Source organism: Pseudopipra pipra, chromosome W (assembly GCF_036250125.1).
Source record: "Pseudopipra pipra isolate bDixPip1 chromosome W, bDixPip1.hap1, whole genome shotgun sequence".
Lineage (NCBI taxonomy): Eukaryota > Metazoa > Chordata > Aves > Passeriformes > Pipridae > Pseudopipra > Pseudopipra pipra.
The window spans coordinates 48,790,056-48,851,003 of record NC_087580.1 but is presented as its reverse complement, the minus strand read 5'-3'; the positions used below and the strand labels follow the sequence as shown (position 1 = coordinate 48,851,003).

The following is a 60,948-nucleotide window of genomic DNA, read 5'->3' as shown; positions in this document are numbered from 1 at the left end:
AATGGGGTAACATCAGACTGGTGACCTGTTGTCAGAGACTGAAACGGTTAATGATTTATGCATTCTAGGATTGCCAAGGGACTTTTGCAGGCTTCTGCAGGACTTCTGCATTATACCTCTGATGGCCCATCAAAGCCCATCCCCCCCTCTGCCAATCTTGAAAGGCGGGAAAAACCCTTTTACCAGGCCCCACACAGGAACTCTGTGCAGGCCCAGGAGATTTTGGAGGCTCATGGCATGGCCTGTGACACTACCCATGGAGTGTGGGGGCTTCCCTCCTTCACCCCCAATGGATCAAGGTTACAACTTCAACTGACAGACATGGAAACTGCAACTACCAAGTTTTATCACTGGACCCCGTGGGCGGTGACTATATACATCTGTCCACTTTCATCTTTTCTTTCCCTTACTCTCCCTTACCCTTATCCTGTCTTTCCTTTCTCTCCCTTATGCATTTTCCCTAAAGGTTATCTCTATGCCACATTGCTATAGATGCTATAGATGATAACACCCAAAATGCTAACATATCTATTTAAACAAAATTGTTAAAATAAACCCTACCTATATATGTTTAAATTGTTAAAATAAACCCTACCTATATATGTTTTCAAACATCGATTATTCAGTGTCGTTTCACTCTAATCCACCCCGAGGGAATTATTGATAAGAACCTGGGTTACCCCCCTCCCTTTTCTGGGGTGGGTCGTAACACCTGTCACTACTGGAGTTCCACAGGGCTCCATCTTAGGCCCTGTGCTCTTCAACATCTTCATAAATGACTTGGACACAGGACTGGAGGGGATACTAAGCAAGTTTGCAGATGACACAAAACTGGGAGGAGCTGTTGACTCCCTCGAAGGCAGGGAGGCCCTGCAGAGAGACCTTGACAAATTAGAGGGCTGGGCAATCACCAACCATATGAAGTTCAACAAGGGCAAGTTCCAGATTCTGCAGCTGGGATGGGGCAACCCCAGATGTTTGTACAGACTGGGAAATGAGATGCTGGAAAGCAGTGCCACAGAAAGGGACATGGGGATCCTGGTCAATGGCCAGTTGGGCATGAGTCAGCAGTGCCCTGGCAGCCACGAGGGCCAACCGTGTCCTGGGGGGGCATCAGGCACAGCATCGCCAGCTGGTTGAGGGAGGGGATTGTCCCCCTCTGCTCTGCACTGGAGTAGCCTCGCCTTGAATATTGTGACAGTTTTGGGCACCGCAATATAAGAAAGATATTAAGCTGTTAGAGAGAGTCCAAAGGAGGGCAATGAAAATGCTGAAGGGTCTTGAGGGGAAGCCATATGAGGAGCAGCTGAGGGCACTTGGTCTGTTCAGCCTGGAGGAGACTGAGGTCAGACCTCATTGTGGTCTTCAACATCCTCAAGAGAGGAGGCAGAGAGGCAGGTACCAATCTCTTCACTCTCGTGACCAGTGACAGGGCCCGAGGGAATGGCCTGAAGTTGTTGCAGGGGAGGTTTAGGTTGGATATCAGGAAAAGGTTCTTCCCCCAGAGGGTGGTTTGGCACTGGAACAGGCTTCCCAGGACAGTGGTCACAGCACCAAGCCTGACAGAGTTCAAGAAGTGTTTGGATGATACTCTCGGCCACATGGTGTGACTCTTTGGGATGGTCCTGTACAGGGCCAGGAGTTGGACTCCATGATCCTTGTGGGTCCCTTCCAACTCGGCATATTTTGTGACTCAAATAGATTCCGAGGTCCCAGAACCGGCTGCTGATACAAACAAACCCCACGCTTGTTTGTTGTTGGAAGTCGAGGCCGTTTTGTAGGGGAAGGGGGGGAAGTTGACTCATCAGTTCTGAATAGGTAAGGTTGGCTACGCAACCCGAAATCCGGGCGAGAGCCTTTAACGCCTAGAAGCCGAGGTGGCCTCTTTGACAGGGACAACACTCACAAACACCCCGCCTAGCCCACGCCTGCGGGAGGCAATGGCGCGGGGTGGGCCGGAGCCGCAGCCTCCTGGCGGGCCGTGCTCCTCCCCCTCCCGGCGGCGGGCGGTGGTAGGTCCCGGTGGCACTGAGGTTGCTGTAGCGACGGGTGTTGAGAGGTCGTGAGGGGGCGTTGTGAGCTGGTCTGGGTCGCGACCATCATGACAGTGTGTTTGAGGGTGAAACTGAAAGTGAAGTGCTCGGGCCGCGGCGAAGTGGGGTTGAGTTGCTGGCTCCTTCCCATGAGCGCCTGAGCCACCCCGCCCCGAGTATGTCGGATAGTTTCGACCGAGCTCCAGGTGCTGGCCGGGGCCGGGGTCGAGGAGATGCTGCTCTTAGCGGTGCGAGCGCGTCGGAGAGTGGCGGTGGGGCCTGTCTTGGGGGCAGCGGTTCCCACAGTTCAGTCTCGGTCGAAAAGCAGCACAAAACGGGCGGCCTCTTCCTGCAGCAGGAACCTTTGCGACCTCCGAAGACAGCGCCGCTGGGCACCGGAATCGCAGGCACTGGCCACCGTGCAGCGTCTCCTTCCCCGTCCTTCTAGAGGCCCCCGGTGTCGAAGGTGTTGTGAGAAAACTCTCTTCTGTCAATTTATAGAAACGGCAAAAAACTTTCGCAGGACAAGGAAACTTACAGAAAAGGATCCTTTATTTGCAGCGCTGGGTGCAGTCCCAAGCCACCCGCCTGGAAAAGCACACCCCTCCCAGAGCCCGTGTTTTTTTATACCCTTCAGTTACTCAATATCTTGAATATTCAGCAGGTAACAAGCATTTTACCTTAAAAGGGCACTTTTCAAACCGGCGGGTGGGTGTCACCCTCCCACCTGATTGGTTCAGGGCATACCCCCTGTACATCTTGATTGATTGGTGACGTACCCCTCTGTACATCTTGATTGATTGGTGACGTACCCCTCTGTACATGTACAGGGGGACCCCCCTGCACACAAAGACACGTGGCCGATGTAAATTTTCCATTTATATATTGTATCCTACCTCGGCCGCAATATTCCCTTGGTGTACAGCCCTGACGGGGCCTTTCACCTTACAATCTTCACGAGACGCCTGAAATAAAATTAAATGGGAGGTAAGAAGGAAGTCCCAACACCCCGCTTCCCACTTACATAACTTTACTTATAATAAAACCAGATTATTTTATTTCTCATAGTGTCGAGGAGCGACCCCCTAAAGTTCGCTGTGCTCCCCTTCTTTGCGCACACTGCCCTGCTCCTGCTTTGCTTGTCCTGCACCCCCCACCCCCATTCCCGTCGCCGTCCCACTGAGTGAAGCCCTGGGGGCTTCCTCCACGCACCTCCCTTCGGCCTAGCCAGGGGGACGCGTCCTTTCTCCCACTCCACGTACCTAGGGGCTTAGAGGCCACCATAGCCTGAGGGCCGGCTCCTCTTGGCACCGCATGGAGATGAGCTGCATAGGAGGCCTGGCAACTGCACTTTTCTTTAGATGAGCAGTCATGTTTCTGGGCTATGGACCTGTGCCCAAGTAAAGGTATGATGTAGCATCACAACCTGCTTGCAACGTTTCTCTGTCTGTCCATCCCTTTCTGTGTCCACATATCTATATGTAAGTGTTTTATCCATTTGTTAATCTGCCCGCAGATGTTCTCATTCTTCCTCTTATTGAAGAACTCTCTAACTCTGGACTAAAGGTTTGACCAAAAAATAAACCCAACAGTAACATAAAGCACTGTTTGTTGGTTACCTTTTTCAGATAGATATCAGATTCTGTTTTCAGTAAATGTAGGAGCTAATCTATAAACATGGATTTGGAAAATGGGGTTTAAAAAATACCGTTTCATGGGATTTTTTTGCAAAATTGTGTACAGAAATGATAGTTAAGTGTATTAAAGGATTATGTTAAAAAATAGTCATGTTTTCTATTTATTGACCTTTAAAGTCTTGCCATTACATATAAAATCTATGAGAAAAAAACCAAAAGCAGCAAGCATATAATAAGAAGATTTACTAGTTTTTCAGGTTAGCTCTTAGAAAACATGTTTTCATGGGGAAAGAGAGTGCGCTCTTCCCCCTTTTTTTTTTGGTCACCTTCACATGAACATTGATTGTGTTCACTTTCTGTCATGTAGAAAGGTACCTAGAGTTTGCTCAAGTGAAAGCTTTATCCATATTAAATATATATATTTGAAGTATAAGATAATAGAATGGTTTGGGTTGGAAGGGACCTTAAAGACCATTTAGTTCCATCCCCTGCTATGGGCAGGGACACCTTCCACTAGACCAGGTTGCTCCAAACCCAGTCCAACCTGGCCTTGAACACTTTCAGGGATGGGGCATCCACAGCTTCTCTGGGCAACCTGTGTCGGGGCCTCACCACCCTCACAGGGAGGAATTTCTTCCTAATACTAATCTAAACCTACTCTCAGTTTGAAGCCATTTCCCCTTGTCCTCTCTCTCCATGCCCTTGTAAAAAGTTCCTGTCCAGCTCACTTGTAGGCCCCCTTCAGTTACTGGAAGGCTGCTATAAGGTCTCTCTGGAGTCTTCTCCAGACTGAACAACCACAACTCTTTCAACCCGTCTCCATAGCAGAGGTGCTCCTGCCCTGTGATCATCTTCATGGCCCTCCCCTGGACTTGTTCCAGCAGATCCACATCTTTCTTGTGTTCAGGGCCCCAGAGCTGGAGGCAGCACTGCAGGTGGGGTTTCACCAGAATGAGAGCAGAGGGCAGAATCCCTCCCTTCACCTGCTTCCCACAGTGCTTTTGATGCAGCCCAGGACACGATTGGCTTTGTGGGCTGCAACCACATGTGACTCGGGCATGGTGAGCTTCTTGTCAACCGATACCTCAAGTCTTTCTCCCCAGGGTTGCTCTTGTTGAATGGGTTCCATTCTACAACCTGTATTAGTGCTTGGGATTGTCCCAACCCAGGTGCAGGACCTTGCATTTGGCCTTGTTGAATTTCATGAGGTTTGCACTGGCCCACCTCTCCAGCCTGTCCAGGTCCCTCTGGATGGCCCATCCCTTCCCTCCAGCGTGTCGACTGCACCACACAGCTCGGTGTCATCAGCAAACTTGTTGAGGGTGCCCTCAATCCCACTGTCCATGTCACCGACAAAGATGTTAAATACCACTGGTCCCAACACCAACCCCTGAGGACTCCACTTGTCACTGCTCTCCACTTGGGCATTGAGCCATTGACCACAACTCTTTGAGTGTGACCAGCTGATTCCTTATCCAGAGTGGTCCATCCATCAAATCCATGCCTCTCCAGTTTAGAGACAAGGATGTTGTGTGGGACAGTGTCAAACACTTTGCACAAGTCCAGGTAGATGACATCAGTTGCTCTTCCCTCATCTACCACCGCTGTAACCCCGTCATGGAAGGCCACCAAATTTGTCAGGTACAGCGTACCTATAGAAGTTTTTCTTGTTGCTCTTGACATCCCTGACCAGGTTTAATTCTGTCAGGGCTCTGGCTCTCCTAACCTGATCCTTGGCTCCTCAGACCATCTCTTTGTATTCCTCCCAGACTACCTGTCCCTGCTTCCACCTTCTGTAGGCTTCCTTTTTGTGTTTGAGTTTGTCCAGGAGCTCCTTGTTCATCTGCACAGGCCTTCTGGCATTTTTTCCTGACTTCCTCTGCATTGGAATGCATCCCTTCTGAGCTTGGAGGAAAGTATATTTATAGTATAAGTATAATTAAAGTCCAAAAAGTGATGTATTCTGTGTGTATACTCTGTGTGAATACATACTAATTTAGCAGTTTCTAAGAAAAACCATTAACAGAAACCATTTATCAAAAACTTTTCAGAACACCTGCAACAGGCAAGAATTCCATCTGGATCACAAGGAAAAGTTTCAGTTCCTGATTCTGGACTGGAAATGACTGAATCTCAGGTGGCTATGGCTCCTGTAATAACATCAAAGTTGTCCGTTAAAGCACCTGAGTTTTATCCATCAGGATATAACCAGAACTTTGCAGTGAGTGTTTGTCTTCTCAGTATATGCCAATTTACTTATATTCAGTTCAACAATGTTTCTTGTGATCTTGTGTATCAGATAACTTGAATGCTGCATTTGCTGAAGAGATTTCAAAAATTTGAATGATAACTTTCTGACTGTGTCTCTGGAGGTTAAGTGATGAGTGAATGTTATGCTGTGTGAGAGCCTTTAGTATTTTGCGGAAGTTTGCTGCAGATAACCCCATTCCTTATTGATTGCACCCAGCATCATAGTAAGCTGTCTTTTTGACAACTACATCTGTTATAGTTACATCTGCATTGCATTTCAATTAAAAGCTTAGCTGTGCTTTTATTCAGATATCATGGGGTTTTGAAGCAAGTGCAGGAGAAAGCTTGAACTTTAACTTTTCTAAGCACAGGCTTTACGTTTCCTAAATTTACTGTGCCATGGGTATGATTTTCCACGACTACTTAATTTCATGTACCATCATGTGTCTTTTAATTCCTTCATGGATACTGTGTCACCAGAGGGCAAAAAAGTAGGTTTGGGCTCATTCCTAGCAGCATACCTAACATGAAATATATTTGCAGCCAGACTAAGGATAATCTCAGATCCATATTGTACATCACATAATAAAAGTTGGTACTTGTTATTTTCTACTCTCCTTGTCTTCCATATTATTGCTACAGTAATTTTACTCTAGGGAAGATCTATGTGAATTCTTGGAATATCTTTTTGTTATGCCGGGATATAAACTGGTACTATATATAAGTAGGTGGGAACTATTGCTTTTACAAACACAATCAAATGATAATAAACAGTTATACTGAAACAAATATATTTTGAATAACTTAGGGAAAAATACTTGATTTGAATGCTAAAATGGTAGTTTGGAATTTTGAAGGTTTTTCTTCCTCACCAGTAAAATCGATGTTATTTGGATGTTACCAGCTTTGCCAGCTTACTGAATAAAATCACCGTCCTGAATAATAAAAGCCCATAGTCATATACAACTGTTGAAAAATGCCAGAACAAACATGCTTCTGTGAATGGATAATCTAGGGGGAAAAAATAATACTTTGCCCTGGTACATGTTACATGTTTTCTATGAATAAAGAAAAAATGTCATTTGGGATGGCATGAGCATGCATATGTATAATTACAAAGTTTTGAGGCCAGCAATGTTGCTTTTCAGCTGTTTTGTGAAAACACAGAAGCATGTGGGAGTTCTTGGTTGCAATGTTGGAGGAATATGTTATGAATACAAGTGACTCATCTGTTAATGAAAATAACTCTTAAAATGCTAGCAAAACCTAGAACATTTATTTGGAAGTATGTTGTAGGAACCCTAATCTAATCAGAATATACTAGGGATAGAATAATGATATTTCAGACTTGTTAGTCCTTGACTATTGCAAAGTTTGGGGATTTTTTGTTTGTTAGTTTTTGTTGTTGTTTTTTGGAGGGGTTTTGTTTGTTTGTTTTTTACTTTAATGACTGAATTAATTTTATGAACTGGGTCCACCTGTAATAAAAATAAGGAATTTAGCACACTTTACTATTACACGGATTTTTCACCATGAGTTTTAAAATTTGAAACAAAGCAAAGTTTTGAGAAACTTCAGGTTTTCTGACTTACAAGTAATACTTAGCTTTCACTTATAATGTTACCTGAAATTTTTAGATCTGAAAACTCATGTTGATTTTTTTGCTATTTGTTAAGCATTTATTGTTTTAGAAATAATGTGTTGGTTGATTCCTTGTTGGATTGTACATTACTGTAATTACTATGTGTGTCCATATAACACTTGATTATTAGATTATTTAATCTCTAGTTAGTTCTGATACTCAAAACTGTCAGTTACCTGTGAAGATACTTTAAGGGCTACAGCATCCAAGGCATACTAGAATTTTCAGAAAAACTTTACCAGGACTTTGGGGAGGAAAGATCTCTGGGATTTTCTGTTTGCATACAGCTGTCCATCCCATTGCAAGTTGTGGATATCTGCAGTAGAACTGGTGACTAGATTTAGGTTTGGATTGCCAGTAGGAAATGTCAGACTTGTTCTCTGACATGGGTATATGAGAATAATACAACTGTCACTCCATCAGAAGGGCATAATGTTCTCAATTCATAGTTTTAGGAGTGAGATTTGGGTTATCTTAGGTGGAATTTCCCCTCTACCTTTTTTTTTTCTTCAACTAATTTCAAAAAGGAGGCTAAGCAGCCGTAGTAGTGGGGTTTATACTTTTAGCCAAACATGAAGGTGTCAATTAAATCACCTATTTATGTCATATGAGGTTTGTACCTGCAACAGTCTTTATACCTAATTTTGCAATAACTATTGTAAACTTGCTGAGTAGGTATAATCCAAAGGGGAAAAAAAAAGCTTGTTCCTAAGAAGTCTCAAGAAATCAAATCAATAATAAATTATTGGTGACTAAGTTCCTAAGTGGAGATGTTGTGAATACTTTTCAGGTATAGGAAAGTTCTAATTAGCATATGTACTGAGGCAAATTTGGCTCATGGATCTTTTCCATAGACTTTCTGTTTTTATCTTTATGTAAATCAGGGATTTCAGTACCTACTTAGCCTTTTCATTGTTATTTCTTTAAACTCATAAACTGATTCTTAGTAGAAGAGAGGCAAATCTGTTATTTTTAAGTTAGTGACTCGTGTTTTTGTTGTGAATAATCCAGGATCCCATCTAATAGCTATCAAACATAAAGGTGAAGGATTAGACAGTGTTGGCTTGACTGAGAAATCATTGAGATTATTGGAAATTTTCTAGTTGACTTTCATGGCTTTGAAACATAAATTTGTAATGAATGTGTGAATTTATAGCCTCCTGTTAGCTGATGCCTTAAACCCCTAATGGTTTTTTTTATTTTTCTAATATTTGTAAGACTGGTAAGAATTGTAGGTTTTAAAAAGCAGAAACCCCTTTCTCCCTTGTTCCTTTCCCTTGTTTACACATTCCCTAACCCTCTTACCCCATTCTATGTTCCCATATCAAACCTACCCCTGAATTCAGTGGCAATGTTTAGTCTTCTGTCAAGGCAAAGGCCTAGACTGTTTGGAGAACAGCATATCAGGGCCTAAACCACAGAATATGGTCAAAAATTAGGTAATCATGTACCCTTTGTGCTCTGATGAAGCTGAAGATGATGAAGGGGGGGTCCCAAAATACACCCCAGACCCATTTCTCAGGGGGTGGGCCCGGGGCGGACCAGAGGAAGGGCCAAAGGGTGGACACATCTGGGATTGGATGGATAATGTTATAAAATGTAACCTCTCAGGCACGGCCAGGGTGCGCGCGTCTTATATCACCTACTGTCTTGGCAAATAAACCCTTTCTTATCTCACCCCTAATTAACTGCTCCAGAGATTTTTTTCAGCACCAAAATACACAGGCAACAGTGGTGGCCCGTACAGGGAGAACTGGACCGGGGACTTCTTCAGACTGGAAACTTTCATCAGCAGGAATATTCTTCAGCGAGCCGGCTTATATCTGAGATAATTCCCCCCCCAGTCTGAGAAGCCCAGCTCCACGGAACCTACGGAGACTGAGCACGGAGCATAGAGGTGAGATAAGGAAAAGGTACCTGGTTGGTTAGCAGCTGCGGGAAAAGTTTGTGTTCCGGGAGACAGGGAACACGGGTGACTGGAAAGTTAACTTAAGGACTTGGGCCCGTTATAGTCGCGAAAGTCGCTTTCCAGAAGGTGAACGGGGTAGTTCACCAATTACCCAGGTCAGGGCGGGTGTTCAGCCTAGGGGCTGTTCTGGTTTTGGAGGGGACGCCCTCCGGTGCTCTGATGCTCTGGGAGAGCCGGTGGGGCTCGATAGTTTGTAGGTAGGTAAATAGCTGAGAGGTTACGTTAACAGCCTCGCGACCTAAGGTTGTGAGTTCGAGACCCAGTGTGTGTGACTGGTTTGCTTTTGTTTTGCAAGCATGGGTTGTGTGGATTCAAAATTTAAGATCCCTGAAGAATTCCCCCTGAGTTTGGTTCTAAAACATTGGAAAACGTTAATTACTTCTGAGACATCTTTAAAGAAGGAAGAGCTGTGTAGGCTGTCTTTAAATGCCTGGCCGTTGTTTGAACAAATGAGAGGAGTAGCATGGCCGAAATTTGGTCCGTTTGAACTGAACACAGTGTTTCAATTAATCTCGCTTTTACATGTAGAACAGAGGTGGCGGGAAATTCGATACGCAGAGTTCTTTTTGTTCCTATTAACACGCCCTGGATTGGGGGTAGAAGATAAGAGAAAAGAAAGCTCAGAAAGGGCAGAAAAATCGGAAATAGAAAAAGAGGGAAAAGATCAAGTTAAAACTACCCCCGTCTCACGAGTTTTATTTAAGAACACGGGGAATAGTGATTTAAATGCGTTAATATCATCCGATGAGAGAGAAAACAGCCCGGGAACAGCGGGAGCAGCCCGGGGACCAGCCCCTGCTGAGCAGGCAGGAGCCATTGGCGGACCCCCTGGTGCGGATCTGGGTGCACCGGGAGGGATTAGGCAAATTAAAGTCTCTGGAGAAGTTAGCTCGAGTCCAGCGGGAGCGAGTCCTGTCGGTTTAGTTGGAATGTGCACAGAGGTGCAAATGAGATCGACCTTTGTTGGAGCTGCTGGCAGCGCGGTAGAGCTGAGCGAGAGTTACGCAGATGCTGCGGGGCTGGCTAGCCCAGGGATAACAACAGGAGAAACTCCTGGCCCCACAGGGGCCATGGCTGCGGGATCTGCCCTGTCTGTTCCAGTGAGCAGGGAAGCAGTTTGTAGCTCTGCAGCAGCTGGCAGCTTTGCCGGGGTAGATAAAGTTGCCATAACAACGGCAGAAGTGAACTCGAAAGCAGAGAAACTAGTAACAACTGAGGTTGATAGCTGTATCGGTAGTAGTGAAGGGGGGGCGACGGCCCCAAATGTAGAGGTGTCTCTGAGAACAAGTAGCCCAGCACCAGAGATGGGTGCTCAGGCAGCTGGTTTTATCGGTGGTGATAGCGATATAAGAACTGTAGGAGCGGAGCTGCATGCCCCAGGTGCAAGAGATATGAGTTGGGTAAAAATGTATGAAGCCAGGCAAAAGGCAAATGAGTCGCCCACAGACTTTTTGAACAGATTGAAAGATGTTGTTAGAAAACATATTGATATTGACTTAGAATCAGACTTGGGAAAGAAACAGCTGGTATACCTGTTTGTGGGACAGCCCACAAACGATATAAAGAAGAAATTATTAGAGATAGCTTGGGCAGTATATCAGAACAGAAAGCAGAAGGTTAGTACGGTGGGCGGTGAGGCGATTATAAGAACAGCCATTGCCGCGGCAACAGAACTCCCAGCTAAGAGAGCAGGGGAGGCTTCTGGAATGGCCGTTACCATGGCGAGCTGGCTGGCGCGGTGAAGAAAAAAGTGTTACCTGTGTGTGATACAGTGAGAGTGCGTGTGACAGGAAAAGATCTGGAGACAGAGAAAGCGAAATTAGAGCAGGGAGCGACCCCGAAATTTAAAACTGTGGCGAGCACAATAAAGCGAAGACAGGAAAAACTAGTCCTAGTTGTTGCTCTAACTAGTGAAGAAGTTTTAGTTCCTGCTAGTGTGGTCCAGGCAGAGACAGCAGATGCGAGTGCCGGGGCAGCGTTAACCACGCGCACAGAAAGGATGAATCCAACTGCGGGACAGTTAAAATCTAGATTTGGTACAGGAGCTGCTGCCGCCTCCGCAGACTGAGCGGAGGCCGTAGCAGGGGCAAAGGCAAATTATTTCCTGGCTGTGGCCAACACGAGTGGAGCAACTCATAACACCTTAGCGGCTGCGAACAAAAAATCAACTAGAGTGCAGAGACTGCAAAAGAACCTAGAATGGTGTCTGTGGCTGGAGTCCCAGCCCAGTCTAACACAGGATCCTCTGGCTCCGCCATTGGGGGCGGAGACGGAGCTGTTGCTTCCACTCCAGCCCTCCCAAACCTGCACAATCCGTATCCTCCCATAAGACCGAAAGGGGGGAGGGGAGGACGGAAGCAGTGTAAATTCCCGGCGAACCCAAAAACTAAAACCCGCCGGTGCAAAATATGTTATAAAGTAATAAAGTGATGCTTTGAATACTGATCTATTTTGAATGAAAACTAACAATGTGTCAGAAGTTAAATGTTCACAGGCAATTCGTTCCAGCAAACAACCCTGGAAGCTGTACCACTAAAATTCAAACTGAGAAGCCATGAGAACAACTTTTATGCAAGAGTAGACACATGTCTCAACTGCAAACGCAATATACCAGACCAGGAGTGAGTAGATAAAGGCCTTCTGACACAATTGAAATCAATTTGCACTAAAAGGTGGTACAGAAACGTATACGTATATTGTAATTATTGTGTTTCCTTGTTACTTTCTATTTTATATTGTTTTAAGCTTCGCTTATTGTTAACTTAATTGCTAAGAATTGAAAGCTTATATTGCTTTTGCTTTTGTTACATGAATTGCTTCGAAGCCTGCAATGTTTGTACTTGCACTTATCTCATTCCAACGACAATTTGTAAACATCTATGTCTCTCTGCAACCTGTGGAAGAATTTCTCCTGAAGCAGTTTGATGAAGGGTCCGTAAAATTTGCATGTGATTATGGAATCTGTTTATGTTTTAAGATGCTTTTTATCTAGTGTCATCTAGGAGTGTGTGTGTAAACCTGAATTTGCAAAGGAAGTCCTACACTGAAACAGAGGATGGATAAGAAAGTGGCATCAATGCTGTAGTGAAAGGCAGCAGAGCCGAGAAACCACAGAGTGACCCTTTGCCTGGATGCCATCACAGCTTCTGTAAAGCAGCAGTACTGCTCTAGCAGGTTCAACACTGCATCATGGGAATCCTGCTTCTGACTGCTAACCAGGAATTACAGCACTGGTTTTGTGAACTCCCCAATAAGGCCCTAGAAATCTGGCTTGCACCATTGCATACGATCCTTGAGACAATCCAGTAACATCGTTGTTGGAATAATAGGTTTAAGTTGCTTAAATAGTTTGCCGAAAATGCTTCTTAGCTTTATTGCTTTATTGATATTCATATATCTATAAATGTACCTATTTTAACAGGTGAGGCAGCTTTTATCCATGGAGGCAAGGAGTCCCTGTAAGACTACTCCATGAGGTAAAGATGATTGACTGCAGTCTGGGACAGGTTGGAACAGGACAACCTGCCCCCGGTACGGCCTAGAATTTGTCCAGAGAGTATAAGCTCTCTGTGGTGGGCTACTGGCACTGCCAGGGTGCCGTTTGCATCCAGACGCAGTCTGCTTCAGGTAAGCTCTTGACTGGCCTATTAGATCTGTGGCTGGCAGTTAATCGCTTTATGTGATAAAAGCACAAGCTCCTCTCTCAGAAGATTGAAATGCAGGAATTCCAAGATCCAAAATTCCTGTGAAATTGTCATCAAACAGAGAGTCACACTTCATCGACTCTCTAGTTGCATAAAGAAGTTTATCTGTAGAATTGTTTAATGTTTTAAGATCTGCTTTGCAGGAACTGCAGAAATTTATCATGTCACCTAAGCCTGTGAAGCTGGACACTCCTGCTCATCTGTTCCAGCCCAAGGACTGAGTTTATGTTGCACTAAGACTGAAACTCCTGCAAGCCAAATGGAAAGAACTGTTTTTTAAGTCCAGCAGACCATCTCCAATGTGGACAGTTATCATCAAAGACCCTGAATTTCACCCAGGAAGAAGAAAACCTCTGTTCCTGAGACGAGTAGAACAGCAAAGACTGTTATAAGGACTGTTAAAATAGTGTTTAAGTTTGCTTCTCTTGTTTGTATTGTTTAGTATGGTCAGGAACTATGAATTAAGTTCAAAACCCAAATTTACATTTGGCTTAGCAAAATGCATCAAACATTCTTTATAAGTGAGTGCTGAATTTGCACTACGGATTTGGCTGAAATTTGGCAACAAGTTTAAATTGCACATTGGTAATTCTTAAAGATGTTTCATTAAGTCTATTTTCACAAACTTACTTCATGGTTACCAGGCTGAATCTGAATAGAGTAGCCATTCATATGAGTGTAAAAACTGCATAGCTTGTTATATAGTTAGTGCTATGTAGAGATTGAACAAGATCTTTGAGTCTTGTTTAATCTCTAAAGGGGGGAACTGATGCCTTAAGCCCCTAATGGTTTTTTTTATTTTTCTAATATTTGTAAGACTGGTAAGAATTGTAGGTTTTAAAAAGCAGAAACCCCTTTCTCCCTTGCTCCTTTCCCTTGTTTACACATTCCCTAACCCTCTTACCCCATTCTATGTTCCCATATCAAACCTACCCCTGAATTCAGTGGCAATGTTTAGTCTTCTGTCAAGGCAAAGGCCTAGACTGTTTGGAGAACAGCATATCAGGGCTTAAACCACAGAATACGGTCAAAAATTAGGTAATCATGTACCCTTTGTGCTCTGATGAAGCTGAAGATGATGAAGGGGGGGTCCCAAAATACACCCCAGACCCATTTCTCAGGGGATGGGCCCGGGGCAGACCAGAGGAAGGGCCAAAGGGTGGACACATCTGGGATTGGATGGATAATGTTATAAAATGTAACCTCTCAGGCACGGCCAGGGTGCGCGCGTCTTATATCACCTACTGCCTTGGCAAATAAACCCTTTCTTATCTCACCCCTAATTAACTGCTCCAGAGATTTTTTCAGCACCAAAATACACAGGCAACATAGCCAACTGCTGTTTATAATCAAGAGGAATTTCCTTTACTTTCCCTTGATACAGTACGTGATGTTATTTTCTCTGTTAAAGCTTAAAATATGTCAGTGTGAAACATGAGTGGTTTATGTCTAGAAGTTACTGGACTAAATCTAATTAGTTTTTTAAGTGTCAAGTGTTCCTAATTTAGCAATATACAACATATAATAATGTTTGAATTGTTTTTTTCCTCTCCCATTTGTTCTGTTCCCTGGCATAGTTGCTAAAACCTAGATTACCTTTGAAGTTACATATTTAGTATAGGTAGATGAATGTGGTGCTGAGTTTAGCCTCTGTGGTTAGCCTTTTAATTACAAAATGGGAACAGGAGTATGAATACGGGGACACCAGTATACCAAATGGGATTGGAGCCCCTTGCAGAACAAGGATGTTTTCTTCCAAGGCTGGATTTTTATCAGGTGAGGATGAGAGGAATATACCTTCCTCTCTATTAAATGAGGATCTCATAACAACCTAATGGCTTTCAGAAAGAGCATCTTCTTTTACTAGCTACAGCAATTGCATCCCCTGCAACTTGTCTGGAGAGTTTTCAAACAGGTTGTTTGAAGAGATACTAGTTTTGCTGTGTGTGACTAAGCTGCAGTTGTTGCACAATAATGTCATAATTCTGTGGACCAAAATAATTTAACTTTGTTGTACAAAACTTTTACTGGGCTATTTGAAATTGACTAGTAAAATTTGATTTCCTTTAGAGAAATAGAATATTTAGCAAGTTAGAGGCATGTTAGCTTTTATCCTTTGGCTTCATAAACTCTAAACCATTAGAATCATAGAATAATTTAGGTTGGAAAGGATCTCTGAAGTTGGTGGTCCAATCCACAACTCAAAGCAAAATCAAGTTGGATCATGTTGTTGAAGGTTTTATCCTTATGAATAATAACAATTTGCTGCCATTTCCTTAAACACATTTTTTTCCCTAATTCTTCTGGGCCACAATAACTTTGTCTTCAGTATTATTCACTGGGCAAATATGCTATTTAATTAAACAACGTATGAAATCTTTCTAGTTTTTCTTCGGTTCTATTAATGTGTCCCTCTTTAACTTAAGTTGTATATCCTTAGAACATGAGTCTTTGAAGAATTTTGGAAAATCTGATTTTTTTCCTCACACATTCTTCACAGGTTGTGAAATTAATGTCAATACTTACTTTTCAGCAATGTGTATCTTTCTCCACAGTTCGTATCCAGGGCTTTTATCTTTCACAGATCCATGTTGCTTCGCAATAGAGGAGAGAATGAGGCATTTTGAAGACAAAAAGTCCCTCATTAAGGGAGGGATGGTGGGGAGAGGGAGAATATAATTATAAACCTTATCAGTGTATTTATGTCCACTCAGTAAAAGTGGTTTATCATTTTTAGTTCAATTTTTCATTACAGTAGATATATTTCAAATCTTTTTCATGTTAAATAGTAGATCATTTGAGAATTCTGATATCTTGTATGTTATCTTTATGTTTTGAATCACTAATTATCAGTCAGTTCTTTAGCAGTCCCTCTTCAGGTTCCTGCTTGCACCTCTGAGATCTCATATGAGGTACTTTTTACAATCTTTTGTACAGTGTGAAAAGGTGAATTATTTGTACTGTATTATTACTAGTTACATCTGTGGTGGGTTCACCTTGGCTGGACGCCAGGTGCCCACCCAGCCGCTCTATCACTCCCCTTCCCAACCAGACAAGGGAGAGAGTAAGATGGAGAACAACTCCTGGGTATGGATAAGGCAGTTTATTTAAAGCAAAAAGTAAAATGGAAGCTTGCACACTCAAAAGCGAAGTGAAAGATAGCACAGTTTATTCTCTACTTCCCATGAGCAGCGATGGTTGGCCACTCCCAAGGAGCAGGGCTTCAGTTTGCATGATGGTTTCTCAGCAGGCAGCCACTGGAGACAATGAATGCCCGCCTTCCTGCTCCTTGCCTTAGCTTTTATATCTGAGCTGACATCATATGGTATGGAATATCCCTTTGGTCAGTTGGGGTCAGCTGGCCTACTTGGGTCCCCTCCCAGGATCTTGCCCTCAACTGAGGAAGGAATGTTACAGTGCTGATGCTGTGCTCAGCAGTAGCCAAAACACTGGTGTGTTCTCAACACCCTTCTAGCTGCCAATGCAAAGCACAGCACTGTGAGGGCTACTGTGGGGAAATGAACTCCAGCTCAGCCAGACCCAATACAACATCACAAAGTATGTTGCTTCCTATGCTATTCCTTTCATATACTAGCATCGTAATTATCCAGGACAGCATTGACTTTTGAGACTGTTACATACATTCATTTTTGAATGGACAAAATTAGCAGCTTCCTGTTCCGTCAGCAGGAGCATAGACATTGATAAAGTGGTATTGTTCTAGCTCCTTTCTTTAGGGCCCAGGTGTGTTTACTGTCTGTTTTTTGACCTCAGTAACTGCAAATTAATGCAATACCATTTGAGTAGTTTCATACCTTGTAGTCATTCATCCATTGTTGAGATGCAAATTTTCTGACTTTAAAAGATCAGTTTTCCTGGCTATATTTTATACATGGGAACATTACACTCTATTGTATTTCTGTAATTTCTCCCCCTCCTGCATATTTTGGAGCACTTTTGCACTCTACATAAGCTCAAAATATTTTGTTTCCAATTTTAATTATTTTTTCTTCTACAGTTCATATAGCTGAAGCACAGTTTGTGTGTGCATCAGGAAAGGGTGTTGAGCCTTAGTTTGGTAATTTTATTCTTAACAGTTATACATACTTGTTAGTTTGTCAGTAAATCTTACACTCAACTTGGCAAACTGATTTCTTTTTAATCTGTCTTTTGATGTGTTTTGCTGGGAGACCCTAATCTCTATAAAAACATTGCCTAGTTCTTGAATCCTGGAGTTTTCTGATGCAGAGGTCTATATTTGCTAAAAATGTTTAAGTGAACTATGTAATAAAGCTCAATATCAAGTATGCAGAGCATCAGGAGTTACTCAAGGCTGAGGGCTATATGGTTACTTCTGGAGATAGTAAGTGTGACAACTTTATTTAAGGTTCCTTTTAAATAGCTGGTATATTCTTTCACTGCTATAGGATTCTTCCTTTGAAGATGGATATGATGGCTATCTGACTTTGGCAGAATATGTACAAGACTTCCTAAATCACCTCACTGAGCAACCAGGTTGTTTTGAAACTGAAATAGAGCAGTTTGCTGAAACAGTGAATGGCTGGGTCACTGCAGATGAAACTTTGCAAGAACTTGTTGAACTCGTATATCAGCAGGTAGCCTGTGTATTCTGTCTCAACGTGGATGTTATGCCTTTGCTACCTAGTGTGCAAAATATGCATCCTAGTATTATTTGTTATATCATTATACCTATATAGTATTTTAATGGTTTGAATTTTTCTTTTTAGACTGAAATGTATAGGGAAAGATTTTTCTCAATAAACTGTAATGATAGCTCAAGTGTGGTATACTTGGCTGGTTGATAAATTTCCCCAATTTGCTCTATTTCCTTTGCTGTGTATTTGAATCTCTCAGATCACATACTAGAATTGAAATTACACTAGTTTATTAAAGGAGTTATATTTGAATTGCTGGATTTATATAGCAGAGACTGTCAGTTGTACATTTTTATTCTATCCTACAAAAAACTTCTTCATAATAGATATTTTTCGTTCCTTGGTATTTAAAAAAAATTATACCTACTGTTTACATCACCCTTTGGGAAATGCTCTTTCACTGACAGGCTTTGTTCTTCATTTGGTATTATACCTATTTCAGAACATCATAATTAGGAAAAAAGGAAAGCTAGTCTGCTGGTAACTAGGTCTAATCCCATTGATGGTCATGGAAATGAGGACAGAGACCTTGAGCTGAACTCTGGACTAATTGGGGGAGCCATTGGAAAGAACAGCTTTATCTGTGTTGCTTAGCAAATGAGCTGCTGCTACTGTCTTCTGGGCTTGCTGCAGAGGATGAACTCAGTTCTGCTTGCTATTTATTACATTAGATGTCTCCCATTTTCCTGAGTTGCTTTCAAATTCTACCTTGAAGAATGTAAACTTTATTCGCCTTTTAAGTGCAGATACTTGCAGGTTTTTTTTACTGTGAAATAATCTGGGGTATGTAGAACCTGCGTGACTGGTTGATCATTGTACAGAACTGTAGTGTCTTAAATTTTTTACTATAATACAGAATTGATGCACATTTAATCAGAACAGTTTAGTTAGACATGAAGATTACTTGTGCTGTGTTTGGCAGCATCATTTTTCAATCCTTTATTTGGACACATAGTTAATAGAAGATGAAAATATTCCATATAACTTTATTGGAAGAAACTTCATATATGTTAAATAAATTGACTCTTGTTTAATATAAGTCTTTTAATGTTGCATCTTTTTCTCTCCCCCTATTTACAACAAGTCCAATGTTAGGGTTGGCTGTGCCTTCCTTAACTGAGAAGCATTGAGCGTTATCAGTCTGAAATATAACAGTTTTATGTGAAAAATAAAACTTAGTGCAAAATGCTGTCCTAGTATCCAAAAGTACACAATTTCAGCTTTGTTGTATGTCAGGATATGATAGTGTTTGAGTGTCAGTCAACTATGCTTATTCTTCTATCTTGAGCTTCTGCTCAAGTATTTGTTTTTACTCATCCTGGTTTATCACAAAACTTCATTTGAAATTGCTGAAGTGTGTTTATAAGCATCTGCTTCAGTGATGTTTGAGCAAATCTACATATGCTAGGTTTGTGAAGGAAAAAAACTAAAAAGAAAGAAACCGAAATCCTGTACAGTCTTCCCTTCATCCAGGTATCAGGTATCTTAGCCTGTCTGTAAGAATTAATTATCTACTTCCCCCTGTTCTTCCTAATCCATTTATGTCTTTACAGAGTAAAGTGCCAGTTCTCTTGTTTTCCAAAAGTTGAACACTGATTTCATAGCTTAAGAATCTTGACTGTTGTCTAGTAAATATGGTGTATTGTTGCTGTTACAGCAGCTAAAATTTCTCAAGATACATATTGGTAGACTAGCCTTCATGCTTAGATTTTGACTTTTTTTTTGAGTTTGAGATAAACCGGGATTACAAATCAACAATAATTCATTACTGTACTATAATGATTGGTTAGTAAGATGATATGAGATGGGTTTTTTTGTTTTCTGTGTGCTCTGCCACAATACCCCAAATTGAACTGTTTCAGTATCTGATGCAACCACAAATACAGATTAACTAATTAGGAAGATAATGGTTGAAAATAAAACAGATGAGGTTTGAAGTAGTTGTTGATTTTGGCTGTGTGGTGGTTTGTTTCAGTGGGCTTTTCTTTGTTTTGTGGTGGGTTTTGGTACTTTTTGTTTGTTTGTGGGGGGTTTTTTTGGTTGTGGTTGGTTTTGTTTTGGTTTTTTTTCCCTGTGGGAAAGAGAAGTGTAATTTAAGTGACATATTTTGCCTTATAAAAAGAGGGCCACCTCTTCTAGTCCAAGCAACTTATTGAACTAAAGCACCAAAAAGCTTGTTAGCTATTTCACATGCCTCTTACTGGAAACTAAAGTTGTTTTGACTGTCTTAATTACTTAAATTTGTTGTATCTTTCAAAGATATCTCAGTTCTTTCCAGCAATGTTATGCACATAGTACAGTTATGTTGAGTGTATATTTTCCTCTGCCTGTAGAAGGCAACTAGCTATAATGCATTGACACGCTAATGGCAAGATGCTTTTTTCAAACATGTTAGAAGCAGAAGCATGCAAGCACATTTATAGCACTGATAGATGATCATGATGTAAAAGGAATGTTCAAAGATGATAAAGCCAAAGACGTTTAATGAATTCTTATCCATGGGGGGTTTTTGGCAGAGCTGATCAAGTTACTTAGACCAGAACTTCTTTTCACTGAAGCTGTATCTGAGAAATAATATCAAATTCAAGTCTTGTTAGAAGAGAGTTCAAAACAAATGAGCAGTAATAAATTGCCAAAATAAGGGAATGTTCTACTTTAAGTTCTGAGAGGTTGAATGTAAACACTAATGGATTCCCAATTACTTTTACCACCTCTTGGAATTTTCAAGTACCAGTTTCAAAGCAAAATATTTTTCAGACAGTGTACAACTTATGTTGTGGAATTTAGTTGCCACCACCTGTTTTTAGATTATAAAAGTGTAAATGTTCAACAGTAATAGGACTTGTTTTAGAAAAAAAAGGACTCATCAAGAGCTATTAACTGTAATGATACAGTTTTAATATCTGAATCAGAAGTTTGCTATTCTGCAGTTTCCTGGAGCATGTACAGGAGAAAGTATTTATCTTTACTTGCAGTGTTCCTGTGCTCTTTCCCTGAGCATTCATTATTGCCAAAAATAGATTCTGGGATAAATAGACTGAATGAAAGCAAATTATTTATTTATTTCTTTTGTTTTAACACACTCTTCGCTCCTTAAAAAAGATGTCTTAATCTTCACTCTTGGTTTTGTTTTGATTTGGTTTTTTTTGAGGGGGGGTCTGTATAAAAAGTTTGGAAGTGATTTTCGGATACTCTTTGGTGTAGGTCACAATGGAGAAGTAGAATTGAGGACACATGACATAATGCTGGTTGTTTTCTTAAAGCCACAAAACCAGTATAATGAACTTCAAAGTGATGAAATGCATATAGCAGTGTTGATGAGATAGAAAAATTAAAATGAGAAATAGTAATTATTAATCTTCTGCTCTTCAATTGTCTAGTCAACTGTTGTTAAACACAGATTTTCACAAATCCCTTAAAGATATTTCCTGATAACCTAATCATGACTTCTATGAATAATTTCTTTTCCACTTTTATTTTGGAAGGCCACAACTGTCCCAAATTTTTCCTACATGGGAGCACGGTTGTGTAACTATCTATCTCACCATCTTACCATTAGTCCACTAAGTGGGAATTTCCGACAATTGTTACTTCAAAGGTTAGTATCAGTGTGTCATTTTAAGCCCATTACTTTCTCAGATTGTCTTCCTCTTTTATATGTAACTCTTAACATAGCATGCATATTTAAAATAGAAATTTAGATTGAGGATTACTAAAGCACAGGTACATACTAGATATCTAACACATATATTTTAAAATTTTTATATTTTTAACATGAAAATAGGACTCCGTTTGGGGTTCTATAGGCTCCTTTGAATTGAGTATATTAGACTAATACCAAGTTACAGGGTAAATTTGAAAGGTAGTCAACTTTAAATGTATACTAAATGCGTGTAAATGTACTGTCCTTGTCCTTTGACTTTTGCCAGGACTTATTTCATTGTGTTTTTTCTTTAATTACTTTTCTGTCTGGAGTTGCTGTGTAAGGTTTATTCGTTGGTTTGCTAACTGACTTTACAACTATGAAGTAGATGTATAAAATCTAAAAGGATAAATTTCTTCAATTTTCAGTTACTACAGAATTTGGGGGATTAATGTTTAATAATGATTGGACTTCATAGTTGACAAAAATGCAACATTTTTAAATGGATATATTTCCTTTTAAATCTTACTGTATGACACTTGAAGGAATAGTACACTTTAATGCTACAGAATTCTTTAGAAATTAATCTTTTTTCCTTTAAGGACTTTTGACTGACCCTGAGATGAGCTCAGTTGGTTAGAGCATGGTGCTAATAACACCAAGGTTGTGGGTTCAATCCCCATTCATTTAACAGTTGGACTCGATGATCCTCGTGGGTCCCTTCCAACTCAGAATATTCTGTGAAATCTGGCTTTCTAAGCTCCAGACTTGCTTCTTATTTTAAGTTCCACTTAGTCCACCTATGTTTAGGAGTAAAGGCATGATAAACTTAAAAGAACACAGTTGTTCAATACTAAAAAATTACCTCAGTGTGATGTTATCTTAATCCTCACTACATTTATATCTAAATTATGCTTCTGTCACTTAAAATAGTAAGGTAAAGAATTTATCAAATAAGTGTAAAGGCATCTAAGACAATGTGGGCAGCACCCTGAAAGGGAGAAAATGTCTTTCAGAGTACACCTACTTTATTTCTGTTGATGTTTGTCTGTCCATGTTAAACTTCCTGGACCCATATTCTAATATATAAACTGTGTAATTGTCTTTTAATTTTTACACGTTGCAATTTACTCTATTACATTTTTCTGTCTCGGATATCTCAGAACAAAATCTGCATTGTCTTTGTAAAGCCCTCTCACTTCCTTCACAAATCGGACTTCCTAGTATTCAGCATTTAATAGTTCTAATGCAGTGAATAAGTTCTTAGCATTCTATTAAATAAGTAGCATGTTGCATATGTTGAGTTGTCTACAGATTATATGATTTTTGGTTTACCATTTTCAGGTGTCAAACAGAGTATGAAAATAGAGATGAAGCTGACAAAGGAGATGAGACTGCTCGAAAACAATTTCATGCCTTTGTGTTGTTCTTAGCTGAACTTTACCTTAACCTAGAGGTAAGAAGAAAGTTGCATGTCAGATGGTTCTTCATTGATTTTTGTCGTGTTTAGGTAAACACTAAAATGGAGTATCATTTGAGGTGTGGGGTTTTTTTGCTTTTGTTTTTTTTAAAGGGAAAGGAGAATAAAGTCAAAGAACTTTAGAACAGTTTCATTATAATACGTGTCTAAGAAACAGATAAACAAAAAAGGACAAGATCATCAGAAGAGAAATGAATAAAGATTAAAAAAGAAGTATAAGAATTTATAAAAAGAACCAACCATAAGCCACCTTTGGAATTAAGCTTTTGGTATTTTCTTTTGTCTGGTAAAACTACCAGATTACTACACTTAACCAACATAGAAGCAGATCAGTATCAATAACCCATTTAATTCAGTATTCAGACACTAATAGGAGCTATTATCAAATGCTCGAGGAAGGCATGGGAATCTTCAAAATATGCAATTAAAAATGCAGACCTTGAAAGATATTTCTTCTGAAGTTTGAGTCCTTGGCTTATGGATGAAGCATGAAATCTTGAATTTAGATAATTTTTTTTTTCTGATATGTAAAAAAAAATGTATCTACACATAAAAGTCTTTGACTCTTATACCCACGAGTTCATTAAGTTCACTGACTGCTATAGTGTCCTTAAAATATATTTTTCTCTGAATTATTTCAAAGGTTTGATTTAAGCAGACACTATTAAAATGTTCTGGTGGCATGAGGAAAGAAAACTGAATCTTCCATTTTTGTTTATAAGTGTGCCTTAAAATCTAATTTTCCCATGCTCGAAGTAAAAAGAAAGCTTTCCAAAGGGTTTAGGGGAGGAGAAGTTGCCCAAATTGGAGTACCATTTATTTTTAAAGCATTTTTTCTAATTTTTAAATATATAAAGAGTGCCTACTAGAAGTAAGCTACTCTATAACTGCAGAGAATACATAATGTAGGATGGGAAAGAGCATGGGATTATGAGAATTTGGAATGATGTGGACTACTTGCCAGGCATTTTGCAGCTTTTATTAGCAATTTATTAGGAAAGAAACAAAATGATAGACGAACATCATTATGTATATGTCAGAATTGCAAGGATACTACTCTGTGTTCTAGAAATAGTTACAGTATTTGACATGTTCTTTCACCTGAAGAGCTCAACTATGTTAATCACAAACCAGATCACACAGCATTCAAGAGAGAAAATGAGACTAAATGAATTTCTAAAACTTAAGTCTTTTAAATGTAGTTTGGTTTTGTTTTTTTTTAAATATATTTTGCAGATTAAAGGAACAAAGGGACAGGTTAAACGACCAGAAATTCTTCAAGAAGGCCTTCGGGAATTACTAAATGTGCTCTTCTCTAATCCTGTTGATAATAATTTGATGTGTGTAGTGAAACTGCTGAAGGTGAGACAGTAGTTTTAAAAGAAGAAAAAGAAAAAAGTTTTTTAGGGTTTTTTTAATATATCATCATAGTCCTGAATGAAAGAGGGGAGCTCATGAGCACTACTTTTTTATATAATAATATGTAGATCATAATATATTTTAATTACAAATACTAAGATACTTTGTTTTTTTCTTCTTGAGATTTTTTTTTATCTAAGTAAGAATAGAGTACATGACAGGTGATGGTGGAAAGTGAAGGAAAGAAGATATGGTCATATATAGTTCCTGCTGGTGAACTGTTGGGGAAAAAAAATAAGAAAAAAAAATCAAGTGAAAGTCTACTTCTTTGTGCCACAGGCTAGAGTGGATTTCTGGGCCACAAATTCAAGATCCAGGCTACTAGAGGTAGTCACATCACACAATTCCTTCTGTAGGTCAGTACTATAGCATGGGGTTAACAGCTCTAATTAAATGAAGTAATATAGAGAGATTTCTGATTATGGGTAATTAGAAATTCAAAATTTATTAGGTAAAAGGAGGGAGGGAGTGTTTTTTGTATCTTAATCAGCATGAAAATTATTGGAGTTATGCAAGTGCCTAACATTCAAGAATATCTAGCTCATATGCTTCCATGCCCTGCGCATGCTTTAACTGGATGCCTCAAAAGAGAAATGAGCAATGCATAAAGTCAGTGGGTTATATTTCTGAAACACATAAAGTGTAGGTGAAAGTGTCTTATGAAAGTATTTCTTGTTGGAAAGGTGAGAATTTTTGCATATTTAAATAAAGTGCTTGAAGATCGGGAAGAGAAAGTGGAGAGGCTTGAGATAATGGGAAGAGTGTTGTTTTGTTTTTTTACCAAAAAACCCTACTAGACAAGGAAAGGTATGCAGGGAGCATTATGTTTCTTTTTGAGACAAGGATGTCTCCATACGTTTGGGAGCAGTGGAGGAAACAAAACTGTAAATGAGGAAATATTTATGGGGGTTTATGCATTACATGATTAGTGGAGCAAGCTGTACTTTTTTCTTAGTACCATTATGAAATTGAACAAACAAAAAAAAGTAGCGTACTACTCTAAAAATCAAATGCAAGTCTGTTTGTGTACATATAAGAGCAGTAGAATTGAAGCCAAGGTGCAAAGGAGTAAGCAGTCCCTTTAGCTCTCCCTTTTCCACTTCTGGTGTGGGAGACAACTGTAATCAATTTGAAGCAGTTAGGGTTTATCACTTGAGGGGCTTTTTTTTGTTTGGGTGGGTTTTTTTCAGCAAAAGGTTTGTTATATCACTTATTTCCTACTGTATTGTCTGCAACATTACTACAGTAGAAATATATTTCTCTTTCACGATGAAGACAAACCTCTTTGCTCTTAAGTTTTGCTTAGGAAAAAAATGCTAGGCTCTATGCGGGGAGAAATTTGTCTTTACAAGCCATAGTTATACTCATAGTTGAGAAAACAATTTTAGGAATGAAGGTCAAAAGCTAAACAGTATTTTCTTGGAGTTTTTATTCTGTCTTTTTGTGGTTGGTCAGATTGTTTTTCTTCATTCTCTCCTCTTCTGACTCTTCTATCTTAAATTCTGGGAGCTTCTTTTCATATGGTGAATAAAAGAGAAGTTTTACATCCTCCAATTTAAACCCTTCAAATGAAGTTCGTGTATTTATGCAAGTTGCTTCAGAACAAATGTGAGGTTATGTTCAAGGAGTATATTCACTCCTGGCGTCAATCCTTCTTTAGAAAGTACTTCCCTGAGGCAAGGCCCACTGAAGGACCTTTCAAAAAGACAGTACACAAATCGGGAATCAGTGCTGCTGTGTGTAAGATCCCAGGCTCGCCCCATGAGCTCATCAAAGGGGTTTTATGCCAAAAGGGTAAGGCCCCAAAACCCACACAACAGATTTATTAAAGGATGTTAGACTCCAAGCCCTGGGAGCTGCCACCTCACGGGCTTGGCTAGGAGTTTTACTTTATTATATAGATATAGAGTTCTTTAATACCTTGAGATAGCATCAAGAGAATAAGCCACGGGCTTGTTCCCAAGGGATTTCTTTCTTTATTTAGGGGAGCAAATAAGGGAACTTGGCCAAAGTTCAAAAGGACACCACACAAGCTAGACAAAAACGTTCCACCACAATACTGACTCAGCATATACTATTAATCCATGACCCTTAAGTCAAAATCCATCAAATCCACAACACTTAAGATCCAATCCCTCCAGCTCCAAACCACCCTAAGCATCAAGAAAGGAGCAAAGAAAGAGAAGCAGAGGGAGCAAGAAGAAAGAAGGAGAAAGAAGGAGAGATAACTACCACTGAAACCTTATAGAAGACCAGCTCTCACAAGTCCAGTGGCAGGGCCACGACACGAGGCAAACACATGCCTATGGTTTTATCTGCTCTGGTCCCTATGGCCAACCCCTCCAGGTGGGGTCTTTGACCCACCAGCCACTCTGGGGTTCCAGGCCAGGGTGAGGGGCAGTGTTCTCACTGTCCCTGCCAATCTGAGCTGGATTAGGGGCTGCAGGAGGTGTGGTGTGTTATAGTTTTCCCAGGCTGTTTGTGACTTACACCTACTCCGGGGCTTCCCCATGTAGGCTCCAGGGGCCTGCCATGAGGGATACAATGCCACCCCACCTCCGTGAGGTTTTACCCATCTCTTCCCCCTCCACACACACACATACACTCCCCACAAGGTGGTTCTGACCCAATAATAACTGATCTGGTGTCTAACAAAGGGTCCTTAGGTTCTTTTATACCCTGAGGCCATGCATGGGAAAAACACGATGTTTTCAGGAGGTCAAAATAACACACACTGGCAAACTTTAGAAAATAAGGGAAATTGGCAAAAGTTTAAATCAAACATTCAATCGATATAAAGCATTTCTCAAAGCACTGACTTAGCAAATTCCAACCCATCCAGGTTTAAGTTACCCAAATATCAAGAAAAGGAAATTAGGAGAAGAAGAAGTAAAGAGAGAGAGAAAGAGAATTATAGCTACCACCTTAGATCCAGCATAGAACCAACTCCCATAAATCCAAGAACAATAGGGCCACGACCTGTGGGGGACCTAGTGATATTGATTTTATTTGCTCTGGACTCCTGTGACCACCCCCCTCCAGGTGGGGCTTCTGGTCTGCCATCCATTTGGGATCTGGGTTAGGGGCTCCAGGGGATGTGGTGTGGGGTTTCAGGTGTGCCAATGGCTAATAGCCATTCTGGGCTGGACTAGAGGCTCCAGGGGTAGGGGGATATGTCCCACCTTGGCAGAACTTGCCCTGTCCCCCCCCCCCCATACTTCAGTTGTTTCAAGCCATTGATAATTTATTTCAGTCTCACACTGTGTTTTATGATTGTTCTTCAAAGAAGATGTAGGGCTCACTATTTCTGTGAATATTCACAGCAATATTTATTTAGCTTCATTGTCCATTCCAGAATAAAAGGCAATTTGTGGGTGGGTGTGGGTTGTTTGTTTGTTGTGGGAGGGGGGGTGATGTTTTGTTTGTGTTCTGATATCTCAAAATATCTACAAATGTCGAAGTGTGTTTGTAGATAGACTGGGCTACCTTATGAAAACTTGGATTCACTACTGAAGCAATAGATGACTCCTGTTGTCCTTTCCATTTAATATAGTGATAGATACAGGTTTTTCACCTATTTGCTTTGCAATATATTTAATTAAACCTTCTTGGAGCTGTTATCTGATTACCTAGGATCAGTGCAGAACCACAATAGAAAACTGGGAATATGAAACAAGTGCTGACCAACATGCTTGCTTTTATCTTTGCATTTTATTCCTTCATATCATCAGATGCCATTCCAAGCATTTTTAGATCATATAGTATTTATGCTGAGTAGATTAGGAATTGCTATTAAGTTTGACTATAGTGGCAAAATTATTTTTTTCTAGTTTAACTCATCTCCTACTCTGCAATTATTGGACAATGTGTTAAGTACCTATTCTTAACAGAAAAGGCTTTCATCCATAGCAGTTCTAGACTGCTGCTAAAGCTTTCTCAGCAACAGCTTCAGTCTCACAGATTTTATGTATTAAAACTCAAGTTGGCTTGGTCAGATAATTCTTGGCTCCTCTTTATATATACCCAGGTGAAATTCTCTGGCATGTCTGATGCTAGGTATGTTGACTGAAGTCTTTCTAAAGCTTACTAACCTATTGTTATTATCAGGTAAGCCTGTGGCATCATCTGCAAAAAAATGGTCTCTTTTTTCATAGCATATATTTAAAGCAATTAAGATCTGTCACTGTTGGAATGGACATGACACTGAATATCCACTAGAAAGGTTTATTGAAGAGAATAGAAGAGAGCGAGCTTGCACTTTTACAGCTCCTTTTATACATTTCTTAGGCAGAGGTATTCTTTACAGATAGGTTAATTTCAAACACAGGAACACAATCTCATGACTGAGACAAGTCCTGTCTTTAGGCAAGAAAGAAGCCATATCGGTAACCCCCATCCCTTAAACACATTATCTAATCCAAAAAACCCTGTGTCCTGAGTAACCTTTCGAGTTTCTTCCTGTAACCTCACAATCTGTTTATAAATCGATTCAGAATGGTCAGATAAATTCATACAACACATTCCTTCAAACTCCTGACAGCCATGTCCATGAACCAAAAGCAGAAAATCAATAGCAGCTCTATTTTGTAAAGTAGCATGACGAACACTATCAACATCTGTGGCTAATTGATATAAAATTTGAGATGTTTGTTTGACTTGTTTTGTAACCCAGCAGGCTAACTTGTTCAAAGTCCCTAATGCTTTCGCGGCAGCTGCTTGAGGCACAAAAAAGGAGGCAGCTATTTCCCCACGACTCCACAGGTTAACAGAATTGTCACACTTAGAATTAATAGTTAAGGCACATTTAACACGAGAGTGGCTAAATAGATGGGTGTGGTTAAGAAGCACTTTCTGAGAAGGTGTTAACAGTCCTAGACGACCTATGGTACAAGGTCCCCCTGTTATTTTTTCGGGAATTCCTGGCCAGGCTCTGTCTCCACATATGGGAAACAGGCCAGAGGGCAATTGTCTCACAACATTGACCCCTGGGGCAGGATCAATTTTATCGTGCCCTAGGTGTTGGCACCAATTAGAATGATTCTGATAGAAAGGTACGCTAGGGGCTACATCTTGTGGGACCGTTGTATCATCGTCATATAACTCATAATCAAACCTATGGTTAAAGAAAACACAGCTCTCAGCCATTAAACTCCCTAAAATGTCTAATTCTTGAGGTGGCAAAGCATGTGGGAGAGAATGATCCCTCAAATCCCAATTGTCCGTACACTGTCGCATAACTTTGCAAAAAGACTTCATTAGGGGTCTAAGGCCGGCCGCTATAAGGCTGGCCTCACTGCCATTTAACGGAACCCCTACGAGTCAGGTATGAAAAGGCTGCTCGGGTTGTGCAAGCAAGGCACAAAAGGTGGTTTGGTTCAAGGCCTTCATCAGGGTGACCCAGATATTGCGCTCCTTCCATGGGCTAATTCGGTCCAGCTCCTCTTCGTAGGATGCATCAGCAGTGATCATCCCGATGCAGAACAGGACGCACACACCGTGCAGGAACCCAGCGTGGCCCTTCATCTGTGGAGACACAAGCATAACCTCGTCCCCAAGTTAATAATTCCCCAGAAATGTCCCATTGCCCTGTCTGCAAGTTTTTTACCTGCACTTTGGCCCCGGAGGAAACAGTTGAATTTCGTGTCAAAGACGCGAAATGGCGAACTATGGGAGGTTCCTGAAAACCTTCTGCAATATGCAAAAAGTTAAGCACATATGTTACCTTATTTAATCTTGCCTCAGGGGATTCACCCGTCATTCCCCCTTTCTGTTTTTGAAGGAAATGTTTGAGAGTCCCATGAGCACGTTCAACAATACTTTGGCCTGTAGGAGAAGGAGGGATGCCCGTAACATGCGTAACACCCCATTGCTGCAGAAACAGTGAAATCCTATTTGATTTATAAGCTGGGCCATTGTCGGTCTTAAGTTGACTGGGAACTCCGCATAAAGCAAATGCCCGTTGCCAGTGGCGGATCACATCTTGAGGGGACTCTCCAGTATGGGTGGTAGCAACGATGACCTGTGAAAAGTTATCAATAGAAACATGAACATATTTAAGATGGCCAAATTCTTGAATGTGGGTTACATTAGATTGCCAAATTTGCAGGACCTGGAGCCCTCGTGGGTTGGTGCCATAAAAAACAGGAACATGATAATCCTGGCAATTGGGGCAGGAAGCAACAATGGATCGTGCATCACCTGCTGAAAGTTGAAATTGTTTCAGCAGGGCTCGAAAACCTTGATGGAAAAATGGTGGGATTCAACAACCTATTGATGCAGATTCGGAACTGGACCTAATGCTACTGCAGAAACTAATTGGTCTGCTCGTGCATTACCTTTGGTGAAAAATCCTGGAAGAGAAGTATGGCTCCTCATATGTAGAATATAATAAGGATGCGAGCGTTTCTGAATGGTCAACCACAAAAACTTCAGAACACCAAACAAAAGGGCATTAGATACATCCCCTAAAACAGCCTTGTCAAGTCTTTGAACTAAACCAGCTACATAAGCAGAATCAGTAACAATATTTACAGCATCATTAAAATGTTGAAAGGCTAACAAAACAGCACGCAGTTCCACAACCTGTGGAGAGCCTTCTTGTTGCTCTACAGTGTGATGCCATTGTGAATTAGCATACCACACCATGGCAGCTTTTCCTGTTTTTCCTGATCCATCTGTAAAAACGGTGGGACCGGACACGGGGGCCTGTGAACTGAGTTGGTTTTGAGCAAATGATATTTGACTTGCCAGTTTCAACAATGGATGAGAAGGGAGATGATAAGTAATTTGCCCAGTAAAATTCATCAGCACTGCCTGCAGCGCCAAGCTGTTGGCCAGACACCACTCAAAGTACTCAGCTTGGACTGGCACAACAATGCGTGCCGGGTCTCTTGCCAGCAATCACCTTAATGATTACTTGAGCCAATAGCAAACCTGGGGCAGTTTTCTTGCTACAGAATGACAAAAAGGCCCATTCCAGTAGATGAAGGGGATCGTTCCACTTCTCATTCCACTGAGCAATCATGGCAGTAAGGATCAATTCATCAATCACAACAAAAACTTGAACTTCAACAGAGAAATCGATACGCCATACATGTTTATTCTGAATTCCTTGCTCCACCAACTCAATAACCCTTTTTGTGTCTCGCATCAAATGACGAGGTGTAGATGGGTCAGTATCACCCTTTAAGAGCTCAAATAGAGGTGCTAACTGGGAGGAGGAGAGGCCTAGATAAGGTCTCACCCAATGTAGGAGGCATGTCATAGGGGCAGGGGAATCAAGGGACATGTGCAGGGACAGACAACCCCATTGGTTAGAAGGTCACATGGTTTTAGGGAATAAAAGGAAGCGCCAAATTTGAAATAAACCTCTTTGATTTCCACCTCAGAAGAGTGTACATCATTCTTTATCGTATAATGACCGCAACGCTACAACCCAATTGATCACGCCAGCCAATTTCTGCACATCATTCAGGTTCTTGATTTCAAAATTTATAGCAATGGGTTGGGGTTGCACTGTGCGATCAAGGACCTTCAGTCCTAAATACAACCATGGAGACTGGCATTGCACCTTTTCCGGGGCAACAACAAGGCCGAATTGTTGTAAGGACTTCCATTGAATTTAAGATTTGAGTTTGTGAGAAATAGGAACCCAGTCGGGCAATTTCCAATCAGAATTTTATTATATGATAAAAGCAAATTCAGCACTGGGTGATCAGGGAAGGGGTTCAACAACTTCCAACGCCTGTCACACCCAAAGAAGACATTTGTTCTACATTTATTTCCAGCTACTACATGAATATTCATTATACATAAGTATAAACATTACACATTGTTAGGTACATGAGTATAAACATTACACATTGTTAGGTCAGACATTCCACAGATATTTCTTAACAAGAATGTTATCTATAAGCATCCATAATATATTGTTAAATCAGACTTTCAGCAGATGTTCTCTTGTTATCTATACAAAGTTATAAATTTTAAGAAAGGTGTTATTATCTAGCTAACTAAACAAAATTCTCTCATTATAAATCCTACACAAGGTAAAAGGGAGGTAACTTGTTTTATCTCTTTATAGGGGCCCAATTAAGTTTTACGACTTGTTTTTCTTTTCTCTCCAGGTCATATTGACCTTACACTGTTTTCTCTTAATTAGCTCGAATCATTTTCTCAGTTTATCACAATCCCTCCTCTCTTTCTATAAAATTATTGATTTGAGTTTTTTACTCTAATCTGGACAATATTAATTTGACATTTTCTTCATCCCGGGAAGGTGGAGTTCTGGTGACTAACAGTACTTTGGCACTTTCAGCCGTCTTTGGATCTATCGGCATTGTTGATATTTGCATTCCTTGTACTACAGAAACTATCAATCTAATGAAACATGGGATTAAACATGGTAAAAATATTATACTGGCCAACGCGCATAATAGAAAGAATCCTACTTTCTTCCACCAAGCTGTTCCTAACAAGTTATCCCACCATTGGCTGTCGAGCATGGAGTTCCATTTTTGTACAGGTACATGAGTCAGTTTTCTGATATCCTTTGCAATATCCATAACTGCCTGTCTATTATCATCAATTTGTAAACAACAATCTGAAGTGCTGAATTTACCACACACCCCCCCTTCCTCATCTAACAGATAATCTAAGGCGAACCTATTCTGGTAGACAGCTGCTCGAGTTTTTGATTGCTGACTTGTGATTAGATCCAGAGTTTGAATTGTCTTATTGGCTACTATTTCCATGACTGCCTGAAGGCGGATAATTCTATTTAGCAGGTATATGGGCCCTAAGTAGCAATGATTCGTTCAGGAGGCCATTCATCATCGTACCACTTTTGGGTTCCTCCAATGTCATCCCTTTTTTCTCGGCGTCTGGTTCCATAATCATCATACAAAGGTACACCTAAACTCATACCTTTTTGGGGGGGCAGTAAGAAGAACCCCGGTTGGATTATACCTAGTGTACAGACTCCTCTCCAGTCTTTAGGGAGCTGTGTATATGCTCGCTTTCCACATATCCAAAATAATCCTTCCGGAGCTACCCATTCTAAATCGGTACTACTTGCTTGGTCCCAATATATTTTTAATTCTTTTATGCTCTCAAAAGAGTTTTTCAAATTTGTTTCATTACACCACCAGCTTTGAGCTTCATCATGCCAAATACAATCTGCAGTCATATTGTTAGTCCAATATCCTAATGGTTTTTTTGGCCACCAGTATTCTCCTGTGGTATTTATTATTTTCACTGATAGGCATGGGGACTCTCCTACTTTAGTTTTATATGTTTCCCTCCCTCTCCGTTCAATGCATTCTTGCCCAATTATGTCAGAAATTAAAATCCAACCTTGGGGCCTAGATTCTGATGCTTTCTGGGAGTGATTCCATTTTAAAATTTCCCATGGGGTGAGACCAGTACCTTTCCAAGGCCACTCTTCTGTCATCAAAGGTCCACTACAAATCCAGCACTTAGGTAAATTTAAGGTTTGAATAATATGTTCCATTAGATCAATATATAGGTTAGTTCCATAACCCGGGAGTTGCCAATCTTCTCCTAGTTTGTCTTTTAATTTCTGGTATAAGTCACCTGTGTTGGAAGGCTTTCCTTGTGTGGTTTCTTTTAATGTAGTTTGCACCCTCTGTTTTATTATTTCCTCCCTTTTCATGTCCTGCATTCCACCACCGTCAGAAATGTCCCAATGGCCTTCTTGAGTGAAACAAATCCATTCCTCTCCCTTAGGACAACTAAGTCCCAACCTGGTTCCCCCTTTTCCTAAATTTTTTGCTACCCATAGTTGCCAAGAACCCGTGTTGCAAGTGTTCAGTTGTCTAGAGTCATAGCAGACTTTGTTGACAAATGAGTGGTAGCTTAAGCTTTGAATCATATGGCCTCTATATCGTGTAATTTGGTAGCATTTTGTACACTTGTCAGACAGGACGTGAGCCCAAAAGCAGCAGAGTATCCAAAAGGGTCCAGCATAACTTAAGCCTCCACGGCCCATGCCCAAAAGGGGTTGCATCCTGTGGCTGGCTGTCAGTGGCAGGTTCAGAGGTTAACCTGGTCTTGCCCCTTTTAGATTTTCTAATTTAATTAAGGTCCAGTTTTTACATTTCCAGGTAAAGGTTCACTTTATCTCACAACAACGGATTCTGTCAACAAAATTATTATTCCCACTAATTAATCAATATATAAATTGTTAGCCATTGTGACATTCTTTACATGGGGTCTATAAAGTTAAAGTCATCCAGCGGGCAGTCAATTTGGGCTGTTTCTCCAGAAAATTTCATCACACTGTATCTTAATGCTGCATACCAGTCAGTTTCAAATATTTCCCAATTTACTGGTAATAACAATTCCCACCCACAGAACAGCTTATTTATCTGTACTGACTCCAATTGGGGTTGATCTCCTTGCGTGTCACGACACTCAGGGCAATGTATATTAAAGGCCACACAGGACCATTTACGGTGACAGTGCCTACACTGACACTCTACCCAACCATCATGCTGAGCCCACGGATGTTTTATACAGCGTATGCGATCTGGTGGTGGGGGTCCAGGAGTTAGGGGATCTTCTTTTTCAAGGTCACAAGCTAACACAAGGATTGGGTTAACTAAATGATTAGTAAAATATGCACCTGCCCCTCCACTCTGCCAGGGGATGGCTCCTTCTTTCCAGGAAACAAACCGCTGTCTCCTAAGAATTTGTCCTGGGGTCAATTGAAACCAAGATCTCAGGCTAGGTTTTATACAGAAACTTTCAGGAAATACCTCTCGGGCCTTTAAGTCTCTGTTCTGGGGATAACTCATTCCAGCCTTCGATATGTCTTCTCCATTCAGGTGATGAATTCATAAAGGTCTTTTTTGGAGTTTAAGTCGTAGGTCCCCAGGCGTTGACGACACAGTCCACTCTTTCAGGGGTGATGGAGCAACAGGTCCCTTCACTCTGGTCGCGTGTGTCCACCCTCATTCTGCTGTTCACTGCGGTCTCTGTCGTGAGCAGTACCTGGAAGGGACCTTCCCAAAATGGGGTTAAAGAAGTTTCTTTCCATCTCTTTATTAGGACCCAATCCCCAGGGTTTATTTTATGTACCTTGAAATCTAATGGTGCTGTTTGGGTTAAGGCTCCTAGCTCTCTTATTTCTGTCAACCTTTTTACAAGTGTTTGTATGTATGGTCATAATTTGGCATCAATATTGCTATAGTCACCTACTGCATCCTTTAGCCAGATATAAGGCATTCCATAAAGCATTTCATATGGTGATAGACCGAGGTCTGTCCTGGGTTGGGTTCGAATACGCAGTAAGGCCAGGGGTAAACATTTAACCCATGACATCTGAGTTTCAATCATCAATTTAGTTAGGGCTTGTTTCAGAGTCTGGTTCATTCGCTCAACTCTCCCTGAACTTTGGGGGTGCCAGGGAGTATGGTGTTTCCACGTGATTCCTAACGCAATTGTTATTCCTTTAAGTATTTTTGAGGTGAAATGAGTTCCTCTGTCTGAATCTATGCTATATACCATTCCGTATCTAGGAATTATATTTTCAAGTAGTACTTCGATTACAAAATTTGTTGTAGCCCTTCCAGTAGGTATTGCTTCCACCCAGTGGGTCAGATGGTCCATTATTACTAGTAGATATTTCCATCTATTCACAGGTGGGAGTTCTGTGAAATCCACCTGTATTCGCTCGAAGAGTCGGTATGCTATATCCCTTCCCCCTACAGGAGTATTTCTCATAACCTTTTTATTCACTCTTTGACATGTCAAGCAGTGGCTGGTAACTTGCTTAGCGATTTCAAAAATTCCTATACACCCATAACATTGTAAAAACTGATCACAGAGAGCTCGTGTTCCCCAGTGAGTAGTTTGATGTAATTTCATTAATATTGATTGTGCTATTGGTTTTGAAACCATTTTTCTCCCATCTGCTAAGATCCATACCCCCCCTTCTTGCTTCTTTGCCCCTATTCGTGTTAGTTCTCTCTCTTCCCTCTCTGAAAATACTGGTATTTCTAAGTTCTCAGGCTGTTGTAAGTTTAATATATGCAACTTAATTATTTCCCCTTTTTCAGCTGCGTCTTTGGCCACTTCATCTGCTAAATTATTTCCTCGGATTATGAATGATATTCCCTTTTGATGTCCTTTTACATATACTACTGCTATTTCTAGGGGTTTCCTTAAAGCTTCTAATACTTGATTTATCAACTCTTCGTGTATTAGTGATTTACCTCTCGTGCTTATTAACCCTCTTTCTTTCCAAATTTTCCCAAATGTGTGCACAACTCCATAACAATATTTTGAATCTGTAAAAATTGTTCCTTTTTTTCCTGTCAATAATTCAAGAGCCCGGTAGAGGGCATACAACTCACACGCTTGTGCTGACCAGGCTGAACTAAGCTTTCCTGATTCTGCAATTGTCATATTATTCCCATTGATGACTGCATATCCAGAAATTCTCTTCCCATCTTTGTATCGGGAGGAGCCATCAACAAAATATTTTTCTCCGTTTTCTAATTCCACCTCTTCTAAATCTTCTCTGACTTTGGTTTGTAATTGTATTAGATCTGAACAGTCATGTTCCAGTATTTGAGTCAGTTCACTTGGTTCCCCATATAAAAATTGTACTGGATTTTGATTGTTAGTTACTAGTAGTTCTAAGTCTGGACTATGGATTAATATAGCTTAATATTTTAAAATGCGGGCATCTGTTAGCCATTTTTCTACTTTTTGATTCAGTAGTGCTCGTACAGCGTGGGGGGTGAAAACTGTAATTTTTCCTCCAAAGGTGATTTTACGGCTTTCTTCCACTAATATAGCAGTGGCTGCGACAGCTTGCACACACACGGGCCAACTTCTGCTGACAGGGTCTAGTAATTTTGACAGATACGCTACTGGCTTTCGATGTCCTCCTTTTTCTTGGGTTAATATTCCATAAGCAATTCCTTGTTCTACATTTACAAACAACTGAAAGGGTTGCTTCAGTTCAGGGAGTGTTAGAACTGGAGCTCTGGTTAGAGCTCTTTTAATTTCCTCTAGCTTTTCACTATCTTTGTCATTCCACTTCACCACTTCTTGGGTAAGCTTTTCATATAAAAACTTCACTACTCCACTATAACCCTCAATCCACAATCTGCAGTATGATAATAATCCCAGTAACCTTCTTATATCCCTTTTGGTTTTTGGGGGAGCTAGGGTCAATATTCCTCTCACTCTTTCAGCATCTAATCTTTTGGTTCCCTTATCTAACCAGTGACCTAAATATTTTACCTTTTGTTCTACAAATTGTAACTTCTTCTTGGAAACTTTTAATCCTTTTTCCCCCAGGAAGTTTAAGAGTTTTATTGTGATTTCTCTGACTCCCTCTTCACTTTCTCCAGCAATTAATAAATCATCCACATATTGTATAACCTCTATTCCTGGAGGTTTAGGGAATTCTAATAGTATCTTTTCTAGGACCTGTCCAAACAGGTTTGGAGGTTCTGTGAACCCCTGAGGAAGAACTGTCCATCTTAATTGTTGTTTCCTCCGTGTTTGCAGATCTTCCCATTCAAAGGCGAAGATATTTCTGCTTTCTTCATCTAGTGGGCAGGACCAAAATGTGTCTTTCAAATCGAGAACACTATATCACATGTAATTAGGAGGAATATGACTCAAAAGGGTGTATGGGTTAGGAACTACAGGAAATCGGGCAATTGTTCTTTTATTTACTTCCCTTAAGTCTTGGACTAGCCTAAAGGTACCATCCCCCTTTTTTACTGGAAGTATAGGGGTGTTATGAGGGGACATACAGACTTCTAAAGTTCCATTTGTCAACAATTTGTCTATAATGGGTTTAAGTTTTGTTCTTCCTTCTTGAGAAATAGGATATTGTTTTATTTGTATTGGGTGGTTGGAATCAATGATTTCTATTTTTATGGAGTCTATCTTTAATTTTCCCACTTGGTCTTCTGAGGCCCACACGCTGGGGTTAATCTTTTCCTCATCTTCCTCTTTTAGAGTCATTATTTTAACTCTCATTTCTCCCTCTTCTGGCACAACTCCTATTCCCAGGGAAACCTGTAGGTCTCTCCCTAAAAGATTGCAACCTGCTTCAGGTACTAAAAGTAAATCTTACGGCGGATTGGGGATATTTGGGGAGACCTCCAGGCCTTATGCTGCTTTCTCCATTACCTGCGAAGTTAATGCCCTTCCCCCCACCCCTGCACGTGGCCCGGTGGCCCCGCAAGGAGCACACACAGACCACCTGGGAGGGACGGACGAAAGAGGAAGTTTATTGTGGGGTTTGGGTTTATAAGGCTTTTAGGAGGGTCAAAGGGGACCAATCACAAGTTCAGGGTCACACAAAAGAAACCATCAGGTAAGGGGTCAACAACCAATAGGAAGGGGTTAACAGGGGACCAATGGGACACCTCAGGACACCTTGGGTGGGAGACAATAGCTTCACAGGGGGGTGTTGGGAAGAGGGAGACAGTGACACTGCAGAAAATACACAAACATGTTGAGACATGTTTAAACTACAGTAAAAGCTTCTGTTTCCAAAGGGTTAGAGCTGTTTTCCTCACCAGTCCATCTCTGACAGGACTTTTTCCACACAGCATATGGCAAGTTCATTGCCACAAAATCTCCCACTGTAATCTTGGTTTCTCCCTCAATTTGAACTTGTTTTATTATAGGCACTGGGAGTCCTTCTCCTTTTGCTCCAATTATTCTAATTGTGTCTGTACTGCCTGTACAGCCTTGAGGAATTTTGATAATACATGATTTATCTGCACCGGTATATACTAGAAATTCATATTCTTCGTCCTGGGGGCCTAATCTCAGTTTTATCAAGGGCTTTTTATGATGTTTTTCTCCCAGGAAATAAAGCCCCTGACTCCCCTAATCTTTTTCAGCTTCCTCAAACAATTGTGCATCCTTTTGTCTCTTGGGGCAGTTTCTCTTCAGATGACCTTTTTCTCCACAATAATAACATGCAAGCTCCTGGCCCCTTGGGACAGTTTGTTGGGGTTTTTTCAGACCCCCCTTTTTCCTTTCTCCCTTAAAACTCTTCCTCTCATCTGACTTTACACCTTTATGTGATTCTCGGATGGCAGCTACTAATACTTTTGCCTTTGTTTTTGCTTTCTCATCATCTCTTCGCACATAGACTTTTTGTGCTTCTCTCAGTAAATCTTCAAGCCCTCGGTGCTGCCAACCTTCTAATTTTTCTAATTTTTTGCGGATATCGTCCCAGGAATTAGTTACAAAGTGGACCTTTAATACCACTTGTCCAGCTGTAGTTTCTGGGTCGATTCCTGAGTATTGCTGTAGATCTTTTCTTAATCTCTCTAGCCATGCACTCGGGGTTTCATCTTTTTCCTGCTGGCTTTTAAATGCTTTTGTGACATTCTGTCCACGAGGCACAGCTTCTTTAATTCCTCTTATTATTAAGGTGCGATAATCTGCCATGTGTTGTCGGTCTGCGGCAGAATTAGATTCCCAATTGGGAGGATTAACGGGCATTTTATTGTCCCCGGGGTGGCCCAATTGATTCTCCCTATCCCATATCCTTATCCCTGCTGTCCGTATCATCTGTCTCTCTTCCGGGTTGAATAGTATTCCCAGAATGGATTGCATTTCTCCCCAGGTAAATGTATTTGGTCCCAAACATTGATCTAGTTGTTCAGCTACTCCTAAGGGATCCTCTAATAACCTCCCCATCTCTTTCTTAAATGCCCAAACTTCACTTGAACTTAGGGGAGCATTTACAAACCCAATTCCCCCTCGCGCTCCCCCCAAAGGCACTTCCCTAAGTGGGTATAATTCTCTCGTTGAGCACACCCCTTCATTTTCCTCACTAGAGCTGTCCTGTTCTACTAAAAGGGCTCTAACTTCCCTTGGGGTGGTTCGTCTCTTCTTCCGAGTCTTAGGTTTTTCAGGATTTTCACTCTTATGATTTTGCAGGGTAGTGGAGTCTGCAGTTTAAGAAGTTTGTACAGGTGGGGAATAACTCACAGGCGCTGTGGGAACAGCAGCCGAGGGGGGCTGTAAAGAGGGTGATGAAAGGGTCTGTGGAGGGGGTTGTAAAAGGGGTTGCTGAGGGGTCTGTGGAGGGGGTTGTAAAAGGGGTTGCTGAGGGGGTGGATTATAGGGTGGAGGTAAATTGTCTAATGGCTCCCATTTGGTTTCTGTTACTTTCTTTTCAGCCTGCTTTTCTTTTGTCAACTTATAAACTTTAATAGGTTCTGGCCAAACTTCTTTCCAGTAAGCAGCATATTCACTCTCCTCAGAGTTTATCAGCTCCTTGCTGTTTACATAACTGTTGAGGGTTTGGCAGATCCAACCCTCAAATGATCCATACACAGTCCAAGAGATACCATCACTCCTTATTTTTTCTTTAGTCCACTCAATCATGCAGTACTTTTCTTTATTTTTAGTACTCTCCCTCTTTTCCCAGTTTAAGATCATTACCCCTAGAGGACTGTCTAAGGGTATATCAGGCAATGCCTGCCTGCTCCTTTCCTTCCTGGGGTAACATAATTTACTAATTCCCTGCCCCATATTCCTGAGGTCCCTTCTAAAGTTTTCCTACCTTCCCACCAATCCTCTGGGATCCCTTCTAGGATTTTTCACTGACTCAGTGGTCCTTCCTGAAAAACTCCCACCGATCCCAGAGGTCCACTCATCAATTCTTCCGCTTCGTCCCTTCACCTGCTGCACCCCTCGCGGGGAAACAGAAACGAGGTTAGAAGGACTCCGCTCTCGGGTCACAGCTACGCTGCGTCTCATTCATCATTCACTCCGACCTCTTTATCCGCCCCCCCGAAGTGATACTCACAGTCCGTTGTTCTCACTCGGGTCTTCCTGCACAAGAATTATGGGCTTTTTGCTACAGCACTCCAGGAGCTTTTTAATTCCTTGCTTTTGTCATATGCATGCGTTACCCTTGGTCCTTGTTAAAATATTAGACCTGTGAATAGGCCGCTGAAAAACAGCGGGCGCGCTCCTATCTCAGACGCTAAATATCTCCCAGAACACAAAGGGTATCACGTCGGGGTCACCAAGTTTTGTGAGAAATAGAAACCCAGTCGGGCAATTTCCAATCAGAATTTTATTATATGATAAAAGCAAATTCAGCGCTGGGTGATCAGGGAAGGGGTTCAACAACTCCCAACGCCTGTCACACCCAAAGAAGACATTTGTTCTACATTTATTTCCAGCTACTACATGAATATTCATTATACATAAGTATAAACATTACACATTGTTAGGTACGTGAGTATAAACATTACACATTGTTAGGTACGAGTATAAACATTACACATTGTTAGGTCAGACATTCCACAGATATTTCTTAACAAGAATGTTATCTATAAGCATCCATAATATATTGTTAAATCAGACTTTCAGCAGATGTTCTCTTGTTATCTATACAAAGTTATAAATTTTAAGAAAGGTGCTGTTATCTAGCTAACTAAACAAAATTCTCTCATTATAAATCCTACACAAGGTAAAAGGGAGGTAACTTGTTTTATCTCTTTATAGGGGCCCAATTAAGTTTTTCTTTTCTCTCCAGGTCATATTGACCTTACACTGTTTTCTCTTAATTAGCTCGAATCATTTTCTCAGTTTATCACAAGGTGATGGAGCAGCTAAAAGAATATCATCCATATAATGGTAACAAAAACAGCTAGGAAAACATTCTCTGATGGGACTTAAGGTTTGGACCACAAATCACTGGCATATGGCGGGAGAATTTTTCATCCCTTGAGGAAGTACTTTCCAATGGTATCACTGTGTAGGTTCTGCATGATTCACAGACGGGACAGTAAAGGTAAATTTTTCCATGTCATTCTGGTCTAAGGGGATGGTAAAAAAACAATCCTTAAGATCCATGACAATGATTTCCCCAATGCATAGGAATCATGGCTGAGGAAGGCAAACCAGGTTGTAGTGCACCCATGGTGGCCATAACAGCATTGATCTGTCGCAAATCATGCAGTAACTGCCATTTCCCTGATTTCTTTTTTATAACAAACACAGGAGTGTTCCAGGGACTGTTGGAAGGTTCAATATGGCCTGCTCTTAATTGTTCTGCTACCAATAGATGCAGGGCTTCAAGTTTCTCTTGATTGAGGGGCCACTGGCCTACCCATATTGGTTTGTCAGTCAGCCATTTGAGGGCTAATGTGGGTCCCTTCACGCCCTGCAACACAGTGGCCCCTGTTGAAAATCCGTGGTGATGCGCACCCCCCATTGCGACAGACAGTCCCGGCCCCATAGATTTAGAGGTGCCGCTGAGACAAAAGGATGTACTGTTGCTATCTGCCCTTTAGGATTAGTAACAGTCACTGGTTGGGCAGCCATCAAGCTTTGTGTTAAACCCCCCAGACCCACCACACCTTGAATGGAAGAAATTACAGGCCAGGTGGGAGGCCAGTCCTTCTGTGAAATTATAGTGACGTCCACCCCAGTGTCCAGTAGCCCAGATACCTTAAGTTTTCCAGGCGTAGCGTTGTGTTGAGAGAGGATGCAAGTCATCAGTGGGCAGCTATCCATCAGTGTTTGGGTCCATAACACCTGTGGAGGTCCAAATTAACCTGTGCCCCGAGTCACCTGCTCAGTCCTAGGGACACAGCTCAGAAAAAGCACCAGTTGAGCAATTCAAGTTCCCTTTTCTATCATAACTGGGGGAGTAGGAGTAGATACCATGGCAGAAATCTGTCCCTCAAAGTCAGTATCAATTACTCCTACATGTATTAGAATACCCTGGAGAGTAGCACTAGATCTACCTATTAATAAGGCACTCAGTCCCCTCCCAATAGATCCCCATGCGTCCAAAGGGACTTAGTGCACTTGGTGCGTTGTTATAGTTACTGTGTCGGCAGTAGATACATCCATGCTGGCGGATCCACGGGTTTTTCCTGAAAACCGGTCACAAAGGCTTGCATGGGTGGATGGCTGGCAAAGGGATTGTTGGGAGACATGGGCAGGTACTTGTGTCCGCGCATGCCCGTTCCTGCCGTTTCCCTGGCCTGCAGGTAAAGGCTGGCCATCAAGGTGAGATCTAGATCAGCATTGTTTGGCAAAATGACCATTCTTCCCACAACGACGACACACAACCGTAACTGTTTCTGTTAAGACTTTGTTTGCCTTTATTTGGGCAGTCTGCCTTCAAATGCCCTTTCTGGTTACATGAAAAACATTTTTGATCGGAGGTTTTCACTGCTGCCATAGCAGTTGCAAGCGCAGCCATTTTATGGTCTATGGACCCCACCTTAGCACATGCTTGTATCATTGCATCAAGGGTAGGTTCTCCTGGCAATGCCTCTATTATTTTTTGACAGTCTGTATTGGCATTATCTCTGGCTAACTGGGTAACCAACAGCTTCTGCAACTGAGTATCAAAAACCTGTTTCTCTACAGCTGCTTGTAGCTTTTCCACAAACTGCAAGAATGGTTCCCGGGTACCTTGGCGTATGGTCGTGTACCTTGCTCTGGGTTCTGCTAACTCTGCAGCCCGCAATGATGTTTGCTGGCCTATAGATTTTACCTGCTCTAAAACTAATGGGTCCCACAGTGCCTGATGCTGTGGGTTAGAATAATTACCAGATCCTGTTAAAACATCAGCCCCATTACCAAATTGTACATCATCCTGTGGAAACTGTAAATTAGTTATGGCCTGGGCGTCTGCCAACTGCTGCCAAATAGTAGAAAATACATTGAATTGAACAGGTCGAAACATTACTTGTGCAAGAATTTTTACATCATAGGGTGTAACTTCATCCATAGTAATAAGGCGCAGCAATTGCATCACTGCAGGTGAGTTAGGGCCATATTTAGCCACACGTTTGTAAATCCTGAATAACTTTCCAGGCCCAGTGTCGGTGTTCATCTGCAACTCCTCTACCTGGATCTCCTTGCACCACTGGAAAGGCCATAGGATCATCAGTTGTAGTATTAGGACTGCCCTCAGCAAGTTGCCTACCATAAGGGCTTGTTGCTTTATTTTCTGCCAAAATTTAACTGGATCCTTAGGCTGAAGGGTAACTCGGGAGAGGGGAAACTCCCACTGTCAGAGTATCTGCCGTTTTCCAGGTTCTCGGCGACATACCAGCCCTCCCGACTCGAGTCTATCTGCAGTACTTTTCCAGGGGGCAGGGAAACTGGTTTCCGTCCTGACGTCTCCCCTGTTATGGGGTCACCCCCATCCCAGTTTTCTTGAGGAAGGGGGGGTAGTAATTTGATCCCACTGGTACACAATCCCCTCGGGGCGATTCCCCCTCCTTCTCATTTTCTTCCTCCTCATCGGAGGGGGGCGGTGGTGCTACAGGAAGGATAGACTGAGCCGGCGCCTTATAAGTTCAGTTGCTGATTGCTACCGACCCTCTCCCATACATGCCGTCCTTGTCCTCCCCCCAAAGGGTAGACCTATACCAGGGTTGAGGTGGTTTGCTCTTTCTTGAGTCCCCTGCAGGTGCCTTATCTTTTGCAGAAGAAGACTGAACATTCTGTTGAGGAGGCGCAGGAGGGGGAGGCAAGGAGCCTACAGGGGTATCGGCAGAAGGCACCTCGCAGGTTTAGGATCAGAAGGTTCCATCTTATCTTTAACAGTCTGTGTTTTAAGATCTTTTACTGTTTCATATAACAGCCGTCAAGTTGGAAGAAGGGAGGCAGCAACCTTTTCTCCCCTGGCCACAGCATCAAAGAGCTTATCACCAATTTCTTTCCAGATAGAAACACTAAAAGCGGTAATAGTATCTGCTTCATATCCCTGGCCCTTGCTCCAAAGCAACATCCTTCGCAAAGCCAGTTTGTCTAACTTCGCCCCCCATTTAAGCAGGATAGATTTCCACATTGATACAACACTAGTTTCCTCTTTGCTAAGAGTCGTCCTCATGTCTCTCAGTGGCTCACCTGGTCCAGATGTCTTTCATCTAGGCCAGCCTCTGGCAACTTCTCCGTTGCTCTCAAAAGCTGCACCGAGCTCCGTTCCCGCGGCTGCCCCCACGCCGCCCGTATCGGCTTTTCTGCCATCCAGATTTCCACGTAGATGCAGTACCACATCGGAGTCACCAGATGTCGCTGTTGGAACGGACACGACATTGAATATCCACTAGAAAGGTTTATTGAAGAGAATAGAAGAGAGCGAGCTTGCACTTTTACAGCTCTTTTTATACATTTCTTAGGTACGGGTATTCTTTACAGATAGGTTAATTTCAAACACAGCAACACAATCTCATGGTTGATAGGTTGACTCTTTCAATGTTACTTTCCCACAGTCTCTCTGCACATCTGTTCAGTTATCTTTTTATGTTTATGTCTTGCTCAGTTACTTTACCCAAAACAAGTTCTTGTTTCTTACGGACAGCTTTCCTCCTGGTGCTTTTCCCTTCTTTCAGGGTACATCGATATGTCATCAGGGCTAATGCCTTCATTCTCAATCACATTCTCATTCCATGTCAGGGTCTCGGTCCAGCCGAAATTCCCCACAAAGATCTAACAAATGCTGTTAGTCCTTTCAACAGGAATTCAGAATGTTGAAATATTTTTGTGTCAATATGACCCAAGTAATAGTATGGTCAAATGCAATCTCCACGTCCCACTGATGCACAACTTCAGAAAGATGATGAAATGTAAGGCTTTTTTACAAGAAATCACCGCAATATTAAAAAAAATGCATTTTGTTGTAACGTGACTTTTTTTGCAGTGTAATTAAATCACTGGAGAGTTGTTTCAAAATCACGTTTCAAGACTGAAAGGAGGGAAGTGGTTGTGAAATTCTAGGCAACATAAACATTGGACATAGAGTTACTATACTGTCTGTAGTCTAAAATAAACTATTTATGAGGTCATTAATCCATTCAGCAAAAAGATGTAGGAGATTGGGACCTTCAACCCTCAGGTAGTCACATAATGCATCTAAATGTTATGGATTGTTAAAGAATCTCTTCTGTTTGATAGTTTTTTAAATTTTTATAATTCATTTTAAAAGAGAAAAAAACCCAAACAAACAAAACCTGATTCCTTGTCTTCAGCTGACAGGCTCAGTTTTAGAAGATGCCTGGAAAGAAAAAGGAAAGAATGATATGGAGGAAATTATTTGGAGAATTGAAAATGTTGTGTTGGATGTAAACTGTAGCAGGTAAGAAGATAAATTTGTCTGCAGTGTTTTGCTTTTATATTAAACAGAACACCTTGAAAATCTTTGAGAATAATGAGCATGTCCAAAATATTACCTTAAAAACTTTCATTTATGAAAAGTAAGGTGATATGTTGATCATTTTCCATATAGCAAAAAGTAATTTTCAGTTGTGGGGGGAGTGGTTCTTTCATTTTTGGTTTTGTTTTGTGTTTTATCTTTTACTAGAGATTAATGTTCCACTTAATGAGATAATGGTGTATGTTCATTTTCTGTTTGTTTGGTTTAGGTCCTTCCCCTCCCCCATTAGCCAAACATTAACCCAATTACTGTTTATCTCAAATCATTCTAACTTTTGTGCTGCTTCTGTTTATTTCAGAGATGTGAAACATATGCTTTTGAAAGTAGTGGAACTCCGATCAGGTAACTGGGGTAGAGTTCATGGAACTTCACATACAGAAGCTACCCCTGAAAATGACCCTGACTATTTTATGGTAAGAATGTACTGACATTTCAGTTCCTTAACTTATTCTGAATTTGATTCATAGACAATCACATTGCTGAAAGCTACAAACATCTGTCTCTCTGAACTCATATAACTTACTGTATAACTTTATTCTTAGAATGAACCAACATTTTACACTTCTGATGGTGTTCCTTTCACTGCAGCAGATCCAGGTATGTCACCTGTTTTCTCAATCTTTAAAAAAGTTGTAATTGTGTCCTGTTGAAGTACATAAAAAGCTGTTCTTAAAATATCTGAAACTCATACAACTTAAGACAAAATTATCTGAACTCCTGACTGTGTAACACATGCCTTATTCTGTGTTAAAAGAAGGTGAATGTTTGAAATAGAGAATGTGCAGTTGAGTTCATATAGTTCAGAAGAATTTGTGCCGTAGTCCTCAGCACTTGTTCTCTCCAGGAAGCCAGAAGTCTTCAGAACTTCTTGTGTTTGTCCATTGTTAGTAGCAAAATGGTTTGTTTCTTCCTTGATTTCTTTGTTTCCTATAATCTGAGCACAACATAGCACAACATTATTTGAGGCAAAGACAACTGTGACTACATTTATGTTTCTTTGGGAAGATAGGTATCCTTCTTAAAAGTTGATTGATGTCCTGAGAAAACACTGTAGCGGGAGTTTTTTCTAAATTATGTTTCATGCCATTTATGGTTTCATTAAATAGGCTATTTTCAAACTGTATAGATGTATGTTAATTTAGAGGACATATATTACTTGGTCTTACTTTTACTATGGCAGATTACCAAGAAAAATACCACGAACTGCTTGAAAGAGAGGATTTGTTTCCAGATTATGAAGAAAATGGAACAGATTTATCAGGACCTGGAGATCAGTATGTTTTCTTTTTGAGTGATAGTTGTTGTGGGGTGGGTTTGGGGTTTTTTTCTTAACACTAGCTATTTTTACTGCAGACTTAGGAATCCAATCTTGTCAAAAATGAAATTAATAATACAATTATTATTTAGCTCTACAATGGAAGTTATGTATTTGTTTGGGTGTAAGTTGGTTTGCAATCACACAATTTTGAAACAAATTTTATATTTATTAAACTGAGTGGGGCAATTAAATTTCAGATATTTTTTCACATGTGCAAGCATACTGTCTTCTCCATTTTAGAAAAAATAAATTTGCAAGCAAAATGATGCATCAGACCTTCAAGTGTTGGTAGTGAGGCAACCTGAATTCATTCTACCTAGAGATAATTACAAAACTTTCAGTGTCTTTCAAAGGGAGAAGGTTGTTAAGGTTTTCTCCTCAGGATAAGTAGTTTTCCCTCAATTAATGGTAAAAGGGGAAGAAGTAGACGGGAATATAGTCTCTGACACTGGTTTATAAGAATTTGATAGGAAACCAGTGAAAGAAATACAGTCTAAAATAAATTGCTCTGAGTTTTGTACTGACCTGGTTGAAGGAGGACTTTTAGATCATGGTTTGATACCCAAAAGTGTTTTCAGTGTTGTGTTTGTGTGATAAGAGTGCTGGTCTGGATCTATATTTTTGTTAGTAAATTAGAAAACTTTTAGATGGCACCTAGCTAAGGGGAGTTACAGGAACTTTGGAAGATAAATTAGTGATGTCATCAGAAATCAACAAGCTCATATTGTGGAAAAAACAAATAAAATGCAAAATTAATACAGACAGCAGTTAAACACAGCAAATCTGAAGAGTAACATGTAGAAGACTGAGTCAACTTCCATGCAAGGTGACTGTGGAACCTTTGAAGGCTTAAGAAAAGCTTAGACAAATCTATCCTGATCCTCTATCAGCAATTTCTCATGACTGACATCAGGGACAAGGGTTCTTGAGTTTCTTCTCAAGTCTACACTTCTACAGGAAAGGAAGAACAAACAAAATAAATATGTAGACTGTTTTAATGCTCATGCTGATCCCCTTGTTTGGAACTAAAGCACAGAAGGTAATAAACTGTGCACCTGAAACTAATGCACACTTTATGAAAGTCAATAGCTGCTGACTCCTTTTAAGGCTGTTTAAAATTATATACACTATCATGTTCAAGCTACGACTCCATTGTCCTAGTTTATGGTGATGAACACTCCAGTTGGACCTAGAGAAAACAGGGAACACTCAAGTTACTTCCCAGTAACTGCGAGGAGAAAAAAAGCTGTTAAGTGATCCCTATCACTTCCCATCTTGATTTTGAAACTGTGGTAGTCTTCACTCTGCACAATACTGATTATCATTAATGGGATACAGTCTTGTCTGTGACCTAAATGAGACAAATCTTTTCTGAAAGGCTGGTTACCGTGTAATAGATGGTAAATACAATGCAGATACAAAAGGGAGGTGAACTAAAGTTGCCTTCTTTCATATATCAACAAATAGGAATACAGGTTTTCTATATAAATATATTTTTCTGACTAGTGTGCAACCAATACAGTTGATGCAGTATTTGAACTGGGATATTAACCAACTAAAATTATGCTAATATGATGCTAATAATATTTTTTGTAAATACATTCATGCAAATGCGTTATTACATTTTTGAAAGCTTGTATTACATTATTGCATTTTTCTGTCATCTTGGAAACTATTTCTGTCTTTTAACCTGTGGACACCATAAGATGATTGAAAATGGTGACAGACACTGTAGTAATTTGTACGTATCTATGCTGCTTTGGGATTTCTGTTTGTTTTCCTAGTACCCATAAGCTACGTTTTATTCTTGATGTCTATGTAAATATTTCATGTATTTACTGTTTCTGAGAATATGTACATAAATTTAACAGTTTTGGTGTTTGTGGTTTTTTTTATTTATTTTTTTAGGTATTTTAACGACCTTGATAACAAGATGGATCCAGAAATTGAAGAAGCATATGAAAAATTCTGTCTAGAATCAGAACATGAGAGAAAACAGTGTGATGTTGCACATTAATGTTAGTTTATTAAACCAGTTTAGGTATGGTTAGAGTACAGGGACACACGAAACATTTGTACCAAAATAAGGAAGTTAATTTTCTCCAAGTACTAAAGTTATTCAATTTCCATTTTATTAAACAGAATCTGCCCAAAATTGTAAACTTGTGCCCTGTAACTTAGTGTTGTGTATATATCACAGTTTATTTTATGGACAGGTACACGAACAATGCTTGGGCTGCAACAAAATTGATTTTAAAAGTATCATAATGGAAATGAAAATTTAATTGGGAGCTGTTCCATAGGATTGCCCTTGGGGAGGAAAAAGAGGAAGAATAAATTAATTTCAGTTTAATTGCTTGCTTGATTTAGTATACATTAGTACTTATCCTTTTTACCATATACAAGATCTGGTATTTAAATTTTTTAATTTTTTTTTAACTGAAGAGTATACGGTCAATTAAGTTTTTGGTTTTTTTCTGTAGATCACAATCATGCAATCATGACAAGTGGTTTGTGAAGGGGGTTTTTTTGTGGGGAGTTTTGGTTTTGTTTTGGTTTTCTTTTTCCTTCCTCTTCCAAAACACATATGTGTGAGGTCTGGACTCTTTCCTGGAATAAACATGTTATATATTGATATCTGAAAAAGCAATCAGTATTTTGGAAGTCAGGTTCTTTCATGACCTTTGTTTTGGGTAAGCTTATTTTCAACTTTTACAAGCAAAAACTATCCTGTAATTTACTGTGTTCTTCAAGACTACATGAATATAGTTATGTTTTAACCCATGCTTCTCCAAGAGTATATGCAGTGCTTGATATATTTTTTTGAAAGTATCTAATGTCTAAACTTCTGTCATGGTTTGAGACCCCTAAAAACCAATTTCTGAGTCCAAGCCCCCCTCCCACAACTCACCCCAGTGTGAGATGGGTTTTCCAGACAAAACACAAGACTCAATATGGGGGAAGGGAATTATATTACAATTATTACACAAATAAATATTATAATACATTATATACATAATCCTAACTATCTCTCCTATGATAAAGCAGTATTTACATTGGATCAAATCTCTTCCCTCCCCAATAAAAGTCCAGAAGGGAAGAAGGAAAAGATCCTTTCCACATTCAGGGCAGCAGTGTCTCTCTTCTTCCATGCAGCAGTCATAGCTGAAGTTGTAGCTGGATCTCTTTCACCATTACACACAAGGGGGGTCTCCTCTCACCCCTCTCAGCCCTTCGACTCCAAGCGAAGGTCTCTCTCCCATGGACTGCCATGCAGAGACAGGCTCGTTTCACCACGTCATATCATGGGATATAAGACCCCCATGAAGGTCCCTTCCTCAGGGGATTCAAGCTCCCCTGAGTCAGAACGTTAGGGAAGCTTTCAGTTGAAAGTCTTTGCCTCAAGCGCTCTATCAGAGCTCCTTTGCTCTGTCTCAAACTGCCAGCTTGGCAGCAGCGGGGGGGGCAAGGCCCTCCTCCGCATTCCGTCCAGCCATCCCGGTCCAGCTTCCAGGATGTCTGAGCTTCTTAGCTCCTCTCTCTCTGATGCATGTTGCATTTTAGGACTCCATCCAGTAGGAGTCCACCCCCTCCTCTTAGGAGGGGTCTGTATTAGGGAGGGGTTCGAGACATACTGAAACTTGAAACCAAAACACCGTTAAAAGCTTAACAAAAACCAATATTTATTACCAACAGGTGGCCAACAAAACGAACAAACCCAAAAGGGAGGAAGGAGGAGAGAAATAAGCCCCCAGCACGACCTCCCCAGTTACCCAGCTGTTGCCCATAAAGTTTTCTTACTGACCTAGTATGCCTATAATTACCCATAGCAGAAGCTGCATCCTTGGAGAGTCAGTAAGTTCACAAACTGGCAGGCGTCCCTGCCAAAAGGCAACGTTGTCCTTGAAGTAAAGCTAGCTCTCCTTCCAAGAAAGCACTATCTCCTTTTATACAATTAACTGAGTGACCACAACCTCCCAGGTGTGACCATTACCTCCCAGCCAGAGGCCCTCAGTCCCACCTCCCAGTTATGTAAGTGCATCTCTTCTGCGCATGTGTGAGAACTTTGGAAATCCCCTAACGCACGCGCAGTATGCTTTGAGGGTCTTTCTTAATTGAGTCTGGGGGCTTACTTCATCCTCCTCCTCCTCAAATTCTCCTTCAAGTGACCTTGGAGGACAAATGGCCAATCACAGAACACCAATTAAAACAGTTTATACAGAAGTTCTCTCTCCAAGGACGAATTCACTGTTTTATCAGTGAACTTGGCAGGGAGAATATAAACTACTGCAGGTGGCTGGGGCCAAACACAGACCAAAAGTATCAGCATAAATTCACCCTGGTACAGGGTCTCAAAGGGATTTTGGGGGTTTTTAATTCAGTTCTTACCCCCAAAACTGCCTCTGTAGAGCTTAGTCCTCTCTCTCTCTTCATCAGACATCTCTGTGTCTCTCAGCTCAGCTGCATGCTGCCGTTGCTGCTTGTTCCTTATCTTCTTGGTTTTCAGCCATAGCTTTCCACTCAGCGCTGCCTCTGCTGCCACTTTTCTGTCTTCTGCTGCCCACTCACAGTGGAGAAACTCCTCCAGCTTTTCAGCCATAGAACTCGGTCCAGTTTAACACTGTTTCCAAGTTTCTATGACCCCAGCCGGGGGGGCTGGGGGCCATAGCCCCCTCTCTCTCCTCTTCATGGTCTTAGAACATGACCACTTCTTCTCCAACTACCTCATCATCCTTCTTTTCCGGTCTGGTGTGATATGTTTAAATTTTGCAGGGATGCTGATTGGGTCAACACCAAAAGAGACACCACCCCCTCAGGGGTTACCATTTTTTTAACTCCAGGGGGAAAAAACACTTTTTTTTCCCCACCACACCTTCCAGCAATCCTTCTTCCTATTACCTGTTATTGGTTAGACTGAGTAGAATCCCTTGTCAAAACCAAATGAGAAATATTTCCCAAAAGGCTACTGTAAAGAACACATGTTGTAAAAATGCATGTAAATAATTGTTATTCATTTGGTGAAATTACTTGTGTGTCTGCTAACACAGTGAGCACTGACTGTTCTCTGGATGTTTATTTAACATACTCATTTAGGTTGAAGCTTTGGAAAAGAAAATTTAACCAACTTTGTTTCCTTTGGTATAGCTTTCACTATCTTGCTTTTTTACTTTAAAAAAAAAATATTTTTTTTTTGCATTCAAATATGCATTATAGCAAGGTAAGTGTCTTCAAGAGACTCTGCCCTACATGATTAGTTTTTCATCTTTTGTACAGTGGTTTTTTTTCCTAAAAAGTAGTTGTCAGACTCCAGATGTATACTCTGTCAGCTTGTGAAGACAGTATGTCTTAGATGTAGATAAGAAATACTAAGTCATCCCACACAAAAAATTTTGAGAACTAGGAGTTGTGTATTTAAGGCAATTCAAATCAAGGTTTGCAAGAAGCTTTAAGCCTGTGTTGCAATAAGGAAAAATTTGTTTTAACTTTGTCCTGCTGAGTAAGGAAGACAGGATAATCTTTGCCTTAAATGTTTAACAATCTGTCCTACTTGTCTTAAATCTCACAGGAGTCTAATACTAAATTAATGATGGTGGAATGAGATGTGAGAGCAAAAGAAAGAAGCAGGTTTTTTGCTGTCACTATCACCATTTGCTGCTTCTCTACTCACTTTTAACTGCCAATAGTTCTGTGTATGATAGAGGTGAGTCTTGAGAGGTTTAAAGATTATTTCACCTGAATTTTAGCATTGACAAGTCTCACCAATTTTATACAGTGCACTGTGTAAAAGTGTTTTTCATCTACAAGTTTCTGAACAATACCTTACAGATAAACAGCACTTTAATTTTTTTTCTTTGTGGCATAATGGTAATCCAGTGAAGGCACAGAAGCATGGAAAGTAAACTTTAGGGTTGAAGTGAAGCAAACTTCTTTAGCATTGGTTCTGGAATATTTGCCACTGTTGACAAATTAATTGTGATTTAAGGAAAATGTGTAGCATTTGAAAAATTATACTTTGCTTAAAGTTGTTTCAAACTGGGCTGCAAGAGGTGCTGCTTTGTGTGTGGTTTACTTTTGAATGAGTTATGTATTCAGAAATGAAGTCAACTTTTTGTCATGGTTACAGAAGGTTTTTATTTTATTCCCTTTTTCCAACTTTGTTTTGGAGGGACTGTCTCCTTAAGAATGAACAACACCCCCCCCCTTTCCCTCTCCGGGGCTAGGTGGGGAAGGAAAGAGGAAAAAAAAAGGGGATCAGAAGGAAAACAGAACTTTTTCTCTTACCCGGACCACGTGGGCAAGTGCCTGGAGAGTCTGTGTGATGCTGTCCTTCACTGGGACCCCTGCCACCGCCGCTGGACTGCTGCTGCATCTAGGGAGAAAACAAAAGTGAAACTGACCCAAGACACACTGTGCAGGACTGCTACCACTGCTGGACCGCTGCCACCACTGCCCGGACTGCCACTGGAATGCCTCCGCAGCTCAGCCAAGTCAAGTGGAGCAATGCCAGTGTCAGATGCAGCACGTGGCAGGGAACAAAGAGGCTCTGGACTAACACCACTGCTACAGTCAAGATCTGAGCCTGACCAGGTGGCATAAAGTGGGCAGTTTAATAGTATAACTCCTTGTGAACAACACAATTTTCCTGAGTTTTTGCTTTGTCTCTGTTTCCCTATTGTTTCTTTTGTTTGGTTGGGCAGAGGGAGGTGGTTGGTAGAGAAAACCCTCCACCATTTTTTTACCCCTTTGTTCCCGGGGGCCACATGGGTAGTGGATTCCCCTCTTTGTGAGTAAACCATTTCTTTTGTATCTTTGTGGTTGCTGCTATTTCCTTGTCAGTAAACTGTTATTTTTTCACTTATACCTCCTCACATTTAGTCTCTCTGTATTGGTGGGAAATAAAAGGGGAATGAGTTCATTTTATTGGAGTTCCCACCCAAATATTTGTCTTTAAACCAAGACACTTTTTCTCAGTACTTTCTTTTCAAATCTGATAAGAAATTCTTGCTATTGGCCTTTTTTTAAAAATTATTTATTTATTAGGGGAAAAGGTGGTCACTGGGTTTTTGAATGTTTATTTCTCTCTGGGCTAGTATTTCATTATTACATTCTGCCTTTCCTTCCTACTGCACAGAACTCATTCAATTAGTAATAGTTCAAGTTTGCAACTTCCCTCTGATTCCATTATGGTTCTAATCATCCACTTTATGCCTGTAGATTCTAGTAGTTGATTCAGGAACAGAAAATGACATTCTGGCCAAAAGTCAAGGAAGATATTGCACTGTTTGCGCTCTGCACTCTGTAAATTGCTGATTTGCCACCTCTACTTCAGCCTACTTGACCTACTTCCACATTTCCTATGCTTAGGGTGCTGACCATAGTAGTGGAGTTGTCAGCATCTTCCACAAATAATAAAATGTAATAAAGCAGAGAAGTACCATTCTTTTTATTTTTGATGGATAAAGTACAAATACTTCAAAACTCAGCCAGGACTACTGTAAGGGTTCAATGCACACAGGTACCCCAAAATACCAGGCAGTGGAAGGATTTAGGAGAATTTAATTCCAAAGCTGAGAATGCTTAACATCTCAGCACAAAGCTGCACCAGGCCTAAGAGAGACATGCCCCCTGTTCTTCTCTGGGCTTTATCGTCCCCAGCCCCCCCACTGTGGGGCCTTCAGACGTCTTAAAGAACTTATCTTCTCTCGTACCTGGGGAGCCAGCTTCTCTGGAATGCGGGAGGAGAATACATCTAAAACTGTCTCTGGGAGAGATGCCTTGTTCCAGGCAAGAAAGCTTCCTTAAGCAAAAAAAACTCTAATCTCCTTGTAATAAGTCTTCTGGAAGGTTTTTCCTATACTTACAACTACATAAGAAGGACATGGAACTGTTGGAGCAAGTTCAGAGGAGGCCACAAAGTTGATAACAGGACTGGAGCACCTCCCCTACAAAGACAGGCTGAGAAAGTTGGGACTGTTCAGCCTGGAGAAGAGATGACTGTGTGGAGACCTCATAGCAACCTTCCAGTATCTGAAGGGGCCTCCAGGGAAGTCGAAGAGGGACTCTTTGTCAGGAACTATAGTGATAGGACAAGGAGTAATGGGTACAAATTGAAAGAGGGGAAATGTAGGTTAGATATTAGGAAGAAATTCTTTACTGTGAGGATGATGAGACACTGGTACAGGTTGCCCAGGGAGGTTGTGGATGCCCCAACCCTAGCAGTGTTCAAGGCCAGGTTGGATAAGGCCTTGAGCAACCTGGTCTTGTGGGAGGTGTCCCTGCCCATGGCAGGGGGAGTTGGGACTAGATGATTTTTAAGGTCCATTCCAATCTCTTAACATTCTATGATTATATGACTAGAATGTGCATTTCTGAACCATACTCCAGCCCTATAAACATTATACTTACTTGGGTTTAAAGCAAGCATCTCTATACTGCTAGATTTACATACAATAAAAGATATAAAAGGAGGATTCATAATCCAAATATATACTTAGAAACTATGCAGAATGATAATCATTAAAAAGGGTATTACAAATAGAACCAGTTTTTTGATCATTTAGGTTGGAAAAGACCTCTAAGATGTGGAGTCCAACCATCAGCCTAACACTGCCAAGCCCACCACTAAACCACATCCCATTGTGGTGGGTCTGGCTGAGCCGGAATGTATTTCCCCATAGTAGCCCTCACAGTGCTGTGCTTTGCATTGGTAGCTAGAGGAGTGTTGATAACACACCCATGTTTTGGCTACTGCTGAGCACAGCACTGTAACATTCCTTCTTCAGTCAAGGGCAAGATCCTGCGAGGGAACACAAGTAGGCCAGCTGACCCACACTGACCAAGGGGATATTCCATACCATATGATGTCAACCCAGATATAAAAACTGAGGCAAGGAGCAGGACCGGAGGCATTCATTGTCTATGATGGCTGCCTGCTGACAACCATTATGTGTGCTGGAGCCCTGCTTCTCAGAGAAGTGGCCGACCATGGCTGCTTATGGGAAGCAGAGATTAACTGCTAGCTTCTGCTTTGTGCGTGCACACGCTGCTTTTGCTTTCTTTTTTGCATAAATATAAATATAAACTGTTTTATTGCAACCCATGATTTGTGTTGTTTTCTTTTCCTACCTTACTCTCTCCCCTGTCCGACTGGGAAGGGGAGGGATAGAGTGGCTGGGAGGGCACCTGGCGTTTAGCCAAGGTGAACCCACCACAGTCCTTTTGGTGCCCAACATGAGGCACAAGAAAGGCAGTTTTTTATATATATATATACACACACATTGCATTGCATCGCTTATGCTTATTGCTTTATTTTGCTAGTTTCAGGAACATACTAATATAAACAATGGCTCTGCGCCCTGCTTTTGTACTAATGGCCTTTCTATGCTGGGGGAGTTGTCTTCTGGGGAACTCTTTGAGACCGATGGAGGAATACAACCTTCCCCCCAGACTGTAGTGGGTTGACCCTGGCCAGATACCAGGTACCCATTAAAGCCTCTCTCTCACTTTCCCCTCTGCAACTGGACAGAAGAGAGAGAAAACAAACAGCTAAGGATTCCTGAGTAGAGATAAGAGCTGGGAGAGTTCAGTGACTGATTACCTTCACAGGCAAAACAAGACTCAAAGTGCGGATAATACTTATATTTATTACTAACAGGATAAGAGCCAAAGAGTGAGAAATAAAACAATCTTAAAAACACCTTCCCCCCACTCCTCCTTCCTTCCATGTTCTCCCTCCTCCCCCCCAGCAGTGCAGGGGGACGGGGAATAGGGGTTACGGTCAGTTGTTGTTTCTGCCGCTGCTCAGGGAGAGGAGTCCTTCCCCTGCTCCCATCGGGTCCCTCCCACAGGAGACAATCCTTGATGGACCTCTCCAACGTGAGTCCATCCCTAGGACAGCAGTTCTTCCCAACTGCTTATTACTTCTAATTGTCTTAGCCTTGGCCAGCGGCAGGAAATCTCTCCTGGAGCCGGCTGGCATTGACTCCATGGGACAGGGGAAGCTTCTAGCAGCTTCTAACAGAAGACATCCCTGTAGCCCCCCCCACCAAAACCCAGCCACAGAAACCCACTACACCCGTCTACACATCTTTTAAATACCTCCAGGGTTGGTGACTCAACCACTGCCCTGGGAAGACTGTGCCAATGCCTGATAGCCCTTTCAGTGAAGACAGTTTTCCTAATATCCAATCTAAATCTCCCCTGGTGCCACTTGAGGTCATGTCCTCTTCTCTTATCGTTTTTTACTTGGGGGCAGAGACCGACCCCCACCTGGCTACAACCTCCTTTCAGCCTCCTTTGCTCCAGACTAAACACCCCCAGCTCCCTCAGCTGCTCCTCGCAGGTGAAACAAGAGGCTAGACACTAAAGAGTTAACTGAGATTTTGGGTCTACTAAGAGGCCCCTAACATCTAGTCGGTCTGTGTTGCTGAGGTTCGTTCTGTTCTGCTTATTGGACCAAAACTTAGAAGAATGCTAGAGGCAATTTTCAATAGGCCTAGAGGCAATAAATTAGGATACAGTAAGATAAGGTAGACACTTGAATAGAAGAAATAGGCCTGGAGCCAGGGCTTTCTCCAAGCTTCACTGAGCTGGTCAAGAACAATGGAAAGGTAAATAGTTCAGGCTGATGAAGAGGAGCAAAGACCCCAGACCCATGGGAGGAAGATCTAAAACCCCTACCAAAATTGAGTGCCAAGAGAAGTTCCGCCTGAGTTTCGCCTATACTCCGCCTGTTATTAATATGTATAGATAGATGTTGTAATCATGTGAATATGCATTTAATCATATATGAAAAATGTATATAAACTCCTGATTTTGTGAGAAGCCTTTGAGTAAGTTCTTTGTGGTGAGAACCACGCTTGCTCCCGGCATCGACAATAAATACCTTTGCTGCTCAAAGATCCAAAAGTCTCTGAGCAGTTCTTTATACTGGATTTTTCGGATTCACAGGACTTGTGCTCCAGACCCTTCCCCAGCTCTGTTGCCCTTCTCTGGACTTGCTCCAGCACCTCAATGGCCTTGTAGTGAGAGGCCCAGAACTGAACACAGGATTTGAGGTGTGACCTCACTGGTGCCAAGTACAGGGGGACAATCACTTCCCTGGTCCTGCTGGCCACACTGTTGCTGGTACAAACCAGGATGCCATTGGCCTTCTTGCCCACCTGGGCACATTCTGGCTCATGTTCAGGAGGTTGTCAAGCAACACATGCGTGACTGTGTCTGCAGGCACTTGACTGGATGTTGACCTACCCTTTACTTTGCTGACAAACCAGTTGTAGAGAATGTAAATTTGGACTGAATGCAGTTCCTCCATTGTTACATACTGATCTAAAAAAACCTGTACTTCTGTAGGTAAGAATGATTGTTACAGCTAGATGAGACCATGTGATCTAATGTGGCCTGTATAGCAAAGGAACTTTAATTACATTTCCTTAGTGGTTTAACCAGGAATTGATAATAAATTGTCACTTAGCCATAAACTTTCAATCCATTTAAAACACCTTTGAATTAACTGTAAGTATTAGGAGGAAGAGTGTATATATCTTCCAAAAAGGCAACTAGGCTTAATTTTTAAATTGGCCTTTGGGAAATTAATCTTTCAATCTATTCAGCTAGGTCTTCTGTGCTAAGTAAATGGGTATCTGTTAGATTTCCTTGCTTTATGAATGCACATGTAAAGCAGTAGTAACAAGAGAATTATTTATCTGTAATTTGTTTTAGGGGTATATTGTAGATTGGCAATCTGCTTTCACAGTTCTGTCCTCTAAGCTGCCTCCTCGTTTTCCAGCAATGCTAATGTGAGTTCTGGGCTCCTCAGGACAAGAGAGACATGGAGCTCCTTGAGCAGGTCCAGTGGAGGGCTACAAAGATGATTAAGGGACTGGAGCATCTCTCTTATGAGGAAAGGCTGAGGGAGCTGGGCTGGTTCAGCCTCGAGAAGACTGAGGGGGGACCTCATCAATGTCTGTCAGTATCTGCAGGGAGGTGTCAGAGGATGGACCAAGCTCTGCTCGATAGTGCCTAGCAACAGGACGAGGCAACGGGCACAAACTGATGCAGAGGAAGTTCCATCTGAACATGAGGAAGAACTTCTTTCCTGTGCAATGGCCAAGCACTGAACAGATTGCCCAGAGAGGGTGTGGAGTCTCCCTCACTGGAGATATTCCAGAACCATCTGGACACAGTCCTGTGCCATGTGCTCTGGGATGACCCTGCTGGAGCAAGGAGGTTGGACCAGATGACCCACTGTGGTCCCTTCCAACCTAACTCATTCTGTGAAAGGCTTTCTATCCTCACCTTCTACTGTCTTACCCACTTGTTAAAATTAGCTTTATAAGCCATTTTTTGTTTTCTCATTTATTATTTTTGTTTTACTTTTTATCCTGTCCAACTTCTGTGTAACAGTACCAGAAACCAAAACAGTGGCAGAGTACAAAACTAAAATAAAAAAGGTCACAAAAAAGTCTCAGCCCTTTACTGGGCATTAGTTTTACTAACACTCATCTGATAATCTGTTCTTGAAAGAGAGATGATGCAGTTGTCTTTGTGCTTGTTGTTGCACTACAATACCTTTTTTGTTTTTCAACTACCTCAACCACTGTTCAGTTAGCTCAAAAAAGCGTACAGTGCTGCATGTCTTTAAGCCAGTGTTCAATTTTATTGCTATGAAAAGTGCATGCTGTTAAACTCTGCAATGAAACATCAGATAGTTTTCTTTTTAAAGTAACTTTTGGATGAATTGAAGTCTTAGTAAAGACTTTTTCTAGAAATGTTATAAATGGTCAGGCACAAGGGTCTCATCTTTGTTGGGGTGATGGACTGATCAAACAAAGAGTTCGAGGAACTTCCCCCTTTCACATGACACAAATAGTTGGCAGGATTGCCATGGATAGTCTGTTGCAAAAACATAAATGTGCCCCTTCCCAGGATGGGAAGGAGTAGGCTCAAAAGTTTTGGAAAGGTGAAG

The 60,948-nt window shown here is 41.2% G+C and overlaps 1 protein-coding gene across 2 annotated transcripts; it reads left to right on the top strand.

Annotated features, from left to right (window-relative positions):
* Positions 1–2,211: 2,211 nt before the first annotated feature.
* LOC135405824 (polyadenylate-binding protein-interacting protein 1-like) lies at positions 2,212–50,035 on the top strand. 2 transcript variants are annotated; one of them, XM_064640402.1, is made up of 12 exons: positions 2,212–2,440; positions 5,722–5,895; positions 7,267–7,274; positions 17,663–17,851; positions 21,397–21,509; positions 22,899–23,010; positions 24,271–24,396; positions 46,479–46,585; positions 46,962–47,076; positions 47,206–47,260; positions 47,844–47,937; positions 49,890–50,035. In XM_064640402.1, exons 1-12 carry the CDS (start codon positions 2,212–2,214, stop codon positions 49,996–49,998), a joined length of 1,431 nt encoding a protein of 476 aa, XP_064496472.1. In that variant the 3' UTR covers positions 49,999–50,035. The 2 variants fall into 2 exon arrangements, with proteins under 2 accessions (XP_064496472.1, XP_064496473.1); XM_064640403.1 differs by lacking the exon at positions 7,267–7,274 and having other exon boundaries at positions 5,722–5,888.
* The last annotated feature ends 10,913 nt before the right edge of the window (positions 50,036–60,948 follow it).

Excerpts from the sequence above, each read along its gene's own strand:
- LOC135405824 (XM_064640402.1), top strand. The coding sequence starts at position 2,212 with ATGTCGGATAGTTTCGACCGAGCTCCAGGTGCTGGCCGGGGCCGGGGT. Across the intron at positions 21,510-22,898 it reads CGACAATTGTTACTTCAAAG|GTGTCAAACAGAGTATGAAA; the intron begins GTTAGTATCAGT and ends TACCATTTTCAG. Across the intron at positions 47,938-49,889 it reads TTATCAGGACCTGGAGATCA|GTATTTTAACGACCTTGATA; the intron begins GTATGTTTTCTT and ends TTATTTTTTTAG.